Genomic DNA, 72,089 nt, shown 5'->3' with positions numbered 1-72,089 from the left:
GAAAGTTGGGTGGGCCTGAAAGTTGGGTGGGGTGGGGCGGGGCCTCAGGGAGTCAGCAGGGCGGGGCTACCAGTGTGAGCCAGGTTGCTGGAGTCCCAGGTATGGAGACTGTCTGCCGCCCCAGGGAAGGGCTCAACAAAGGAACAAAGGCCTCTGACAGCACATTTGTCCCGGAGAAAGCCCCCTCTCCAGCCCTCGCTCCAGTGCCAAACAGCTCAGTTCTTCCCTGTATGTCTCTGGCACCCCTCGAGCTGCCTCCCCTCCAAGCTTAGAGGGAGTGAATCCGATAAGTCCGTGTGCGGGCCTTTTAAGGAGCTGCCTGGGGCTCCAACCGCCTCAGCTTCCCTGAGCCTCAGTTCCCGCTGGTTTTTCCAGCCAGAAGTTATGGAGATTCTCTTCCTGACACTGGAACCCTGAGTGGGGAGTCTGGTGTGGGACGGGGACCCCTCAGTCCTCAGGAAGGACCTTCCCAGCCGAGGTGTCCTCCTGATTTTTATCTGCCACACGTGGGTGTGGGACCAGCCTGTCGCGCCTCCGCCCCTCCTACCAGTCCTGATGCCGCTGCTTCTTTAATTCCGTAGTTGTAGGACTTCCATTCAGCTTGATTTCAAGTGGTTTTGAATGATGGCTGTTCTGTAGTTTAGTTGTAACTTTGATGTGGTTGTGGGAGGACGTGATACCGCGTTTACCTACGCCGCCCTCTTGACCGGAAGTCTCGTTTTGTTTTTTTATCCTCACTCGAGGACATTTTTGCATTTATCCTCCGATTGAGAGGAAGGAAGAGAAAGAGAGAAACATCGACATGAGAGAGACACATCGAATGGCTGCCACCCACACAACCCCAACCAGCGCCGGGGACAAACTTCAACCAAAGTACACGCCCTTAGCGGGAACCGAACCCAGGACTCTCTGGTCCGTGGGCTAATGCTCTAACCACTGAACCACAGCAGCCAGGGCAGACATTTTCTTATGTAAAATGAATCACCCAGTGTTCCAGGAGACCTCCCTGTTACTTCAGATTTGCCCTGAAAGTCAGAGGCACCGATTCTGACCATCACAGTCCTGATCACGATGAAGTGTGAAACTGTGTGATTCAGTCACTGGCACCACAGAGGAGGGAAGAGTCAGAGGGGCTGCAGGAGAGTAAGAAATAGAACACATTCTCCACTCTCTGGCCTGAACCCCAGATCTGTGAGAGACTTGGTGTGTTAATTCTGAGAACCAAGGTAGGGGAAGTTTCTGGGTGGTGTGGGCGGGGCCAGATTATGACCATCAGATACCCTGAATTCCAAGATTATGGAGCCCCACCCCTATGAAGCTCATATGCAATATAACATAAAACCTACATAAAATGTGATTTTAGAACACCATCTTCCAAGATTTTTCTGGTTCCAAAATTCTAAATAAGGCTTTGAAAGCTAACTTTTCATGTGTGTGTGAGTCCTCCTTTACCAATACTTTAAGCATGTTCTAATCCACCTGTTAGGGAACACAGCTCAGAGGAGCAGCCCAGAGGACCCGGTGCTGCCACCCACAGTGGTGTTCTTAGAAGGCTTAGGCTTGAAATAGCCACATTCATCACCTTGGACTCTTTCTTGGCAAACCCATGCTATATTTTTGAAAGGCAGGATCAAAGTTGGTTCTTGCAAGCCACAAATTCTGATGCATTAAATCACGATCCCAGCAGGGCTTCAGATCCCAGCAACAACTTCTATAAGACATTCAGAAACAGGATGTGTTCAGGCAGAGACTGGGCAAGTAAGTGTCTAGCTGCCCCCAAATACCACCTCCATTGCCCACACAGAGCCTAAAAGTCCTTCAGCAAAGTAAAGTAAAAGTATGACCTAAGGCCTTGACTTCTGCTAATACAGTAAATCCTCTCTAAATGTTGTCCATAGATTCTGCAACTTTAAGTGAAGTGATGTAAAACAAAACTAATTTCACCATAGTCTAATTGATATAAATGAGAGTTACGTTCCTGCAGCATCTCATCAACATTATAACAAAACATTGAATGAAATTATGTTATTTCAGGACATGCTGCATGCAAACATTTCTAGAGAAGTCACGTTAGGCCATTAAATGTTTTAAATTTTTATTGAATTTATTGGGGTGATATTAGTTAATAAAATTATATAGGTTTCAGGTATACAGTTCTATAATACAGCATATATATAATGTATTGTGTGTGCACCACCCAAAGTCAAATCTCATTCCATCACCATTGGGCCATTAAAATTAGTCAAGAGACCCTTTCCAAGGGTCCACTGGCTTAGATAAGTGGCATGAGAAAGTGAGGTTCTATACAGTTGACCAGGTAGGTCAAATCAAGGAAAAAAAAAAAACACACAGAAAAACTGCAATAACTCTCTGTTTCATTTTTATTGTGGCATTTTATTATTTATTATTTGGTCTGTGTTACTCTCTTTCTCTCCTTACTAGAATGTAAACTTCATGAAAGCATGCATGTTGCCTTGTTCAATATTGTGTCCTCTAGGCCAAGATCTGGTACAAGGTCAGCAATGATAAATGTTGACTCAATGAATAAGTGAATAATTATAATCTTCCCTTGGAGATAGCTGTTTCCCATTTTACAAATAAAATATCTGGAGTTCAGTGAGGTTAAGTGACTTGTCTCAGGCACAGATCCAAGATTTGAACCCAGATCCACTGGACTACAAAATCATTATACTTTGTAATACCTCATGTTCTTCACCCCTCCAGATGGACCCTGAGACCCTAAGATTCATGCATGTGTTTTAGGCTAGCTTTGAGGTTGGCATAAAAAGTATTTTTGACCAACCTTAGGGACTGCAGTTGGCTATTGCAGGCTTTAGCTATTGCACAAGGTGGAATGACTTTAGCCCTAAAATCACACCAAGACTCTGCTGCGTTTAACTGTCAGCCAGTGACATTGTGCAAACCTGCCATTTTGCAGCCTCGGGGAAATCTGCCATCTACCACAAAGGCCAACATGTGGAAAGGAGCGATTCTGCCGCATACTTGTTTAGAGATTGTAACTGAAAAATGCCTTGAGGCTGGTCTTTTTCCCCAGACAGAACTGTTACTAGAATGAAGTAATAAAAAAATATTACCATTTCCTCCAGGGTATCATGGCTACTGCTCAATGCCTTTCAGCATGTGAAGTGAGATATTGAAATAGCAGGCCACGTTTCCATTAAGCATGGTTAAATATTGCCATATATTTTTCTTTATAGTGATTTTTTAAAGAAGATTTATGCACACACACACACACACACACACACACACACACACATACACCAGAGTTTCTTAATCTAGAAATTATTGATATTTGGACTGGATAATTCTTTGTTGTGGGGGCCATCCTGTGTATTATAGGATATTTAGCAGTATCGATGGCCTTTACCCACTAGGCGCTGATAATATCCACTCAGGTGTGACAATTAAAAATACCTCCAGATGTTGCCAAATATTCCCTGGGGGCCAAAATCACATTTGATTGAGAATCATTGGTTTGCATATATATGTACATTTATAAATATGTTTGTTAACATATACATTTCTTTCTCCCATTCCTTAATACAGTAACAAACTATACCTATTTTCTACATCTTACTTTCTTACTTCACAAAATATATCCTGGGGATTACTCCTTAGTATTATGTAGAGATATTCTCCCTTCCTTTTCACAGCTGTATAATACTCCATCATCCCATTCCCCCCACACACTTTTAGCCTTCTTCCCAGATTTTATAGTAATTTTTAAAACATAATCTGAATTGAGTAATAAGCATAATCACTGTTTTGAAAAATAATACAGAAGATTGGAACAAGGCAACAGAGTAAGCATATCCTGCAGCCTTCTACTCCATTTCCATATTCTTAGAAATGTCAAGAAAGCAAAATATTCCTTTATCTCTTCCAAAGATTTTCCTACCACTGCACTCCATTCAAGGCAACCTCAGATACTAATTTAAGTATCTGTTTTGTCGCTCATATTTTAGACTAATAATAATCCACTTCTACTGGCAAGGAGGCCCGTTCAGGTAAGCAACCTTAAGTTTGTATCTATGAGAGTCTATCTCCTTGGATTGCTTCTGATACCAAAATACTGTATTAGTGAACAGTACAGTATTTGCTAGAGTGATTTTGGAAAGGCTGGAGAAGCAAAGGGAGGGAGATGGTGTAGCCCAGAGATCAGGAGGCAGCCACTGTCCCTGAGCTGTATATAGCCCACAAACCTGCACTCACTGTGTGCCATGCTAGCGGCTCCACCACAGCACCGAACTGTAGCCAGTGAGGGGCACCACCTGAAGCACAGTAGTTTCTCCCTTCTTCCCCCTTTCAATCTTGCATGACTGTTCTTCATTTGCAGAATCTAACTAGCACTCATCTGGCAAGGGAGTCTGGAATATCAGACACCCAACTTCAGGAATATAAAGGAGATTATAGCAAAGTGGATATAGGGCGAAGTATCAACAGACATAATTTGACATAAGTCACAACTTCAACAAATAGAATTTACACCCAAGGAAATAAAGCTAATAGCAAAATAAGGTGCACAGTTTAAGAATAATTATTATATTTAGAGAAATGACAGGAAATAGCATGCATAAAAATAACTAATGAATATTCTGCCACGGTAAGAGGTGAAAATAATTTTCTCTTCTTTAAGTCACAATGGTTATGGTGATTATTATAGCAACCCTAGAAAACTAATACAGGGGAGTAGAGTTGGAAATTCTACATATGACACCAAAAGGCATGATTATTAAAGAAAAATAAAGGTAAATGAGGCTTCATCAAAATTAATTTTTTTGCTCTGTGAAAGACCCTGTTCAGAGGATGAAAAAGCAAGCTACAGACTTGGAGAAAATATTTGCAAATCATATATCTGACAAAAGATTTGTATCTAGATTATATAACAAACTCTCAAAACTAAACAGTAAAAAAAAAAAATTAATTGGAAAATGGGCAACAGACATGAAAGATATTTCACAAAATATGATATACAGATGGCAAATAAGCACAGGAAAAGGTGTTCAACATCATTAGCATTTGGGGAAATGTAAATTAAAACCACAAAGGAGATATCAGTACACACCTACTAGAATGGCTAAAGTTGAAAATAGTAGGGAACAATATAATGGTGAATACCTATAGAATGCCCAACACTAAGAGTGAACCCTAACATAAACTATGAACTTTGAATGATTTTTTTTGAAAGGTAGGGAAAATAGAGAGCACACATTCTTGAAGATCAAAAACCCATTGAGAATACTAAATTTGGGTAATGACACAATGAAAATGGATCACTGATAATTTGCCAGTGGGAATGAAAAATGCTATAGCTACTCTGGAAAATAGTTTGGCAGTTTCTTGAAAAAGTAAACAGCAATCATAGTCCTGAGCATTTATTCCTCCAAAACAAAAACTATGCCAAACAAAAACACATAAAAACCTGAATTTCCCTGTTCATATATATCTTTACTCATAAAGTAAATTCCTAAAAGTGGAACTGCAAGATCAAAGCATAAGCACACCTTAAATTTTGATAGTTGTTGTTAATTGACTTTCAAAAGTTCAGCAGTGATTTAACCTGCTCCCAACATAGTAAAAGAGTATCTGTTCCCTTATACTCTTACCAACGTTACATACTGTCAAACATTTTAACATTTGACATTCAAATAGATTTTTCATTTTAAGTATTTCATTTTAATTTGTAAGTTTTTGATTATGTGTGAGGGTAAGCTTCTTTTCATATATTTATTGGTTATTTGCATTTATTTTCCTATGAATTGTGTTTATGTCTTTTGTCTATTTTTCTTGAGTTATCTTCATTAATTTTTAGAAGTTTTTTATATAGCAAGGAAATTAATCCTTTGTTACACGTTTGGAAATTTTCTTTTATTTTAAAAATATTTTATACAAAAATTTTATGCTTCCTGTTTAGCCTAATTTTTTTACCAATTTCCTTTTGGCTTCTGGATTTTGTATTTTGCCTGAACAATCCCTCCCATTCCAAAGTTATTCTTTAAAATATATTTTCGCTAGAATAGTCATGATTTCTTTTGCTTTCAATTCACTGTTTGACTAACCTATAATCATTTTGTCAAAAGGACAAAAACCACCTGTAGAGTTAATCAACGGCTATTTACTCCAAGCTCACTGTCGTCAAGGAGTCACTGACATCACTTTGATTCCAGTGGAGACTGGAAGGGGGTTAAAAGGAGAGTGAGCTTTATAGGCTGGAAAGAGAAAGTCCTGTGACAGTCTTTAGTGAGTATTCTTTTAGGGTGGGATTTTCTCATTTTCATAGAGTGGAATTTTTGGAAGTGGGGGAAGATTTCTAATTGGCTTTCAAGTACATTTGGCAGTCTTTGATTGGTCCACTCACTATCTGCTGGTACCAATAGGCTGTTCTGGCTGGGTAGGGTCATGTGGGTTTTCCTGTTCCAACGGAAAGAAAATCCGGAATTAAATTCAACCACTGTAGGAAAACATCTGCAGCTTCAGTGTGTTGCAATGCTGCCCCTCTGCCGGCAGGAAATGGGCACAAGGAAGCTGGAGAAAGCACCTGTTAACATCTCCAATCCATTAACCAATGGGTATCATGGGTATCAAGAAAAAATGTTCATTCCTCCTCAGACCAACTCAAGGAACATTTCTTAGGGAATATTTGAGAGGTCTGATTTTCATGTTGGAATAACCAACACAAATGGAGTTGTGTATAATTACCCCATGCACAGCATCCAGTGAGATGAAACAAACTGGGAGTAGAGTATCAGTATCCCATAATTGTAGCTATCATGTTTAGACTGATTGACCAGTGGGACCAGTACCTAGAGGACTCCTCCACCATGGGGACTTGACTGCCTCAAAGGTATGGAGAAGTCTACCACAATTACTACAGTTACACCCTCCCATTCATTAACTGCATTCTGACCACAGAAGGCAAGGAGCAACTGGACAAGAATGAGTTCACAGAGAAATGTGTGGTCCTGAGGACCAAGAAGTTTTTCAAGTACATCAGGCTCTACCAGTTGATAGAAGACTGTGGCTTCTATGTGATTGACCACGCTGATCAAGAGCCAGGCCCTTCTCTGGTAAGCAGTTTGTGCTGAGTACTCTGTGTAAGAGCAGAAGGGATAGAACATTTGGGGGTTACTGCCTTTAATAAGGTCTAAGGGCTTCTAAATACATTAAACTGTGATTAACTTTTATTTATTTATTGGGGGTGGTAATCCTCACCTGAGAATATTTTTTCATCAATTTTTAGATAGAGTCAAAGAGAAAGAGGGAGAGTGAGAGGGAGAGAGAAACATAGATGTGAGAGAGACACATTGATTGGTAGCCTCTCGCCCAACCCCAACCAGTCTGGGGGTTGAACCTGCAAGTCAGGTACGTGCACTTGACTGGGAATGAAACTTGCGACCCCTTGGTCCATGGGCTGATGCTCTAACTGCTGAGCCAAACCAGCCAGGGCTATTTTTTTTTTTTAAGTGTTATGGCTTTCCTTTAAGCATATTTCAGTTTACTGCAGTATAAGAATTTTCTGGGGTTTTTTTGGTTTGTTTTGCACAACTACATAGTTTTTCCAAGTTTATTGAGGAATAATTGACAAATATAATTGCATATATTTAAAGTGTAAAATGTAATGATTTAATATACATATACATTGTGAAATAATTACCCATCCAAGATCTCTTTGGTGTGTGTGTGTGTGTGTGTGTGTGTGTGTGTGTTATGAGAACACAGTATACTCTCAGCAACTTTCAAGTATACAATACATATTATTAACTATAGCCTGTGACCCAGTTTTGACCATACAGACAAAGATGATGTTCTAGGGGTGGTGGAAAAACCAGATGGAACTGGGAATCTCACAAACTGTGTGGAGCACAGCAGTCTTCCTACCTGCCCTGGACTGTTGCATGAGACAGGAATAAACTTAAGTCATTCTATTGTTGGGTCTCTTTGTTGCAGCCTAGTACACATGGCATGTGGCATTCCACAAAAGAAAGAGTTCTGCTGCCAAAGAGTTTGAGAAATGAAAGAGTTAATAAAAGTACACTGGTGTTCCTCCTATAAAACTTCTTTGAGCCAGGATAAATGTTTTCTTCTCTCTCATATTGCAACCTGAGGGAGAAAACTGCTCATCGCTTGTGTTCCCTTACTGGTTCTGAAAGACACATCTGGAACATGCTGATTTAGATGATTTCTATTTTCTCTGAATATTGCATAATGCACGGCTAATGTCTAATATGCTTTCAGAACTCCATCAAATTTTAGAGAATCAAAGCTGGCTTTACTCCAACTTCAGTTGGAGCATGTTATTTTAGAGACAACAAGCAATATTTTTAAACCACAGAGAATGTAAATAATCTTCCAAAAGCTTTAGATTTTTATCTTTGTGTTGCATTCTTTCTCATCAAACAAATGGAAAGATAACAAAAGTTTTACCCACAGAAGAGTCATTATTAATTAATTAATTAATATTTTCAAAGGGCTTTAAAAACATACTATAACTACAATTCATTCAGCAACTATTTCCTGAGTGGCAACTGTGTGCGAGGCCCTGAAGAAGATACGATCCACTGGGCTGAATGGAAGGTCAGAGTGGACCATCCTGGAATACCTGGGGGAGGCATCTGGGAACACCAGCCACGATGACGGATTGAACTGGCTCCTCTGGTCGCCCACCTGGGATGTGAGGTTGTGGAGAGGGTCTTCCTGCAAGGCCAGGAGGTCTGGGCACTTTGCACTCAGCCGCAACCATCAAGTGTGGCCGTTTTCAAAGGTTCAGAAAACGACTAAGGTCCAAAGCATACAGAAAGCTGTGGGATGTTTCTGTGATGGGTGGCTGGCTAATCTGTGGAAAAGGTGTTTGAGAGGATCCAAGTGATGCGTTTCTTGACTATTCGAATAGTCAGAACCTTGGATATTCTTCTGTCCAACTCTAGTTCTTGTACATCCTCATTGAAAAATGCATATATTGTGATTGGTAATTGGAGAGGCCAAAGCAGAGAAGTCTGCTGAGGAATCTACATCAAGACTGACTATATGAATGTGCACTATCAGAAGTGAAAATACGCCACCATAGATTATACTCTGGACCTGGTTGACGTGGCCAGTGCTGTTCATGCAGCAAAAAGCTCTGTGTGCTTTAAAAAATTTCGTGTTGACTCACAAGCCTGGGTTGGATCCAAAGCAGGTTGCCCCCTTTGGGAAAGAGTCCCCACAACCTTTCACCGGTTGCTGAATGCAGGCAGAGGAGGTCATGGTTGGTTACGCCAAGAGCCCAACCAGCTGCTCTGCAGAACTTCCCTGAGACCCTGCAGCAGCCCTCCTCTGCCTCCACTGCAGCTGAGCTCACCTGCAAGGCCCCGCTGGCTGGTCTCAAACCTCTCCTTCCCTGCAGATGCTTAAGAAACAGAAGTCAAAAGGTGGAGGAAGGTGGGACTTGCCTCTAAAGATATGTGGGAAGGAGTGGCTGGACCAATGAGAAAGCCAGGAATGAGCTGAAGAACTCTAGAAATAGCAAGTCAGAGGGGCTCTCCCACACTTGGCCAATTGACTGCATTATTTCAGGGTCATCTGGGACATGCCCTGCCTCCAGAGAAGGATTTGCCTGAGACTGTAAAGAGGAAGGATCCTTCCACACTGTCAAGACTCAGATGCCACCTCCCTGCTGGGGACTGTCAGTGCACATGGCCTCTTCAGCTCATGGTGCCACGGGTAAGGGTAGAGGAGCAGGGTTTTCCTAATGTCTTAAAATACATCTTGACCCAGTGTACAAATGTACACATGCAGACACACATTAAAACAAGTTTTACAAGTTATTACCCTCACTGAGAGTGATGTCCTTTAATAGTTTGCATTGTTATTATTATTATTATAATTTTTAATGCTGCTTCACATCCGCTGAATTGATTTTCTGACCTACTAATGGATTAGAACCCACAATTGGAAAAGAACCATTCTAGGCCAGGACCAAAAAGAAAAAGAAAATAAAGAAAACCAAAAGGAGAAGGGGGGATACAGGAAAGAACAGAGAAAGAAGGCAAGGACGAGTAGACAACGGTGTTTTGTGGGAGGTGATGGAGGTCACAGAGAGGCCTGCCATGATGTCCCTTCAAGAGCATTTGCTCTATAACAACCACATCCCACTCGGTGTGTGCCCTCAGCACTGTTTTTCCATTGGTCCCTGGGCTCCTTGGTGGCAGGAGCAAAATCTTTTGCATCTCTATAAACCCCAAAGCTCTTAGCAGAAGAGTTCTTAGAATTAGACAAAACCTTACAGAATATCCCTTAGTCAAACCATTTCATTTTCCAGAGGAGAAAACAGACTCGAGAGGGCCAGCCAGCTAGTCACATTGAGATTACTCACATAACTCGGGCCCTAGGCATAGGCAAGATGTGCTCGTGACAGGTCACAAGCATCAGTTTTTCACCTAAGGTGAAGGCAACAATATCCATATTAGAGGGTTAGTGGGAGAGTTAGTATTGTGTGTGCCTGGCACAACACAGAAGCTCAATAAATAGCACCTACTATCATTATGGTTAGTAGTAGCAAGAGTGAGAAATAGTCTCAGAACAGCACTGACCACTTCAGGTATCCTGCTATCATTAACGTTTTGGGGAGATTTGGCTGCCAATGTCTTCATCCTACACAACATGGATATCCTCATAGACATGTAAGGAAATAAAAACAAGAAAGGCATGCATACATACACCAACAAAAAATAATTCTCACACAGGCCTTAACTAATATTCATCTTAGCTATACCAACATTTTAAGTTGGTGTACATTTTTGAAAAATAAATAGCATGATTTTTATTACCTCATTGATTTTATCTAGTATTTTGGGAAAAACAATACTATATGAAGAGGTATGGCAAATATTAGTGTCACTCTTAAATACCTAAAGTAGGCGGGAATGGTGGTTCTCATCATATGCCTATTTCATTCATCAGTATGGTCCGAACAAAAACTAGATGTACCCTGGAGGATGACAGTGGGTTACTATAAACTCAACTAAGTAGTAGCCTCCATTGCAGCTGTAAACCAGATATAGTACCTTTGCCAGATCAGATTAGAATGGCCTTGGATACATAGTATCTGGCAATCAATCTGATAAATATATTCTTTTCCATCCTCATTAGGAAGGAGGACCAAAGTACTTTATATTCACATAGGACAGGACACAGTATGCTTTCACTGTTGTCCCTGAACTATGTTAAATATGCTCTTTGCTATAAAATACTCTTTTTTTTTTAATCGTCACCTGAGGACTTTTTTGCATTTATCTCCAGAGAGAGAGCAGGAGAGAGAAAGGGAGGAAGAGAGGGAGAGAGAAACATGGATGTGAGAGAGACACATCGAGTGGTTGCCACCCACACGACCCCAACCAGGGCCAGGAACAAACTGTAACTGCAGTACGTGCCTTTAGCGGGAACCAAACCCAGGACTCTCTGCTCCACGGGCCGACGCTCTAACCACTGAGCCAAACTGGCCAGGGCTGCTATAATATAGCCTTAAAGACCTGGATCATCTAGACCAGTGGTTCTCAACGTGTGGGTCATGACCCATTTGGGGGTCACACGATCCTTTCACAGGGGTCGCCTAAGACATAACAGTAGCAAAATTACAGTTATGAAGTGGCAACAAAAATAATTTTATGCTTGGGGGTCACCACAACATGAGGAACTGTATTAAAGGGTCGTGGCATTGAGAATCACTGATAGACATTCTGAAGAAGACCACATGGTCTATATTAATGATCAGATGAGAAAGAAGTAGCCAATACAGTGGAGGACTGGGTAGGACACATGCATTCCAGAGGGCAGGAAAAAAGGCTAAATGAAGATTCAGGGGATTACCACATCAGTGAAATGTTTAGGGGTCCAGTGGATTGGCACAAGCTGGGACCTATCCTCCCATCCCCACCAAATTAGGACAAATTACTAGGTCACATCTCACCCAACTAGACACACAATGCCTGGCAGGCCTTTTGGATTGGGGGGAAAGCTTATTCTATATTTAAAAATATTGTTCTCACGTATTTACTTAGTGACAGCTGCCGGCAGAAAAGGTTCTGTAGCTGACCCAGGCTGAGTTGCAAGCATCCCTGATGCTTGGACAACCAGTGAGCTATACAACCAGGTAGACTCTATGGTATTAGATGATCTGTGGTGGGAAAAAAGTGTCACGTGGAGAAAAGCTGAATCACAACACAAACCCCTATGGGGGTTTATAGACACAAATCCACGCCACCCGCAGCAGAAAATCATTTGGAAAAGATATCCTCATGTGCTACCGGGTCCTGGTAGAGACTGAGCACCTAGCCATGGGATATTAAGTGACCAAGTGTCCAGATTTTCCCATCAGGAGCTGGGTTTTGTCAAATTCACCAAGCCTTCCTCAGGTTTCCACAAAGCTGCAGTCAAGGCATCGATGGGGGCTGTGATATTATCTGAGGATCAACTGGGGACAGGTTCACTGTGGTTAGAGTCAGCACCCAGTTCTTGCAGACTCCTTTCCTGAGATCTAGATTGTTAATGGGGCAGATTAGACAGAAATTGGCCCTGTGGTTTGACGCCTGCCAGATAGCAGTCGTTTAGACGACAGTGGCACAGTGGTTAAGTGCACAGCATCCTGAGGGACATGGTGGATAGGCACCAAACAAGTATATTGCTCAATCTATGCAACCAAAATAAGTCAAAGATGGATGATCCGGAGGCTTACCACAGCCACAATAATAAAAAATCATGATCACTTTTTAAATTGCCAGAGTTGAGCCAGTTCTCCAACACAAATCTCATTGAGTGATGTAGTTTTGGTCCTCAGGAAAAAGCACCCTCAAACACCATAAGATAGTGATTTTCTCAGTCTTTCCCAAAAGCCACTTACTCACTGAGGGGAAGGGAAATACAAAACCTTTCAAGGTATGTAGATACAAGGTCCGAGTTGAGATATCCAGGGACCCAAAGCATTCCCCCTGTTGGTTTGGGTGGATAAGGCGTCAGGTTATAAATGGAGTTCTGATCCAGGTCTGGCTCATGGTAGGCCCACAGGCTCCACAGCTCACCTCCTGGTTATTTTCCTGATTCCCAAAAGAATAGTTGGCTTGGCCATGGTTAGGTATTGGCAGAACCCACATTGGCTCCTTAGCCTGAGGGGCAAGGGCCATCATAATGGAGGAAGCCAAGAAGAAGCCTGTAAAACCACCCTACCCTCCATAGCCAAGATGGTAAACATAACCCTTAGAAGCTCAAGGTTATTCCTAGTCTACGTACCAGAATAGATGCAAAAGTGATACATAGAGGAGCATAATAGAAATGGGAAAGGTGGACGAGAAAAATTCATGATGATAAGAACTTTAGAGCATTCTCTTTTCCGTCCATAGACCATCTTCAAAATTCATAGTTTGTAAATACAAATGTTTTAGGGAGCTTGGTTTTAGTGCTTAATGCTTAGATTGGGTTGTTTAGCTTTACAAGAGTTAAATGAATTTATTAATAACTGAACTCAGTAGCAAGTCTAAATTACACTAGTCATAAAAACACTTGTTTGGTAAATTACAGACATTGACAATAAAATCTGACATCAATCATTTTGCCCTAAATTTCTCTTTTCCCTTACTGTCCACTAGATGGTAGAATGGAGCCACTTTAGATCTTCCTACACAGATTTTAAATGGTCAAACTCTATTTTTGTTTTGTTTTCGTCCAGATCTTTCTCATGTAATGGAAAAGAAAGGTAAACATTGTACATGCAAATTGCAGGGCAATTTCTAGTATAGTAATAGGGTCATTTCGACTGGGGAGCTGGAGCTGCCTTAAGGAAGCCTGTTGTTCACCGCCTGAGGGCCTCGGCCTGGAGCTTTCTCCTCTTCCTTTGGAGTAACACTACCCAGTACCATTGTGCTACCATGAGTCAAAGGGTGTGAGCCAGGCACTGTGCTAGGAACTCCAACTCACTGAATCTTACAAGGGAGACATGTAAAAGGGGTTGCCTCTATTTTGTAAAATACCACATTAAGAACTTAGGGCACATTCGGGGTAAGTAATATGTCCAAAGGTACAGAGCTGAGCTTAGGCCTGGCTCTCTAGAATCTCAAGCACTGTGCCACTGCCGTCTAAACCACTGCTATCTGGCAGGCGTCAAACCACAGGGCCAATTTCTGTCTAATCTGCCCCATTAACAATCTAGATCTCAGGAAAGGAGTCTGCAAGAACTGGGTGCTGACTCTAACCACAGTGAACCTGTCCCCAGTTGATCCTCAGATAATATCACAGCCCCCATCGATGCTTTGACTGCAGCTTTGTGGAAACCTGAGGAAGGCTTGGTGAATTTGACAGAATCCAGCTCCTGATGGGAAAATCTGGACACTTGGTCACTTAATATCACATGGCTGGGTGCTCAGTCTCTACCAGGACCCGGTAGCACATGAGGATATCTTTTCCAAATGATTTTCTGCTGCGGGTGGCGTGGATTTGTGTCTATAAACCCCCATAGGGGTTTGTGTTGTGATTCAGCTTTTCTCCACGTGACACTCTTTCCCCACCACAGATCATCTAATACCATAGAGTCTACCTGGTTGTATAGCTCACTGGTTGCCCAAGCATCAGGGATGCTTGCAACTCAGCCTGGGTCAGCTACAGAACCTTTTCTGCCGGCAGCTGTCACTAAGTAAATAAGTGAGAAGAATATTTTTAAATATAGAATAAGCTTCCCCCCCAATCCAAAAGGCCTGCCAGCTACCTCAAAAAACAAGAAAAATTTCTAATTGACTGTCTAACCTCACAACTTAAAGAATTAGAAAGCAAACAAAAAGAAAACCCCAGAGCAAGTAGAAGGAAGGAAATAGTAAAGATCAGAGCAGAAATAAATGACATAGAGACCAAAAAAACAATTCAAAGGATCAATGAAACAAAGAGCTGGTTTTTCGAAAAGATAAACAAGATTGATGGACCCTTAGCTAGACTCACCAAGAAACAAAGAGAGAGAACCCAAATACTCAAAATCAGAAATGAAAGAGGAGAAGTAACAACCAACACCACAGAAATACAAAAGATCGTTAACAACTACTATGAACAACTATATGGCAACAAATTCGACAATCTAAGCGAAATGGACAAATTTCTAGAAACACACAGTCTCCCAAAACTATTCCCGGAAGAGATAGAAAACTTGAACAGACCAATAACAACGAAGGAAATTGAAGAGGTAATCAAGACTCTCCCAGCAAACAAAAGCCCAGGCCCAGATGGCTTCACGGGGGAGTTTTACCGAACATTCAAAAAAGAACTAACACCCATTCTCCTCAAACTATTTCAAAAAATTCAAGAAGAAGGAAGACTTCCAAACACGTTCTATGAGGCCAGCATAATTCTAATTCCAAAACCAGAAAAAGACACTACAAAGAAAGAAAACTACAGGCCAATATCCCTGATGAACATAGACGCCAAAATCCTGAACAAAATATTAGCAAATCGGATCCAGAAATACATCAAAAAAATTATTCACCATGACCAAGTGGGATTCATTCCAGGGATGCAAGGCTGGTACAATATTCGCAAATCAATAAATGTGAAATTTATGTGGTGACATAAACAAAATGAAGAATAAAAACCACATGATCATATCAATAGATGCTGAAAAAGCATTCGACAAAATCCAGCATCCATTTCTGATAAAAACGCTCAGCAATGTAGGAATAGAGGGATCATATCTCGACATAATAAAGGCCATATATGAAAGACCTACAGCCAACATCATACTCAATGGACAGAAACTAAAAACATTTCCATTAAGAACAGGAACAAGACAGGGATGTCCACTTTCGCCACTCTTATTTAACATTGTACTGGAAGTCTTAGCCACAGCAATCAGACATGAAGAAAAAATAAAAGGGATCCAAATTGGAAAGGAGGAAGTGAAACTGTCATTATTTGCAGATGACATGATATTGTACATAGAAAACCCTAAAGACTCCATCAAAAATCTATTAGACTTAATAAATGAATTTGGCAAAGTGGCAGGATACAAAATTAACGTCAAAAAATCGACGGCATTCTTGTACATCAATGATGAACTCACAGAAAGAGAAACTGAAAAAACAATCCCCTTTACCATCGCTCCAAAAAAATTACGATACCTAGGAATAAACTTAACCAAAGAAGTAAAGGACCTATTTGCAGAAAACTACAGGTCATTGAAAAAAGAAATAGAGGAAGATATAAAAAAGTGGAAGCACATACCCTGTTCATGGATTGGAAGAATTAACATAATTAAAATGTCCATACTACCCAAAGCAATCTATAGATTTAATGCAATCCCCATCAAAATACCAATGACATATTTCATAGAACTAGAACAAATACTTCAAAAGTTCATATGGAACCAAAAAAGACCCCGAATAGCCACAGCAATCCTGAAAAAGAAGAACAAAGTAGGTGGGATCACAATACCAGATATCAGGTTATACTACAAAGCGACTGTAACCAAAACAGCCTGGTACTGGCACAAGAACAGGCATATAGACCAGTGGAACAGAACTGAAAACCCAGAAATGGACCCAAGGCAATACGCTCAATTAATATTTGACAAAGGTGGCAAGAGCATACAGTGGAGTAAAGACAGCCTCTTTAATAAATGGTGTTGGGAAAATTGGACAGCTACATGCAAAAAAATGAAACTAGACCATCAACTTACACCATACACAAAAATAAACTCAAAATGGATAAAAGACTTAAATGTGACCCATGAATCCATAAAAATTCTAGAAGAAAATGTAGGCAACAAAATTTCGGACATCATACGGAGCAGAATTTTCACTGATACATCACCTAAGGCAACAGAAATAAAGGAGAAAATGAACACATGGGACTACATCAAACTAAAAAGCTTCTGCACAGCAAAAGAAACAATCATCAAAATGGAAAGGCAACCCACTGTATGGGAGAACATCATTGCCAATGATGTATCAGATAAGGGGTTAATTTCCAATATATATAGAGTGCTCCTATAACTCCACAAAAGGAAGACAAAGAACCCAATTAAAAAAATGGGCAGAGGAGCTGAATAGACACCTCTCCAAACAGGACATACAAATGGCCAAGAGACATATGAAGAAATGCTCAACATCACTAATCATCAGAGAGATGCAAATTAAAACAACAATGAGGTATCACCTCACACCTGTCAGAATGGCCGCCATCAACAAATCATCAAACAACAAGTGTTGGCGAGGGTGTGGAGATAAGGGGACTCTAATACACTGCTGGTGGGAATGCAGACTGGTGCATCCGCTATGGAAAACAATATGGTGCTACCTCAAAAAATTAAAAATTGAACTTCCATTTGACCCAGTGATCCCACTGCTGGGAATATACCCTAAGAAGCCTGAAACACCAATCAGGAAGGATATATGTACCCTCATGTTCATAGCAGCACTATTTACAATAGCTAAGATCTGGAAACAGCCCAAGTGTCCACCAGTAGACGAATGGATAAAAAAGCAGTGGTACATATACACAATGGAGTACTATGCAACGGTAAGAAAGAAAGATCTCTTATCCTTTGAGACGACATGGAGGGATTTGGAAAGTATTATCCTAAGTGAAAGAAGCCAAGCAGAAAAAGACAAATACCACATGATCTCACTTATATACGGAATATAATGAACATAACAGTCTGAGGAATACAGTAGACCCAGACACATGGAAGTAGGGCACAGACTGACATCCCTCAGAAGAGGGGATGGGGGGTGGGGGGGTGGGAAGAGATAAACCACAGAACTTATATGCATGTATGCATGACCAATGGACATGGACAACTAAGCCGGGGACAGGGTGGAGGGGGGGGTGGGATGGGGGGTGCCAACGGGGTAAAAAGGTAAAATGTCTGTAACAAAAAAAATAAATAAAAATTCATTAAAAAAACAACAACAACAACAAAAAACAAACAAAAGGCCTGCCAGGCATTGTGTGTCGAGTTAGGTGAGATGTGACCTAGTAATTTGTCCTAATTTGGTGGGGATGGGAGGATAGGTCCCAGCTTGTGCCAATCCACGGGACCCCTAAACATTTCACTGATGTGGTAATCCCCTGAATCTTCATTTAGCCTTTTTTCCTGCCCTCTGGAATGCATGTGTCCTACCCAGTCCTCCACTGTATTGGCTACTTCTTTCTCATCTGATCATTAATATAGACCATGTGGTCTTCTTCAGAATGTCTATCAGTGATTCTCAATGCCACGACCCTTTAATACAGTTCCTCATGTTGTGGTGACCCCTGAGCATAAAATTATTTTTGTTGCCACTTCATAACTGTAATTTTGCTACTGTTATGTCTTAGGCGACCCCTATGAAAGGGTCGTTTGACCCCCAAATGGGTCATGACCCACACGTTGAGAACCACTGGTCTGGATGATCCAGGTCTTCAAGACTATATTATAGCAGACAGCATATTTAACATAGTTCAGGGACAACAGTGAAAGCATACTGTGTCCTATCCTATGTAAATGTAAAGTACTTTGGTCCTCCTTCCTAATGAGGATGGAAAAGAATATATTTATCAGATTGATTGCCAGATACTATGTATCCAAGGCTATTTTAATCTGATCTGGCAAAGGTACTATATCTGGTTTACAGCTGCAATGGAGGCTACTACTTAGTTGAGTTTATAATAACTCACTGTTATCCTCCAGGGTACATTTAGTTTTTGTTCGGGCCATACTGATGAATGAAATAGGCGTATGATGAGAACCACCATTCCCGCCTACTTTGGATATTTAAGGGTGACACTAATATTTGCCATACCCTTTCATATGGTGTTGTTCTATATTTACCATCTTGGCTATGGAGGGTAGGGTGGTTTTACAGGCTTCTTCTTGGCTTCCTCCATTATGATGGCCCTTGCCCCTCAGGCTAAGGAGCCAATGTGGGTTCTGCCAATACCTAACCATGGCCAAGCCAACTATTCTTTTGGGAATCAGGAAAATAACCAGGAGGTGAGCTGTGGAGCCTGTGGGCCTACCATGAGCCAGACCTGGATCAGAACTCCATTTATAACCTGATGCCTTATCCACCCAAACCAACAGGGGGAATGCTTTGGGTCCGGATATCTCAACTCGGACCTTGTATCTACACACCTTGAAAGGTTTTGTATTTCCCTTCCCCTCAGTGAGTAAGTGGCTTTTGGGAAAGACTGAGAAAATCACTATCTTATACTTTTGTCATGGTGTTTGAGGGTGCTTTTTCCTGAGGACCAAAACTACATCACTCAGTGAGATTTGTGTTGGAGAACTGGCTCAACTCTGGCAATTTAAAAAGTGATCATGATTTTTTACTATTGTGGCTGTGGTAAGCCTCCGGATCATCCATCTCTGATTTATTTTGGTTGCATAGATTGAGCAATATACTTGTTTGGTGCCTATCCATCATGTCCCTCAGGATGCTGTGCTGTATTAACCAATTTCCCAGCTCTCTGAATCAGATCTCCCTGACTACCTCTGACCTTGCCACTGATGATAACAACTGTACCTAGCTTGCTTTTGAGAGTTTGGCATTGCCATCTGGCCTCTATTATTTTGGAATTCTATTATCCCCATTGCTATCAGAAAACCCTGTTCTGTCACAGTATCTTCTACTAGCAGCTTCGTTCTATAGAGGAAAATCCATCACTGAGTTTCTTAACCATGCTGGAGACCCCTCGTTAGCACATTCCTTATCATTTTGGACAACACTGTACCCTGAGAACAGAGTGGTTTTTTTTTTACCTTACACAGTATACCCCACTTCTCTGAGTCTTTTTATTTCTTTTTCCAGGGTTTGCCACCATAGTTCTGGCATTTCTACTTTACTTAATGTGGTCCATTGCTTTTTCCAAGTTTCCAAGAGCCAACTAAATACTATCACCTGGGGTCTTTGCCAAGCTATTAAATCTGGTGTCATAGGTCTCTTTTTCCCTTTTCCAATTTTATATTCTGTCCCCCTTCATCTAGCACAGTCCCAAATATGCCCTCCTGATTTGCCAGTTCCTGTTGCCCAGTCCTGCAGTTCCTCCAGCATATATAGTCCTTTTCTACCATTAGCCAGCCCAGCATTTCTCCAGCTGGGCTGCACTGTGACTTAATCCTGGCTATCATTGGTCCGGAGTGGAGAATGGGGGATAACGGGAGATATGTATTGTATTGGAAGGCAAAAACCTCTACATCATCAAGCTTATACATACATCCCCAAGAGAGGATCATCAGCCTTTAACAGAAAAGAATGGGTTACTTCTGGAGATCAACAGTATTCAGGGAGATATGGAAATTTAAGATTTTCAAATGCACTGACTCAGATGACCCATTTTAAGTCTCAGCTTATTTTCCCCTCCCCAGTCCCCCACACCCCAATCAGGGCCTTGACCTTGGTGTAGCAGACTTGGTGGGGTTGAGAATTTAACCTTCTCTGGAACTCTGCTACTCCTATAATTTAGTTTGGGGCCCACAAATTTTGTTTGCCCTCCAGCTATAGGATATGTGAATCATTTTATATGCTGCCAAGAGACCCTCTGGCTTCCATACTTGGTCTGATACTGGCAATGAATCACCCTAAGTCTTTCACTGTCTTTTTATTTTGAATGAGCAACACCACCACCCCACAAATGGCCATCCACTTCCAAAATTCTTACCATTAGTATTTCCTAAAAGCCTGGAGATATTGCATCTGTTGGTGCACTCCCCTCCCCAGGCATCCCCTTCTAGCTTACTACTGGTGAAAGTTTAACAATTGCCATAGCACCCCGGGGGGCGATCAGTGCTCTGCTACCACCAGTGATGGGGTCCTCACTACCAGCAGGCTGGCAGGTGACCCAACTTCAAATTTTCATCCTAGAGTCTTTTTCTAGGACCATTTCTTGTACCAACCCTCACTGGTTGAATTCCTTAGGAAACAGATTGTGCAATTTTCATGCAGGGTTATTATTGGGTGATACTCTAGGAGCCAACCCCTGAGAGAGGTCAGGGAGGCAGGACTGGGCAGAAGTAGTTGTACTGTGATGCAAGTGCAAAGGAAGTCTAGAGCCCAGAGTACTTGTACCCTGATGGGGTTAAACATTACCCACCATTTAACTTTTATTGAGCATCTGCACCACATTTCTGCGCAGGGCTCTGGGATTAGACGACCACAGCCGCATGGCAGCCCCTCCCCCCACCCCCCCATCAACGGGCAGACTCTAACAGAGGTATAAACCATATGCTCCCAAAGGGGAAACGAAAGGCATTTTCTTCAGACGTTTCTGCCCTTAAAACACACTCGGTTTCCTCCGCGACGACGAAGCCAAAGGGAGGATAGGGATCCTCACGGTGCCCTCTTCTGGCGAAAGATCGACTCCACCCTCCTGTCGCCGTCCTTGGGGCGAAGCAGGTTGAAAGGCGGATTGTGTCGCCTCACAAATGCCAGCGAGACGCCCCGTTGGCATGAAGTTCACTGTGAGGGACACAGGATGCACGTTCGAACCCAAACGACCCTGCCTCTTGAGACCTTGGATGGACCGCGGGGTTCCTAGGCCCGCGCGCACGTTCGCTGAGCTGGCCGGGTGCGCGGTGCCAGCGTCCCCGCGGGACGGCCGCTGTCAAACGCCCTTGCCCTACGGTCTCCGGGAGGAGTGCACGGGACAGGGTGGAGCTATATTTACACCTCCTCCGTCATTCTCGTCCCAGTTGCCCGCCCCTAAAAACACGTGTTTCTTCTCGCCTCTTTGAGCAAAGCGCCCCGGAGCAACCGGCCCCCTTAACCAGGGGCGGGCCGGAAGTGACGCGCGCGCCCGCGTCTTCCCGCCCTGCCCTGCGCCGCCGTTCGTGGCGGGAACCGAGGCTCCTGTGCTGGCCGCGGCACGTCTAGTCACCCCGTCAGGCCCCTGCGAGCTCCCCGAGCCTGCCGTGCTCAGACTGGGGAACGGAACTAAAGGCTTCCACACGGCCTCGCCCTTTCGCCGTCCCCGAAGCCCCAGGAAGGAGCCGGCGGCGCCTTCGCTCGGGAGACGAGCCGCAGAAAGACCCAGACAGTGCCCGGGAACACGCGCCAGGAGCCGGGGATAACAGGTGACCAGCCGGAGAAGTGGCGAAGGTGGCCTCCGCCTTCCTCCACTCCTGCGCCCGTGACGCCCCTGCGATGCCCACCCACGTCGTGGCGCGCGCGGGGCTGGCCGGCGCCCGGGCCTCCTGCCTCCGGCCCTCCGAGGTGGCAGAGACCGCATCTTTCGGCCCTGCGCGGGGCTGGAGCACCATGAGCGGCCTGTGGCAAGGATGCAGGGCTCCAACCCGTTAAGACCTGATGTTTACAGATACTAACAGTTTATTTTGTGTATTGAGGATATCCCCATGTGCCAAGCACGGAACTGTGTGTTTACACAATTATTTAACCCAGTTGCCTTATGGAATAGGCCGTAGCTCCTTTTACAGAAGGGGAGCCTGTGTCTCATAAATGGTAATTAAGTCATCAAACACTGCGGAGCATCGGCACAAGTCAGTGCCCGAGGCCTTGGGGATGTAGCAGTGAAAAATACAGAATTGCCACCAAAGCTGGGAATTTTCCAGACAAACTAATGGTGCCTTTCTAGCCCTAAAAACAGCCTTCTCTTTACCTGAATGTTAATAGTGGTTATCTTCTGGGTGAGATTTTGTATGAATTTTTTTTAACTCGGGCTTTTCTGCAATGTTTTGATTTCTTCAAATGAGCAAAAACAGCTGTTTTCACTTTAACAACAGATTCCCTGACCATAGGACTCTTCCCCAGAAAAACAGGCCCTTGGATGGTGCTCTACACCCCCCCCCCCCGCCCCCCAAAGTGGAGGTTCTCATTTGTGGTCCCAGCGCTCGTAATTGCTGAGCCCGTTCCAGAGTCTGAACTAGAGCTAGGCCCGTGGCTAAAATAGAAGAGACTGTAGAGGCCCATGTAGAGTTTGGCCGTTAATGACATGATATTTATCGAAACATTTGGAATTCTTAAAAATGTTTTGTGACATAAGATTTATCTGTATTCTGTAACTCTCTCATTGTAAATGCATTCTAATTCCTTTAAGTACTTTGGCTTCTTTTATGTCCCTGCAGCCCTCAGTACAATGCATTCAGAGGGTGCTAGGTTATGGGGTGATGTCTTTTATTAAGTAATTATTGAATACCTTTGCACAAGGTTAAGTGTGCCTTCAGGCTGTACTTCCTCATGACGATTTCAAAGGAGCTTTTCTTTTTCTGTCTTGTACCTGGTCAGGGTGAAGTAACCATGCAGGCATTTCTAAAAGGCACATCTATCAGTACTAAACCATCACTGACCAAGGACCGGGGAGTAGCTGCCACTGCTGGAAGCAGTGGAGAGAACAAGAAAGCCAGACCTATTCCATGGGTGGAAAAATAGTAAGACCTTTTGTCTTTTTGTTGAAATTGTTAATAAATTACATCTCTAACCAATTTTGATCACTTTTTTTTAACTCAAGGGGGGATGATTTGCTTGGTTTAGATGTTCTTAAAAAAAAAAAAAAAATCACCCAGTTATGTAAGTCCTAGAACCTTGGAACTGAAAGGTACCTTAGAATGATCTGGTTTAATTACCTTATTTTACAGACAACTAAGGTCTCTATAACTCAGGTCTACAGTTTTAGGGTCTGGGATACAGCATTGAAGAAAAGACGACCCAGCCAGTGAGTCTCAGTGGTTGAGCATCTACCCATGCACCAAGAGGTTGCTGGTTCAATTTCTGGTCAGGTCACGACTGGGCTTTGGGCTTGATCCCCAGTAGGGGATGTGCAGGAGACAGCTAATCAATGTACCTCTCATCGATGTTTCCATCTCTCCCTCTAAAAATCAGTAAAGACATATTTAAAAAGAAAAAAAAAATTTATAAGTTGGCTTTTGGTCAGTAGTTCTAGTAAGTCCAAATAATTTGTTCCCCTTTCATTACTGATGGTGGAACTTGTTGAGTTTTTGTTTTTTTATACATTTTTTGGCGAAAACAACACTTGAAGTAGCACTTAAATTTCAATTAGCTACATGTTATTATGACAAGTAGTAGTGATTGTAACCCCAGGTGTAGCCTCAGTTATCACCAAGGGTTTGAAGATTACTTAGAGGCCAAATAAGGCCCTCATGTTTTGTTTGGCACCAACAATTTTTAAAAATGGCAAATTTCACATAAAAATCTAGATTTTTTAATTTAAAAATATATATACTATACAAGGGAGGGGATCTAGATTTTCAGTTTAAGAGATTAGGCAACACTAGACACAAGTTCTCACCTGACAACGGTTAGATGGACTTTAATACTGCTTCTCATTTTGGAAAGGTCATATGTTCCTCGCTTCACCATAGTCCCTGTCTTCCCTTGCCTTACATACTCTGCCTTTTTCACTCTTGTTGTCTGTCTTGTTGTCTGGTCTCTGCAGGTATTTGAATATAAAACTGGTTTATAGCATACACTGGTTTTGGTAGAAAATATTATCTAATATGAAATATCTGCCTGACACAGACCGGATTAATTAGAAAATATGGCTCAAAAAGAGTTTTTGATTAGTTAAGCACAAAGCTTCTCTCTCTCTCTCTCTCTCTCTTTTTTTTTTATTCTCACCTGAGGACATTTTCCCATTTTTTGTTCAGGTAGAGTGGGAGGGAGAGAGAGGAACAGAGAGAGAGAGAGAAACATCGATGTGAAAGGGACACATCGAGTGGCTGCCACCCACACGACCAACCAGTGCGGGGACAAGCTGCAACCGAGGTACACGCCCTTAGCGGGGACCGAACCCGGGTCTCTCGGGACCGCAGGCCGATGCTCTAACCGCTGAGCCAAACCGGCCAGGGCTGGTCTAGCTTCTCTTAGAATCACTACTTAATGATTCAAGATGAAAATTTTATGTTATACTTCATATTGGTTAAACTTATTTTGTTAGCCTTCAATGGAGTGAATAGATAACGCATTTTTTGGGGAGTTAAGTAATAGAAGAAATTAGTATTAACTAATTAACAACATAATAACTATATTTATGTAACTGTATTAACCAAAATAGTTGCCTATCCTGAGGTTACTAAATAGTTCTCCCTTTTCAGCTGAGGTGCATGATCTTATCAAAATATAATATTACTTTCTGCCCTGGACGGTTGGCTCAGTTGGTTGAAGCATCATTTCATGAACCAAAAGTTTTCAGGTTCTATTGCCAATCAAGGCACATACTTAGGTTGCGGGTTCGATCCCTGATCAGGACACATGGGAGACAACTGATCTATATCTCTCTCTCACATCAGTGTTTCTCTCCCTGTATCTCAAAAAAATTAAAAAACAGGTCCTTAGGTGAGTTTATACCCACACACATATAGTATTACTTTCTAGGCAAGTATTCACTTTAAATTTTTAACCATTTGTTGTGTAATAAAATAAAATCCTTTTGCATAATTTTTGTAAGCATAACAGATGCAAACTGTGTGTCTGGAAAAGTGAAAATTACTTCACTCCTTTAGTATGTATTTATTTAAGGTAAATACAAATGGGGTTTTTACCTACTTCCAATTATGAAAGTTTCTCATTTTGTTACCAATATGTGAGAATTATCATTGGTATTTTAGAAAAAAAGAACACTTGGAGACTTTTCTGTGGCTACTATAATATACTAAATAACCTTTGTTTTTTATTTTTTGCAGTCGCCCAAAATGTGTGGATGAAGTTGCTTTCCAGGAAGAGGTGGTTGCAGTGCTGAAAAAGTCTTTAGAAGGAGCTGATGTAAGTAGCAGATGATGTTTAATGTCATTGGGAGATTTAAGGCTTAATTTATTCACCCTTTTTCTTCCTTCCTTTATAACCTCTCACCCCTTTTAAATATTATGCTATGTATGCAGTAGGCCTTTGATGACTATTTTACAATGGATAATTAGTTCAACAAATATTTGTTGAGCATCTCCTATCTAATGGCATTGTTATATAGTACTCAAGTATAGATCATTGAGCGAGACAGACTGAGTCCCTTTACTCATGAGTTGTTGTTTTTTATTTTGGTGGGGAACAGCAGAGTAAACATGTAAGCCAAATAAATAAGATAATGATAGGGAATATAGTCAATAATGTATGGTGCCAGACGGGTGCTAGACTTATGGGGGGAAGGATCACTATTTAAGTTATATAAATATCTAACCACTATGCTGTATACCAGAAACAATGTAAAATAATATCGATTGTCAACTATAATTGAAAAAAAAAACCTTAAATAATATGAATAAAAAAGAAAGTATAATTTTTCATCTAATTTTAGAATTTGGTTTGAACTATAATACAAAAATATTGAGAATTTCATTCCGCTCATAGCATTCTGTCTCCTGATGTGGTGAGTGGAGATAAATGTCCTTGAGTGACTTGCATTTTAGATTATTCAGAAACAAAATAAGCCCATATAAAAATTAGTGGTTTAAAATTGTATATGAAAAAATGCTTTAAGAACTCAGTGAAGTTCGGAAGAGAAAAAGTTTCAGAAGAAAGTGGTATTTGGTTTTTGCTTTATTCCCAAGATTGGCTTCCTTCCTCTTGACCCGGCTGCTTTGAAACAGATTCTTTTGGTCTTTGCCGCCATTGTTTTCTTCCTGAAATTACAGTACAACAGTACATTTTTTGAAAGACATTATATTTATAAAACTATTTAAAATATATTTTTTAAACCAGTATTTGTTTTGACTTGGTCCAGATATTTACTTTATAATTATATAATAGTATACGATACTATTGCTTAGTAATTAGAATTACTAAGATTGTAGGACAAGGTATATTTTAATTGCTAGTATTCTTTAAGCAGATCTAGTAGGATTATGATTCAGTTCTTAACTTTATACCATCTAGCTTACGAGGCTGAATTAAGAACTTTAACCACTTATATTTCCTTTTTTTTTTTTTTTATATCACCCTAGGACATTTTTGCATTCATCTTCAGATAGAGTGGGAAGGAAAGAGGGAGGAAGAGAGAGAGAGAGAAACATCAATGTAAGAGAGACAACATCGACTGGCTGCCACCCATACAACCCCAGCCAGGGCCGGGGACAAACTGCAATTTAGGTATGTGCCCTTAGCGGGAACCAAACCCAGGTCTCTGGTCCGCGGGCTGACGCTCTAACCGCTGAGCCAAACTGGCCAGGGCTTGTATTTCCTTTCAGACTAAATTTGGTAAAACATAACAATGAAGTAATTTTTTTTTTTTAATTCTAAAGAGTTAAGGAAAATAATTAATTCCTTCATTTACTTTAAAAGGTTTTAAGGTAGAATTATGAGTTTTTGTGGGTTTTGTCTTCAGAAATCAATTTTAAGAACTGATATTTGACGTAGAATCATTTTTACCTGCCAGGTTTATTGACATATATCACTGTGTAAGTGTTAGGTATATAATATAATGATTTGACTTACATATATTGTGAAATGATTGTTGCAGTAAATTGGGTTAATATCCATCATCTCATGCAGATGCAAAAAAAGAAAAAGAAAAAATATTTTTCTCCTTGTGATGAGAACTCTTACTATCTACTCTTTTAACAACTTTCATATATATCATACAGCAGTGTTAACTATAGTCATCATATTGTACATTATACATCCCTAGAACTTATTTTAGAACTGGAAGTTTGTACTTTTTGACCACTTTCCTCCAGTTTCCCCTTCCCCGATCCCCTGCCTCTTTTTTTTATTAGTATTTTGTTATACATATAAGATCATACAGTATTTGTCTTTCTCTGTCTGACTTATTCCACTTAGCATGATGCCTTCAGGGTTCATCCACGTTGTCACAAATGGCAGGATTTTCTAGTATTTGATGGCTGAATAAAATTCCATTGTATGTACATTAATTAAATTTTAATTAAATGTATTGAGGTAACATTGATAGTATATAAGTTTCAGGTGTACAACATTATAATTCATTGAACTCTAATGCATCCCCACTACCCAGTCTAGTTTCCTTCCATTACCATATATTTGACCCCCTTTACCTAATTTGTTGTTCCCTCAAAATCCGTCCCCTCTGGTAACCACTATTCTGTTGTCTGTTTCTGTGGGTTTGTTTTGTTAGTTATTTTTTGTTTTATACTCCACATGAGTGAAATCATATGGTTTTTGTCCTTTTCCATTTGGCTTATTTCACGTAACATAATACTTTCAAGATCCATCCATGTTGTCTGTCACAAATGGCAATATTTTTTAAATTTTTTTATGGCTGAAATAGTCCATTGTATATTTTTACTGCATCTTTATCCAGCCGTCTGTCAATGGACACTTAAGTTGTTTTCATGTCTTGGCTATTATAAATAATGCTACAGTGAACATAGGGGTACATGTAGCTTTACAAATTAGTATTTTCATATTTTGGGGGTAATACCCAGAAGAGGAATTGCTGGATCATATGGTAATTCTATTCTTAATTTTTTAAGTAACCACCGTACTGTTTTCCATAGTGGCTGCCCCATTTTACATTTCCACCAGCAGTGAATGAGAGGGTTCCCTTTTCTCTCCATTCTCTCCATCGCTTGTTATTTCTTGTCTTTTTGATAATAGCCATTCTAACAGGTGTAAGGTGATATCTCATTGTGATTTTTTTTTAATATTTTATTTTTTAATTTTTTTTTTCTTTATTGATTTTAGAGAGAGAGGAAAGAAGGAGAGAGAGAGTGAAACATCAATGAGAGAGAACATCGATTGGCCACTTCCTGCATGCCTCCCACTGGGGATTTGGCCCACAACCTGGGCATGTACCCTGACCAGGAATCGAACTGGCAACCTCTTGGTGCATGGGTCTATATAGCTCAACCACTGAGCCACACTGGCCGGGCTCTCACTGTGGTTTTGATTTGTATTTCCCTAATAACGAGTGATCCACATATAGTTCTTGAATGCACAATATGTATCAGACTGTTATATAAAGTAAAGTTTAATAATTTTACCATGTTTTCAAGAATTTAAATTACTGTATATGATAGTTACCTGGATGAAGCATTATAAATATTGAGGTATGCACACATCAAAATAATAGTTATAACCTTAAAAACAAAGGAGCCTAGGAGTGTTTTTTTGTTTTGTGTTATTTTGTTTTTTAGTGAATCTTATAGTTTGTATCTTAAGCTATTTGTTACCAATGTAACAGTAATAGTCATCTAATTAATATATCTATATGTTGATTTATTTATTTGGCATATATTGAGTACTGCATGAGATGCTGAGAATACAGATGCAAAAAGAACAAATAGGATACTTGACCATCTTAAGCTTACCATCTAGTAAGGTAGACAGGTATTTTACAATTAAACCCAACAGTTAAATAAGTTATTGCTAATTGTATTCAGTGCAACAAAGACTGGTAAGAGGTTAATGGAGGAGACCCATTTTAGATTGGGTGGTCAGGGAAGGCTTCTGCTTGTAATACAGTGGGAGTTGGCCAGGCAGAAAGAACAATGCAGTCAGATACTAGCTTGTGGGGGACAGTATATGTGCAGGCCATAAAGTGGAGGTCATTATAAATTGTAGCCTAGAAGGTGGTGAGCAGATCATGGATGTCCTTGAAGGTTATGGTAAGCCAGTTGATTTGTCTGTCTGGTTTTGTTTTTCTACATGGAGAATGAAGCCAGTGAATAGATTTAAGTAGCAAGCAGAGCAACATTGACTTGGGTAAAGAATGAATGGATGGGAAGGGGTGGAGGTTTAGGCAAGAGTAGAAGCAATTAAACTACTGCCTAGTTTCCTATGTGCAGTTATTTTCCTACATAAAAGGACATACTGAAGAATGTACAGTTTTGTAAGAAAGCTCATTAGAATTTAGTACACTTATTAATGTGTACCACCAATTAGTTGCCTGCTTGATAAGGAGCCAAGCTAGCTAGACTTAAAGTATAAAAGAAGATAACCAGTTAATCTTATCCTTTCTTTCTCTAATGAATTCTTCCTGATATAGGAAGGCATCCTATAGGGTACATGATCATGATGTGGAATACTACCTGGCATTTAATAGATGCTTATTAGTTCTTTTAATGTTTCTTTTCTTGCAATGTCAGCGTATCCAAAGCCCTAATATGTCTTTTCACTCCTTTTGCCTCAGTATTGGCCAAATCCAATTACTCCTTTGTTCTATTTTCTCTTTGAAATAACTGACATCTTTATAAAATATAAAATCTTGTCCAATGTTGAGCAAAGGGGTGGGATAGGGAGCTAACAGAAGTCTGGGATTCCCTTCAGAAATAAAAGGTTTCTAAGTTCAGCTTTGAAAATCCCACCTAAGTAATCATAAATATGATTCAGCTTAAGATATTAGAAAGACATATTGCGGAAAAAGTCTTAGTATTATGTGGAAAAGCAGAATTTAGAACTGTGAATGCTATGATACATTAAGAAATCTGTGTATTAAGATATATTTGCGCTCTCTACTGGGGAAATTATTGCACTGTTCCAGACATTTTTAGTCTTCATTTATTTGTGCCAGAGTACTATTTTTAAAAAATAAAACTTAACTTCTACAGCTCCCTAATCTCCTGTTTTACGGGCCACCTGGAACTGGAAAAACATCCACTATTTTGGCAGCAGCTAGGGAACTCTTTGGGTAAGTTGGAATCTCTCTACACCGAAAATGTCTGGTACTGCTTTTCTTTCTCTAAAAATTTGCATTTGGTTTCTCTGTTAAATTGTTGTGTTTGTTTTTACTTCTGAATTTTTTTATTAATCCAGTGGGCCCATTTCCAGTTCCTCCCCTCCAATAAATTAGCTTGCCTACATCTTTTGTAACCTTCATTTTGAACCTTGTTCAAGTGTTTGAATATTGTACACACAGGACACCTCGTGATTTTTTTTTTTTTTTTAATCCTCACCCAAGGATATGTTTTTATTGATTTTTAGAGAGGGGGGAGTGGTGGGGAGGAGGAGAGAAAGAAACATCAATGTGAAAAATAGCAATCAGTTGCCTCCCGTATACACCCTGACCAGGGATCAAACCTGAAACCTGGATATATGTACTGACCGGCTATTGGACCCACCCACAACCTTTTCGTGCATGGGACAATGCTCCAACCAACTGGGCCACCTGACTAGGGTGTGATTTTTTTTTTAATCACTTTTTTTCCTCTATGATTTTGGGCCCAAAGAACCCAACCTTTCTCCAGTCATGTCAATAGTTTCATCACATTCTTTTTTTTTCTTTTTTAAATATTTTTTTCTTTATTAATTTTAGAGAGGGAGAAAGGCAGAGAGATAAAAAACATCGATGAGAGAGAACATCAATTGGCTGCCTCCTGCATGTACCCCACTAGGGATTGGGCCCACAACCTGGGCATGTGCCCTGACCGGGAATCGAAACCAGTGACCTCTTGGTACATGGATCAATGCTCAACCAGTGAGCCACACCAGCCGGGCTCATCACATTCTCTTAATGATTGTTTTCACATCTGTCTCATGTGATGCATCTGTTGTGTCTGATGCTGCTGGCCCACACCATCTCTTCTTGAGTTCTTTCTTGCTCTGGCTTTCCTAGGCCCTGCCTCTGGAGTGGCTAGGCCAGCTCTTTGCCCTCCAGCGTCCTGATAGTAAGCAGAGTGTGTAGTAGCTGATGCAGTATGATTCCAGGTATAACAGAAAATCTCTGAGCAACCTTCCTAGGGTCCTCTTCCTAGATTCTATCTTGGCTTAGCCAACCATTGTCTGGGAGCCCTTTAACTAGAAAATATATCAGCCCTGGTTTGACACCTATGCAACATGATCCAATATATAGCAAAGGTATCTTAAATTTATCCAGAATTTTTATATCAGGCTATGACCAAAGAAAGGGTACAACTGAAATCTTACATATGAAAATATTAGATGCCTCTTGCAACCACCAAATATGTGAAGAAAGACAAAAGGTGAAGCTGCTATGAACCTAATATTGTATTTGACAGCAACTTTTGTTTCTTAAGGAAATGATGAGTCTTTTTGATTGTTCCACAACTCCTCAATTAGAACCAGCCTTAGCAATGTAGTCATAATGAAAATGTTAAGTTTATTATTCTAGAATAAGTCAGTCTAAATAACTTTTAAAATATCCTTTTATAAAGAATGCTTGTCCTTATAGAACTAAAATACTTTTAATTATTAATTTCACAGGCAGTAGTATATGTGGTTTTAAAATAGAAAGTATATGCACAGAGCTGCCTAAATGTTTATGCCCATAGGAAAAATACTTAGGATATCATGCTATTTAGGAAAAATAAAACAAATCTGAATCTAGCTTTTTTATTTAAAAAATATGTATAAATATATAGAAAAATGACTGGAAGGAAGCTTTCAAAATAGTGCATTGGGTATGCCAGTTGTTTTATCTTTGATTTCTCAGATTTCCTTACAGTGAGATTTCCTTAATATATTTTCTCAACTCACTTTAAAAAATTATTCATGTTTTAATCTAGTAATTTTCCTTACAGCAAGCTACCCTCTGGAAATAATTCAAAATATGCTATGTTGCAGTGTTGTTTAAAATTGTAACATACACTATCTAAATGTCTAACAATAGAAGGATGTTAAATAAATTAAGTAAATCATAGAATGGAATGTCACGTAGCTTTTAAAATGGTATTTCTGGAGGTTCTGATGACCTGGCAAGATGGTTATGATAAAATACTAAGTAGAACATTGATTTAAATTTTATACATTATGTGATATTTATCTGTTTTTTTTTTTTAAAGCATGGAAGAAAGCCAAATGTTAACATGCAAGAGAAAATACAGAAACGATTGTGTACCTTCTATCCATATTGTTTACTAGGTGGATTTTAAACTACTGCCGGACATGCAGATGTTAAAATGTGTTTAAATCTTGGGTATTTATATGCTCTGTGATGTTTCATATTTGTTTCATTTTGACATAGGCATGAACTTTTTCGATTAAGAGTTCTTGAGTTAAATGCATCTGATGAACGTGGAATACAAGTAGTTAGAGAGAAAGTGAAGAATTTTGCTCAATTAACTGTATCAGGAAGTCGTTCAGAGTAAGTAAGCTCACCGTCCCTTCTCCATATCATGTCTAATTGTATTTGTTTAAAATTTACAACTCCTTTTTCATGTTAGATCATATTTTTATCTAAATTATTTAAAGCCAGAAATGACTACTCCATCATAACTAATTTTGTTTAGCTGTCAAGGGTTTTCCACTGATATTTTGTCTGAGGTGTATTTATTAATCAAATTTGATAATTTGGTGGTACATGCATAACAAAAATTCTGACTTTTGATATTAAAAAAAAAGTCAGCTATCTTAAGCTTCCATGTATATTTCATAGTTAGGGTGACCATATAGGTTCTTGTCCAAACTGGGATGCTTTTAGGGTGAAAGAGAAGGTATTAATAATTAAATAGGACTGCCCTGAGTTAAACAGGGATGTTTAGTCAACTACTTACACTCCTTAGGTGGCAGAGTTTCAAGGTTAAATTTTTGGTACCTGGTATATATTTAAATTTATATCAGAATTTGTTGAAAGTTAATGACTAAATTTTTATATCCACCTTGAATTGACAATACATATAAATCATATAGCTGATAAGGCATTTAGATCAAGAATATATAAAGAACTCTTACAACTCAATAAAAAGACAACCCAATTTTAAAATGGGTAAACTATGTAAATAGACATTACTCCAAAGAAGATACTCAAATGGCTAATAAACACATGAAATCATACTCATCAGAGAAATCAAACCAAAACCATGATGAGATACCACTTTAAACTCATCATATAGGATGGCTATAATAAAAAATGTATATAGAATATAGTAAGTCTTGGCAAGGATGTGGAGAAATTGGAACCCTTATACATTACTGGTTGTAATGTAAAATGTAGCCACTTTGAAAAGCTTGGCTAAAAAAATTAAACATAGAGTTACCATATGACCCAGCACTTCTAGCCCTAGGTATATACCCACAAGAAATGAAAACGTGTCTATTCAAAACATGTACACAAATGTTCATAACAGCATTATTTATAATGGTCAAAACATGGAAACAACCCAAATACCCATCAACAAATGAATGGACACATGCAGTAAAATATCCATTTGCCGTATTTTTGAGCAATAAAAAGGAATGGAGTAATAGCACTACACCAGGGATGAACCTTAAAAATATTATGCTAAGTGAAAGAAATCAGTCACAAAAGACAATATATTAGGTTGACGTCATATGATTCCATTCATATGAAATGTGCAGAATAGGCAAATCTTTGGAGACAGAAAGTAGAGATTCAGGATTGCCTGTAGCTGGGAGAGTTGGGAGGGAAGAGGAGTGACCCCTAATGGGCATGGGGTTTCTTTTTGGGATGAGTATTTTCTAAAATTAGATTGTGATGATGATGTGTGAATTATCACTCCTATGTGTTTCTCTGAATCAGTGGGAAACCATGTCCTCCTTTTAAGATTGTGATTCTGGATGAAGCAGACTCGATGACCTCAGCTGCTCAGGCAGCTTTAAGACGTACCATGGAGAAAGAGTCTAAAACCACCCGATTCTGTCTCATCTGTAACTACGTCAGTCGGTATGTATATTGCCCTGAAGATAAATGGTAGGCAGCCTTATTTTGATATCCCCCAGTTAGAGAGAGAAAAAGTTAAATGTTTCAAGGCATGTCTCCTCCATCAAATCTTAATAAAAATGAGTTCTTTGGGGGAAATCCTTCTTTAGACACTGACGTACTCTTTCCAATATTTTACAGAATAATCGAACCTCTGACCTCTAGATGTTCTAAATTCCGCTTCAAACCTCTGTCAGATAAAATTCAACAGCAGCGATTACTGGACATTGCTGATAAAGAACATGTCAAAATTAACAATGAGGTAATTATTAATCATTATTACTAATTTTAATTAATAACTCCTTTGATGAATGCATATGAAGAGGCCCTGAAAGGAGTCATATGTATGTTGTTTCAGTTTCTGATGCCAATTCTTCAAGCAAAGTTAAGCAAAATGAGTAATTAGAATGTCTAGGAATTATAGGTTGTCTATTATAAGTTTATTATCTATCAGCATTTTAGAGACCCAAAACTGGGGCAGATTTCATACAGCTAATGCAAATTCTGCAACAACAAATCTCCATATAATGACAAGATTTTAGGTGCCTAGCTAATAACTCCACTTCAAAAACTGATTTGATGAAATTCTGGTACAGCGATAGTATATATAGGCTTCTGATTTATTATAAAAGAATTTAACCATAATTTGAATTTTCTTTTATGTAATCAAGAAAATAGCATAAATATGGAACATTTTTGTCTGCATATTTCTTTCAAAGGCAATAGATCTCTGTCCTTCATTGTCTCCATGAATTCTGCCACTATAGGACTGGTAACATTCCCTAAAAAATGGAAATAAGCCCTGGCCGGTTTGGCTCAGCGGTTAGAGCGTCCGCCTGCGGTCCACAGAGACCCAGGTTTGGTTCCCGCTAAGGGCACGTACCTTGGCTGCAGTTTGTCCCCGGCCCTGGTTGGGTCGTGTGGGTGGCAGCCACTAGATGTGTCCCTTTCACATCGATGTTTCTCCTCTCTTCCTCTCTCTCCTTCCCGCTCTGAGTAAAAAAATGGAAAAATGTCCTCGGATGAGGATTAAAAAAAGAAAAAAAAAAGGAAATAAAATTCATCTCCACCCCTACTCTTTCACTTTATTAAAATCAGAAAGCCTTAATTGGTCATCATAGGTTAAACACACAAACTTTTTCTCTTCAGGGACTGTCCTGTCTTGTTCAAGTATCAGAAGGAGACTTAAGAAAGGCCATTACATTTCTTCAGAGTGCTACTCGATTAACAGGTGGGAAAGAGATCACAGAGAAGGTGATCACAGACATTGCTGGGGTAAGAGCACTAATTTTGAAATTCTTTTAGGTGGTTTTTAGAAAATTTTCATCCAAGTACATACAGAATGTTTATGTGCTTAGTATATTCAGGCTGCTGTAATAAAATACCATAGGCTGAGTGGTTTACAAACAACAGAAATTCATTTAAAAGTTATGCAGGCCAAGACGTCCAAGATGAAGGTGCCCACAGATTCAGTAGGATGAGGACTCACTTTCTAGCTCATGGACTCCTAATTCATAGATGGCCTGCATCTTTCTGTGGCAGAAGGGACCCCTCTTAGGCCCTCTTTTATAGGGACACTAAGTCCCAAGTACTGTGCTGGGAATAGTAAATAACCTGAGATTATCAGGATGCTTATAGGGATGTGGCAGTTCAGACATAAGGTCTGACAGACATATCCCTTTTCTTATAAATGGAAATCTATTCTGACAAAGGGCCACATAACACACAAGGCTCATGCATATTCAATTTAAGAAAAATCTTTTTAAAAAAATGGAGTGCCACACCTGTCTGGATACTCCTATCAGGATATGAAACAGTATTAGTCCCCTTTTCCTGGGTTATTTAGGGACTTTTTAAACCAATCACAATCTCTTTAGTGGCATCTTTACTTGGAGAAAGGGCACTTTCCCTTCAAATTAACTTTGGTTACCACTGCTCTGAGGAATGACAGCCACTGGGATGCTGTCCACCGTTAAACTTGAGAATGTTTAGAAGCAAAAGAAATTTTGTACACGAGAGCCAAATATTTTAAAAGCAAAAAATTACATAGCACCGACTGGACTAATGTATTGGGACAGCCATCTGAAGCTTATTTCAGTTTCAGGTCCAATACCTTTCTGGATCACCTGAGAACTCAGAACATTTGAGCGTAAGGCTTGGAGCAAGCCCTTTTCCAGTTTGTATCAGGAGAGCAGCTTTGTGGTCCTATGCTGGGACATGTCTTTTTACACACAAACTAAGCATGGAACAGAATGGAGTGGGGGTAGGCCTGGCATAATAGTGTCCAAATTGTCTTCACCTCCAAATTGTTTTATTTAGGTAATACCAGCTGAAACAGTTAATGGAATATTTGCTGCATGTCGGAGTGGCTCTTTTGACAAACTAGAAGCTGTGGTAAAGGTAAAGTTCAAGTTACTTTATTAACTTTGGGAAAGAAAATTAAATGCTGACACCATGTCTTTTTTTTTTCTAAATCAGGACTTAATAGATGAGGGTCATGCAGCAACACAGCTTGTAAATCAATTCCATGATGTAGTTGTAGAAAATGATGACCTTTCTGATAAACAAAAATCCATCATTACAGAAAAACTTGCTGTAAGTAGACACACTTGTACATTTCAGCAAAATATATCTGAAAGTGGTATTTATTTACAAATCTTTTTTTTTTTCTTCTAGGAAGTAGATAAATGCTTAGCAGATGGTGCTGATGAACATCTGCAATTGATTAGCCTCTGTGCTACAGTGATGCAGCAGTTAACCCAGAATTGTTAAAGTCAATAACTCTTTAATAAAAAGAAAATGACCAAAAGCACCTTTAAAGTGAATATACAATTTATTTAACATTCAAACTTCATTAAGACATGTGCAATATGGCAATTTTACTGGGGGTTTAACCCTACCTAGGATATGATTGCTTGCTGGGGCTTAGTAACAGGGTCCAGTTCACACTTAGCACTAATTAAATACTTTATTGAATAAATACAATACCAAACAAAATGCATTCAAATGCTTTCTAAAAAAAAAAAAAAAAATCAATTTTAAAGGCCTTCTATTCAGGCTAATGACAACACAATAAAGGCAGATAAGCTAGTTTAACATAATTGGCTGATTTTATACAGCACTTATATCTTTTAGTCCACAAGTATATTATCAAATGATAGAGAACATCTAATACAACCATTTCTACAGAACTAGGAAATAAATGTCTAAGAAAGAAAGATTTTACAGACCCCATCTTTTATACCCAACCCCAACAGTCTAACTCTAAAGAGGATAAAGCCAATGACTTTCCTCACAAGAGCTTGCGACTAAAGTCGCTTTGCTATCAAAATCTGTATTACTGATCCGTTATGAGCATTGAGACAAGATTCAAATATTCCCAAAAAAAGAAGCACAATGCACGTTGTGATCGCCTATTCAGCAACAGCGAGCACTGCATTCAAAACTATCTCATTCCAGGAATTAAATAAGGTCAGCCACATTCATTGGCATTTCCTCCACTGTAGTATTGTAGAAAGTCTCAATGTCACGAAGAATCCTCTTGTCTTCTTCAGTAACAAAGTTTATAGCCACACCTTTCCTCCCAAATCGACCCCCTCTGCCAATTCTGTGTAAGAAAAGAAAGCAGCAATTAGAATGTTACTTCTAACAATACATGAACTACTGAACATGATGATCCACTTGTTAACCATCAGCTGCTGCTTACTTATCAAGGTTATAGTTCGTGCTTCTAATAGGAGCACTATCTGCTAATCAATATCTAGAGGAAAAAAATCTTCCTTTGCAGTTAGTGCCAAAAGGATTCAAAGCTGTCTGGCTGCAAAATGAGATTTTATCAGGTGTCTTGAGCATTACTATTTTTAAAGCAGATGACAGTATTGTGTTTGGGGTAGTGAAATTAAAAAGCCCATACCAAAGTGGGCCAGCCAAGAGCAGAAGTCAGCCTGGGACAGATGTAAACACACCAGGGATAAAACAAAAAGAACAGTTATGTAATCCATATCGGCGCACTTCTGGAACTGTAAACTGTAAATACAAATGCTACAAGGTTAACTACTGTCTAAACTTACAACTTTTTCCAGTGGGAAAACAAGTATTTGGTATGGTAGCCCAAACTCATCACTGCTTTTTGCTCAGTTTCACACGTTATAGAACTCAAATTACTCAAACGTGTTTACCTCCAAAACAACTTTCTGCCTTCCTGATAGAAACCAGACAATACAAACCACCTAATAGACTAATATACAAAAGTGCCTTGGCTGGAGCAACTTAAAATATCAAATAATCATGACAAAAGAAAAACAAATATAAATACCGACTCGCTCTTTATTCAAACAGTGTCCTGTTTCGCTTATGATTCCACGTCCTAAATTACGTCAACGCCGTTTCTGAGTGCCATCTCGTCATCAACTGCTGCTATCGACTCCTGTATTTTTTAAAAAGTCTTTTTTTACATCATATAACAAAGTACAATTCAATTTATTTAGGGATAAAGCCACTATAACTAAACCAGGGACTGCTCAAATTGCTACCAGACGACACCAAGAAAATCCCAACTATAATCACCAAGAAAACACATGGACACACAAAGAGCATCACTAAAAATAAAGCTCAAAAATAAGCTAAGACCAACAGATCTAAAACAATCTAATCCATATGTATGAAAGCCCACAATTTGGGCAACATTTACCACTGTTTTCCCACTGCATGACCAATCTTCCCAAGTACAATTTTTAATTTCATCTTACCAAGTTACTACGTCTACTGACTGAATCAATTCCCTGATTTGAGGTTACCTTTCAGACAAAATCGGTCAGTAAAACAGCAATAATAAACTCATTTTACTAATACAGTAACAGTCAAGGTGCCATCTACTCACCTGTGAATATAGTTTTCACGATTGGTAGGTAGATCATAGTTTATAACCAATGACACTTGTTGCACATCAATCCCACGAGCCTGAAATACAATGGTATGATACTCAAATTGTAATGAAAAAACCGAATCACTTCTGTAATGTAGGCCACAAAATAGTAGTGAACTATATGCTTAGTGATATAGCCCACTGTGGAGTGTGGTCTTCTTTTATTCTCCCAAATAGCCCAAGTTGGTAAAGGTTATTTTAAAAACCTTCCCCCAAGAAAAACTTTTGGTAGGTTAAAAAGAGTAGTCAAAACTGACTTACCAACAAGTCAGTAGTGATCAGAACACGGCTTGACCCTGATCGGAATTCCCTCATGATAACATCTCTTTCCTTCTGGTCCATGTCACCATGCTGCAAATTAACAAACCTTAATTCAAGAATCACACATCAGTCAAATTAATATTTAATTTTAGCATGTATGAGACCAAGCGTCCCTGGCTGCTACAGGAGTATAGCAGACAGGTATAGTTAAGAAACAACTTTATTTTGAGCAGGGGGAACGACAACACAGCACTTAACAGCTATATTGTAGTCTGAATCCTGCTTTAATGAAGTATAATTACCGTTACTAGAGTAGAACATCTCTTACCAGAGCAGAAACTGTGAAGTCCCTGGCATGCATTTTCTCAGTGAGCCAGTCCACCTTGCGCCTTGTATTGAGAAAAATAACAGCCTGTGTAATCGTCAGCGTCTCATACAAGTCACAAAGTGTATCCAACTTCCATTCCTACAGTATTTCAAAGAAAAAGTTAAGCCATTAAAACAATTTCGTTTCCAACTTACTTACAATCATTAGAAATTCAATGTCAGGCTGGTCTGAAGACATGTTGCACCAAATTTTAAGACAAAGGACACTGGACATTAAGAAAGAGGTCCACCCCAGTCTTTATAATCTAGTGCAGTTATTTTTCTTCTTGTGTGTACTCTGCTAGCATTATTACAAAAACCAAGATGTGATCCCAGTTTCTGCAATTTTAGCACAGTGCTTATACAAGAAGGTCAAAAACCTGACTCATTTTTTGTTTATTAGACAAGTTACCTCACCTCTCTTTCAACATTAATATAAAACTGTTTGATTCCTTCAAGGGTCAATTCTTCCTTTTTCACCAGAATTCGAATTGGATCTCTCATGAATTTTTTGGTCACTTCCAACACATCAGTTGGCATCGTGGCAGAAAGCAACACAACCTTTAAAAAAGAAGATGATGTCATCACATTACATAGCGCAACTTTTACAATACTCAAAAAACCATGTTTGAGACCAAGCGTCTCTGTCTTGCTATGGAATTGTGCTAGACAGAGATAGTTATGCATCAGTTGCTTTAAGCAGGGGGAACGACAATAAAACACTTCAGTTATATTGTAACAGTTCCTGCATTAAACCTAATCTCCAGCTTTAGGAGGGGGGGAAATAAAGCTCACCTGAATACTTGTATTTAATTTCTGAAAAATCTCATAGATTTGATCCTTAAATCCCCGGCTCAACATTTCATCTGCTTCATCCAAAACAAACATTTTGATCCATTTTGGAGCTGTTAAAAAAAAAAAAAGGGCATCACCTCTAGATTCTCAGATACCATTTGAATTTATGATAGTAAAAAATGTTATCCTCACATTGACAGCAATACTTACAAAGATACCTTCTATTTAACATATCAAACACTCTCCCTGGTGTACCAACAACAATATGTGGTGCTTCAGCCTGCAGTTTTTGCATTTCATTGCGAACATTGGTTCCACCAATGCAGGCATGACAAGTTGCTCCCATATAGTCTCCAAGTGCCAGAATTACCTTTTGGATCTAAAACAAAAGTCTTAATTATTATTCAACAGAATTACAGATTGTGACTAAATTTCCAAAGCATAATGGCAAGTATCTGGTCTATAGCTTTTATGCATGCACAGCACTTAACTACTTCCAAGCTTAAAATGCAGACTAACTGCTTCAAGAAAAAAAATTCCCTTGAAATGTCTTCTTGCGCCTTGTCAAACTTGGGATCCTATTGCCCCAAGTACTAGCTAAATTAAGAACTAAAAACATGTCCTTATTCTTCATTGTGTGGGTAGATGTTAACTAGTGAATCAAGCTCTGCAATTACAGCTAAGTTGTTGATACTTTGAACTTTTCCCAAAGGGCAGTGACATAAATCTTGACCTCAATAAAACCTGTTTTATTAACAATGGGAGCAATGTGTACTCAAAACCTATATAGTAGCAGTGAGCTTTGAAAACATATCATGCAAAAGATGCACCACAAACTAATGAATATGTCACTGCAGTTTTCATGTTGCACAACTGCATTCAAACTTAAAAATGAGAAGAGATCTAGTTCACGCTGAAAAACTTTAGTTTCTCCATCTGTTATATAACCCTGCAAAACATAACCTGCACACCCAGTTCCTATTTAACTTTGAACAAAAACTCCCTGCATGCATGGACAGTTAAAAGGAGGGCTCTCATAGGACCAATTTATACTAAGTTTTAAATTCTTCAGTTGTGAAACCTGAAACCTATGCAACACGCAAGCAGTTTTTTTTTTTTTGAACTACACTATCAATACCTGTTGTGCCAGTTCTCTGGTGGGGGCCAATACTAGTGCTTGGGTCTCCTTGAACTCAATCTCCAACTGTTGCAGGATGGAAATAGCAAATGTGGCTGTCTTGCCAGTACCTGACTGAGCTTGAGCAATCACATCATACCCTAAAAAAAGTAGGATACATATTTACCGATCCCACATCAAATCGTCACTTCTAGTTTACACTATGTATTCCATTTGGAACATGAATTACGCCCAAATAAGTGATCAGCAATGAGTATTCTCCATTTCAGGTCAGTCCCGAAAGATGATTGCCATCATTTCACTTTAAGGAATACAAGTAGGTACTAGTCCCCCAGAAGTTATTTTCCCTTTTATGGTCCAGGTCTATGTAAAACAATGCTTTCATTTCTACAAGTGCCAACGAGTTCTTTTACCTTTAATACAAGGAATAATAGCTCTCTGCTGAATAGCTGAAGGCTTCTCAAAACCATAAGCATAGATGCCCCGAAGAAGAGACTCCTTTAAATTCATATCGTCAAAGTTATCAACAATCTCATTCCAGTTGCTCTATAAAAAATGTTTAAAAAGGGGAGTAAATATGATGAACAAACTCACCTTTTCTGAGTTTCAAAATCCACACACATTTCTTACCTCGATGACACCATCGGGGTCCATTCCCTCTGGGCCGCCATGTTCTCTGCAGACAAAAAGACCGCAGTTAGAACGTCCCTTTCCCAAGCCGCCCAACTGCACACTGGGGGCAGCCCTTTACAGCCTGTCAGGTCAGGTGACCCTTCCGCGCACGCGGTACGCTTTCTCCTACGAGAGCAAAGGAAGCTGGCGGAGCAGGGCACACGGTCTGTTTACTGTGCGCCGGCCGCCAGGCTGAGAACCGGGGCCGACGGAAAAGGTCCACCGACGCCGGCCCTTCCCCGAAGCTCGGCGCTCCCGTCTCGCGAGAAGTCCTGACGCCCAGCTCCGCCCCTCACAATGCGCAAGCCGAGTGATTGACGCGGGCAGAGGCCTGGCGAGGGCCATGCCAACGGTTCGCGGGGACCCGTCGCCGAGCGGGCGCCGCCGTCACCCTGCCCCCACCCCACTTACAGAGAAGCCCTCCGACGCGCGCAGTGGGCCGCCAATAACCTCGGAGCCGGTTACTGTGCCGAATGCGGACTGCGCCACGGCTTGAACCAAATGTCAGCTCCACAGGGGCATGGAAAGCGGCCGGGACGTCAAAGCGGCTTCAGGAGAAGACACCATTCCATTTTCGTCCCCTTGTGCTGTCTCCCCGCAGTCCGGGGCCCTACCCATCATGGAAGCTTCTCGAAGGACACAGGTGCCGTACACCCAGGAAACGCCCGGGAACCCAGCTCCCTGCTCCACGCCAGCTACTACACCCTCCACGGGCGCCACAGGCCCTTCACCAGCGAGCACCGCGGAAAAGCGCCGTACCTGTTATAATCCGCGGAGCCACCAGACATGTTCCGAAAAACCACTCAGCGCCCGACTGAAAAGACAGCGGGGCCGCGCCACCCGTTTTTTATAGGCTCGCGGCCGGAACCCGTTTTCCGCGGAGGAGTTTTCTCGTCGCTCTTCGGCTAGCACAAAATTGTGATCCTGGAGTCCTTACCTCAGAAAATAGCCTAAGCGAGGTGGTGGGAAAATCCAACTTGGTTATTTCGAGATACTATGGGGTCGCTGGAAATCCTGGGAGCCCGCGGGGAGATTGGGACTCTTTGCTTGGCGGCGGACGGATACTGCAGCATGCCGTCCCCGCCCGAGTCCCCGCCCACCCTGCTCCTACGGGGTTTCCGCGTCCCCGAAGCAGAGGCGGCCCGCGGGAGCCGGCCGCGCGGGGGGCGGAAGCCGGAGGCGCGCAGCGTGCGGGTGGCCCGGGCTCCCCAGGGGCAGGTGGGCCGACTGCGTGGTTCGCCTCCGGCCTCGGAGCCAGAGGCAGGCACCTCCACTTCTGCACTGGAGCGGATCGGGTTCCTCCGCCCGCCGACACAGCGGTGGGAAAAGGCTCTTTGACGTGACAATAGAGAGCCGCCTGGCCTCTGGCCCGAGCGTTCAACATCCATTCAGATCGTAAAATGTGCACGTCTCCTGGGAGAACGTGGCCGCCCGGCCCGGCCCAGGACTCCGGTTTGCCACACGCCGAGCAGGGCGAGTAGGAACGTGCGGTGGCATTTGCAGTGTCCCTGTGTAGCCAACGCTGCGCTTTCCGTGTTGCCTCTGGGCTTCTCTCGCTCTCTTTAAAATAATGCTAATAATTTTCACAGGTGTGAGGAATGCCTCATAAAATCATTGTAAACTTCTGTAAATGTGTAATAGCTGAGGAGGAGGAGTAATTCTTGCAATGAAGGAATTTAAGTGGATGCTTCTGACATACAACTCCATGCTGTTTGGGGACATAGGTTTTGATTCTGGTCCATAGTGGTCTTTTTTTTTTTTTTTTTAAAGACTGAGTTTTAATTGCTTATACAGAATGAATGCTGATTTATTAAAATTGAGAGAAATGCAGCATTTGCTATTTGAATACATTCATGATTCGTGAAGCTCTAGAGGTTTTCAACTGTTGTCTTAACCCAGGTCCGTTGGTAAAAACAAAAAACAATGTATTTACTCATTTAACTTTAAAATACAATCCTTCTCATGCTGCAATATATCACGAATACTCGGGAAAACATTTCATCGTTAATTCACAAGACCAACTGAAAGTCAGAACTGGAAAAACTGATTCTTAATTTTCTCTATTTGTATATCATATTTGATATGATACTTGGTTCTAAATACCACATGTATTTTTTTATTCATTTATTTATATTATTTGAAAATTATTATCATGCCAGGAACTATGACAAAAATGAATACCAAGATAACAAAGAGGACTTGGCCCTCAGCCTAGGAGTGTTGTTCCCCTCCATGCTCCTGCAATGTTCAAATCCAGATTCAAGGTACTCCAAACACATTCTGAGGATGGAAATGAGATCCTTATTGTCTCATCTAAAACCTACTAACAATCTCCTGGGATCTAAGAAACCAAAGAAAATAACTAAATCAGAAAAGTCACTTTTTTAGAAAAGTGACCAACCATTTAGTCTCACTTGAGTCTTTAGGGTGAAATCAATCATAGGGCGACATCAATCAACAGTTAAGACCTAACTGTCCAGTGTTTAATAACACTATTGCTGCGGTGCTGGGCAGGATTTCCAGTCTCTTGAGAGGAAACAATCAAGGGCTAAACTCTGGTTGAGGTCACAATTGCAGTCAAAATCCAGGCCCCCATTGCCTGCAACCCTATATGTATTTCTAATGAATGCTGTGCTCAACCCATTTGATTGTGCTTACTCTATAGCATTAATAAGTAATAAATGATTGAAAGATCTAAAACTTATATAATTTTTGCATATCAACATATAAGCACACTCTTACGGTTGACAAAAAGTTTTCTGCTTGCTTGAAATCTAAAATTAGATAGCCTTCTCAAAGTCAAACCTCCAACTGTTTCTTTGCTAACCTGCTGCATGTGAGGTCATTTATACTGCAAATGATGCTAAAAATCATATTCTTTCCCATGTGAGTCACCTAGTTCAGTAGCCTCGGCTGACCATTCTAAACCCATCAAGCCATTGTAAGCCAATGTTCACCAGAGGAATCAGGGAATTAGTACAAATTTGTCAGTATGACATGGCCAGACAGTTACAAAACCTAAAAAGAATACGCTTTATGTTGGTAGTGACATCTTCCTAAAGGAAGTACTGTGTATTCTCATCATTCAGGGAGTACTGTATGCCATCTTAAGTTTCTCACATTATTTTATTTTTTAAATATTTTGTTTGTTTTTTATTGATTTTTTTAGAGAGAGAGATAGAAATATTAATGTGAGAGAGAAACATCAATCAGCTGCCTCCCGAACCACCCCCTCCCGGGATTGAGCCCACAACCTGGGCATGTGCTCTGACTGGGATTGGAACGGGGACCTCTCTGTCCATGGGACAACACTCAGTCCACTGAGGCACGCTTGCTGGGCAGTTCTTGAATCATTTTAAGTTCATCGGTTGATTTTGTGATAGCTATACATATGAAGCAGTGTCTTGGCCTGTCCCGTGTGGCTCAGCTGGAGTTATCATCCTGTACACCGAAGGGTGACAGGTTCAATGCACAGTCAGGGCTTGTACAGATGGAAACCAACCCATGTGTCTCTCCCCTCCCCCACTTCTCTCTCTCAAAAAAATCAATGAAAAACACACTCTCAGGTGAGGATTAAATAATAAGAATAATAAAGCAGTGTCTTGATAAGCTATTGATATGCAAATGTGTGTTAAGGTGCGTGTTTTGGATCTTCAACTCATTTATTACTAATATCATTTGTTGTTTAGTATACACAGAATATAATACATGCTGTACCTCCATCTATAATTTAAGTGTTTAAAAAAGAATTGCCTTGAGCTGGATAGAAACAGTAGGGCTCTTCACCTCTTTAATATTTAGTTGCAGGAGGAAATTAGAGGCTAGATGGTGCTTGAATGTAGGCAGCGTACACTGAAGCAACTTGGAGGGTGGCACTCACTGCCACATTCTGTATAATAACTTTTAAAGCCATTTACATGAAGATAGGTAAAGATATTTATAGAGTTGAAGAAAATGGAGAAAATTGAGAAGGATCATGGAAGGGTCTGTTGAGCTATGTAAGGTCTGGGTTTAAATCCATTAATCCAAGGTTATTAAACTCTGTTGTGTAATCAAGATATGGCCATTATTCTAGCTCTACCCTTATAGATTAAAATAAAAATGCATTACTGTACTTCAGTTCATCTATAACTGGTATACATACAAATCAATGGGGAGATCTAGATGAAATACAGATACATGTGGACTCTGCCCTCCCTTCCAGACTCAGTAGAGCCAGCTTTTTATTTTGAAAAATTCTAAACGTAAAGAGAAGTTGCAAGAATAAAGCAATGAACACCAGTCTGTCACACTTAGCAACTGTTAACAGTTTACTACATTTGTTCTCTCTCATACTTATCTATGACTTTTTTCTGAACTTTCTGAAAGTCACAGACCCGGTAGTGTCACTTCACTCCTAATAGTTCACCACTACTCCCTAAAAACAAAGATATTCTCCTTCCATGAAACCAAACAATCCTATTAGAACAAGAAAATACATGGAAAGACATTCCACTGAAGAGGATATATGGATGGCAAATAAGCATATGAAAAGATATTTAACATCATTAGCCATTTGAGAAAGGCAAATAAAAACCACCATGAGATAGCACTATACATCTATTAGAATGACTAAAAGAAGTGACAACACCAAATTCGGGCAGGGATGGGAAGAAACTACATCACTCACACATTGCTGGTGGGAATGTAAAATGGTACAGCCACTCTAGAAATCAGTTTGACAGTTTCTTAAAAACACTAAATGTGCAACTACCATATAATGCAGCAATTTTACTCCTGGGCATTTATCTGAGAAATGAAGACTTATGCTCACACAAAAAGACTTGTACACGAATACCAGCTTTCTTTACAATAGCCAGAATCTGGGAACAATTCAGATGTCTTTCAGTGGGTGAATGGTTAAGCTGTACTACAGCTACCCATGAAATACTACTCAATACTACTCAATACTACTCAATACTACTCAATACTACTTAATACTAATACTAATACTAATACTAATACTAATACTAATACTAATACTAATACTAATAAAAAGGATCTGTTTATTGATGCAGACACAACCTAGATGAATCACTAGACTAATATGTTGAGTGGGAGAAAAAAGCCAATCTCAAAAGGTTACATATAGTATGATTCCATTTACATAGCATTCTTGAAAAGACAAAATTATAGAACAGGTTAGCGGTTGCCCGGGGTTAAGGAGGGAGTGGGGACAGGAGAGAAGTAAGGTTGGCTATGAAAGGGGCACAGGAGAGATCCTTGTGGTGATGGAAGTGCTCATATCTTGACTGTGTCACTGTCAATATCCAAGTTGTGGCCCTGGCCGGTTTGGCTCAGCGGTTGGAGCATCGGCCTGCGGACCAGAGAGTCCTGGGTTCGGTTCCCGCTAGGAGCACGTACCAAAATAAAATAAAGAAAAATAAATATCCAGGTTGTGGTGGACTGTAATTTTTCAAGGTATTACTTACCATTGAGAGAAACTGAGGAAAGAGTACATGTATGATCTTACAACTGCATGTGAATCTACAGGGATCTCAAAATAAAAATGAAAAGTTAAATTAAAAACTAAAGAGAATAACTGCTAAAGATAACATGGTATTCTGATTGGATCCTGATCAAATAAAATGACAAGGTCACTAGATCTGTGTGAATCAATATGGAAAGATATTCAAGATATATTGTAAATGGAACAAGCTCATTGAAGAACATTATGTTTAGTAAGATCCTACTTGTGTTAAAAATGAATTTATATATATATTATAATAATTATTATTATTTTTATTTATTTTTTTCTCCCCAGTAAGGTCTGTCTGGTGAAAGCTCTCCCCTTGAGTGGCAGACAGAAACCTTCTCACTGTGTCCTCACATGGTCTTTCCTTAGCGTGTTTGGGTGGATAGTGAGAGAGGTGAGGGGAAGGAAGGAAGGGAGGGAGGAAGGAGGGAGGAAAGGAGGAAGGAAGACAATAATTATAATATGATACGGTCTGAACTGTGTTCCCCAAAATTCATGTGTTGAAGCCCTAACCCCCAGCGTGACTGTATTTGGAGATAGGAACTTTAAAGAGGTAATTAAAGTTAAATGAGATCAAAGTAGGGTTCTAATTCAATAGAACTGCTGTCCTCATAAGAGTAAGAGGCACGAGGGTGTGCAAGCACAGAGGAAAGACCGTGTGAGAACACAACAAGAAAGCATTTGTCTGCAAGCATAGGAGAGAGACCTCGGGAGAAACCAAACCTGGAGACACCTTGATCTTGCACTTCCAGCCTCTTGAACTATGAGAAAATAAATGTCTGTTGTTTAAGGCATCCAGTCTGTGGTATTCTATCATGGCAGCTCTAGAAAACTAATGAATGTCATTCTTCAGGTTTAAGCAAATCTGACCATGTCTTGCATAATATAAAAGATATGTTAGGGCCCGTCCATTTTTCACTATAGGAGTGTTCCTTTATCAAATGACTAATACGTTTATCTAAAAATAATGTGTTATGTGAGTTAATTTGTAAAGGTTATGCCAATTTCGCCATCCCTTTTCTCTCTTAAAAGTTGTTTATTTTCATCTGGCCGGTGTGGCTCAGTGGTTGAGCATCGACCCATACACCGGGAGGTCGCCGGTGTGAGGTCACCGATTTGATTCCTGGTCAGGGCACATGCCCAGGTTGTGGGCCAGATCCCCAGTGCGGGGCAATGCAGGAAGCAACCAGTTGACGTTCTCTCTCATCAATATTTCCATCTTTCTCTCCCTCTCCCTTCCTCTGTTTCTGGAGTCAATAAAGAAAAAAAATTTTGCTTATTTTCTTAGAATCAGCTCAAAAGTCTATCTTTCTCTAGCCCTTCCTAATTACCCTCAAAAACAAAGTGATCTCTTTCCTTGGGTTCCCATAGGCATTCTGTTGTACCTCTCTTACAATATTCATTATGTTCTAGCTTATAGAGACGAGGGTTATGTTTTATTCATCTTTGTATCTCCCATAACATGAAGCCCAATGCTTTGATACTTATATTAATTTCTATTGCTATTGCTGTAACTAATGACCACAACCTTAATGGCTTAAAGCAACACAAAAGTATTATCTTACAGTTCTGGAGGTCAGAATCCAAAATGGGCCTTGCAAGGCTAAAATCAAGGGGTCAGTAGAGCTGTGTTCCTTCTGAAGGCTTTAGGGGAGGATTTATCTGTTCCTCGTCTTTCCCAGTTTCTAGAGGCTGCCCACAGTCCTTGGCTCCTGGCTACGTCATTCTGCTTCCATTATTGACACATCTTCTCTCACTCTGACCCTCCTCCTTTTCTCTTCTAAAGACTTTATGGTTATACTGAGCCCACCTAGATTATACAGAATAATCTCTCCACTTGAACTTAATAACATCTGCAAAATCCCCTTTGAAAGATAACATATTTCACATGTTTGGGGGCCTTTGAAAGATAACATATTTCACATGTTTGGGGGATTAGAATGTAGACATTTGGTGGGGGTGGGGGGCATTATTCTGCCTGCCACAATGCCCAATCAATTTGGTGAATAGTGTATAAAAGAATAAGATAATAAGAAAGACTGAGATGAGACAGCAAAGAAATTATTAGAATAGAATAGAGTTGATCCAGAAAAGCATCCAAGAAGTTGTGAATTTTGATCCAAAAATGGCAAAATGATTTTTTTTTTAATTCTTAGGTCAAATGAACTGATGAGAAGATTTTCCCATTGCTGGTGGCAATTTTTTGCACACATAATAAGCACTCAAATATTTTTGAATGAAAGTGAATAATTAGAAGAATGAGGGGATATCATATATTTTCTATAGAGATTTATAATGATGATACTCTGTTTTAATTTCTTTAAAAGAGTCCACTGCTCCTTGCTATTCATCTTGATGTTCCCTGCAGTTTATATGACCATTTTTATTACCTGTGGGCCTTCATTTAATTACTGAAATGGTGATGATTTATATAAAGATGCTTTTAACAAAGAGCTGTTTTAAACAGTCTGAATTGTAAAACAAATTGCAGTTACTTGAACTTTTTTATCTTTTTTTTTTTTTTATTGTACAAGCAGTACTTTGAAACTAGTAAAGGGCATTTAAAAAATAAAATTTCTCCTGACCCTACTACCTTAAGAAACAAAGCTCAGTGAGGCAGGACATTTCCTCCTGTTCACTGCCCCATTAGTTGCTACGGTGTTACTTCTGCTGATGTTATTTGTGAATTTTGTATGGTGAATATGTTCAAATTTGAAGCTAGGCCTGGAGCATGGGCTAGGTGGTGGCAGTCCTTAAATCCAGTCCTTGCATCTGAGGCTGGGGTGCAGGAGAAAGAAGTAAAACAGCAATTTACAGACCTTATTTCCTTGGTATAAGTCCAGTCATCCTTCCATTATCTAGATCTTATCATTTTTGCCACACTTGAGTACCATCTGAATTATTTACCTAATTTTTTAAGTCAATTTGCATTTACTTTGCTTGAGTGAAATCAGATTTAATTTGTTGTATTTTTCCAATACTGATGAAAACAATTACATAACTACCCAAATAAATACTGTGTGTCAATGTATTCCACCTGGAATTTCTGACTGTTTGGGATACACTGGTACAGATTGTAGGCCTACAAAAATCTGTAGTCATTAGCCAGACCATGGCAGAGGCAAATTAGACTGTTTTCAGTTTTGAATTCTGTATGACAGGCCACCGGTCTGTGAGTAGCCAGGTAAGTATTGTCAGTTGCTCCTGATGAAAACTATTTCTGATTATATCAAAAAGACTTCAATACCAAAATGCCTCTTAGAACTGCTACGCTGCCATTTTCCTAACTCCCGTTGAAGGCTGAGGCGATGCATAACCAGCTGGTGCTCTCTGAGGTCTCTGTTTGGGATGGTCTTTACGTCTTCCCCAAAGGGAGAAGACAAGGGTAGTGTCCCTTTGCTGAAGGCTTTCATTTATTTGTTGTTTCCTTTAAGGTCTTTTTGAAAAGTAATTTTAAAATTTTACACTTACACTTGATCTAAATAAAAAAAAGTATGTATGTTACAATGTCATTTATTAGGTTTTGGGGGCAAGAAACCTGTATGTCAAGTACTTGAAAATTTCAAAGTATTAGGTCATTGTCCTCCACAGTAGGTAAAGGACAATCTGGTGATATCAGGAATAAGGAGATCAGACTGGTGGAGAAAGGGTCTTATTTACTTGTAACTTATAAGGCTCTGTCTCTGGCTAGATTCAATAATAAATACCAAAAATTTTCCCAAGATGTTCTTTTTTCAAAAATTTTTAAACTATTTATTTATTGATTGATTGATTGTTAATCCTCACCCAAATATATTTTCCCATTCATTTTTAGGTAGAGTGGAAGGGAGGGAAGAAACATTGTTGTGAGAGAGGTGCATTAATTGGCTGCCTCCCCCACAACCAGGGTCAGGGATCAAACCCATAACCCAGGTATATGCCCTTGACTAAGAATCGAACCTGCAACCCTTTGTTTCTTGGGCGAATGCTCTAACCACTGAGCAAACTGGCCAGAGCTATTAATTGATTTTAGAGAGAGAAGGGAAGGGATAGAATTTGTTGTTCCATTTATTTATGCATTCATTGGCTGAGTCTTGGATGTGCCCTGACTGGGGATCGAACCCCCAACCTTGGCATATCCGATCAAAACAGTGCTCTAACCAGCTAAGTAATCTGGCCAGGGCCCTGAGATGTTTAATGCTTCTTACATGTTTTCCCCGGGCTGTTCATTCATGTTTACTAATCTCCTTTCTATTGCAAAGCAAATACAATTTTGAAGTGTTTCTTCAATCTATGAAGAATATGTTTATAGTAGAAAGTGAAATTTGTTTGCTTAAATTGTAGTTGAACCAGTCTGGTCTCTGCAGTCTGGTCTCTGTATTCCTGATATGACTTACCTTTCTGTATAATCCAATGTCTCTCTATTAGTTGATTAAAAAACCTCAGACCCTGTGTCTAACTGTCTTTTTGCCAGCTGGTCGAGTAAAATAAAATGTGATTCTAATAGATGTAATTCTAAATACACTTCAAAACCTGGTTCTTGGACAAGGTGGTGCTGTGGTCAACTCAGCTGTCGAACTCCCTCCCGGTGCTCTGGACTGAACTCCTGACGTGCCAAAAGGAATGAAAGGTAGACCTTTTGGAACCTTCTATGGGAAGCTTCCTGTCTTTCCCGTCTGTCTCTAACCTGGGATTAGCTTCTGAATCTGTTAGGCTCATCAAAGTAAATAATGGAAAGAAAAATCTGTCACTTGAACTAAATGACGTTCCCAGGTTAAAAAGTAGAATCAGTATGCTCATTTCTATATTAATCGATAAGATAGATGTTTGTATACTTGTGGACAGTGGGAATCACTGACGGATAGAAATCAACAGGGTACAGACTGAGGCATAATTATTAAATTTTGCAGGGGGAGGCATGTATTTTCTAACTTTGGACTAACTCAGGTTCCTAAAGGTAAAAAACATGTGGAGATTAAATGATTTATTAAATGATTTATAAGATACTTGCTTTTGAATGCTATGCTTGAGGGAAAAGAGAGATGAGAGCCCCCCTGGGCTATCCTGTAGGCAAACTTGTGGGAATTGAGGTTGCAAAGCTTCCCAGGGAACTCTGAATAGTTTGTGATTCTAAGTGGATTCTTCAGGCTCCTGGGGGCATCAATGACCCCACCTTTGCTTCACCCTGCCCTCCCCCTTCAAATGGGGATTTTTGCCTCTCTCTCTCTTCTCTCTCTCTCTCTCTCTCTCTCTATATCTATATATATATATATATATATATTTTTTTTTTAATTTGAAGATTTGTACCTTTATTCACACTCTGAAATAAGGGCATACAACATTTATCTGAGTAAGTCATATTCTATACAGTTATGCTGGTGATGAAATCTCAAATAAACTCTCCATCATCAAGTGGCAAGAACACAAGAATTTTAGTTTCATTTTATTTATTTATTTTTTTAATCTTTATTGTTGAATTTTTACAGATGTTCCTCATTTTTCCCCCATTGACCCCCTCCTTGCCACTCCCGTCCCCCTTCCACCTTTTCCCACACTATTGTCTGTGTCCATTGGTTATGCATATAAGTTCTTTGGTTTATTTCTTCCCACCCCCAACCCCTTTCCCTTTGAGGTTTGTCAGTCTAGCAACGAATTTGTACTTCTTAATCCCTTCACATTTTCACCCATTCCCCCAACCCCCTCCCATCTGGCAACCAACAAAATGTTCTCTGTATCTATGAGAATGTTTCTGTCTGCCTGTTCATTTTGTTTGTAGATTCCATTGTTGATAGATATGTATTCATTGCCATTTTGTTTGTTCAAATATTTTAACTTTTTCTTCAAAAAGACCCTTCATCATTTCATATAATAACGGTTTGGTGGTGATGAACTCCTTTAACTTCTTCTTGTCTGGGAAACTCTTTATATGGCCATCGATTTATTTTATTTTATTTTATTTTTTTATTAATTAATTTTGTTACAGATGTTTCTCCTTTTTCCCCCACTGATTCCCCCCTCCCCCTCCCTCCCTGCCCTTTCCCCAGTTTGTTGTCCATGTCCACTGTTCATGCATACATGCATATAAGTTCTATGGTTTATCTCTCCCCCACCACCCCCCTATTTAGGGGATTGTCAGTCTGTATCCCACTTCTGCGTCTCTGGGACTACCCCCTTCCTCAGACTGTTATGTTCATTATATTCCACAAATAAGTGAGATCATATAAAACTTGTCTTTCTCTGTTTGGCTTGTTTCACTTAGGATGATACTTTCCAGGTCCCTCCATGTCGTCTCAAAGGATAAGAGATCTTTCTTTCTTACAGCTGCATAGTACTCCATTGTGTATATGTACCACTGCATTTTTATCCATTCATCTGCTGATGGACACTTGGGCTGTTTCCAGATCTTAGCGATTGTAAATAGTGCTGCTACAAACATGGGGGTACATATATTCTTTCTGATTGGTGTTTTAGGCTTCTTAGGGTATATTCCTAGAAGTGGGATCACTGGGTCAAATGGAAGTTCAATTTCTAATTTTTTGAGGTAACACCATGTTGTTTTCCATAGTGGCTGCACCAGTCTGCATTCCCACCAGCAGTGTACTAGAGTCCCCTTTTCTCCACACCCTCACCAACACTTGTTGTTTGATGATTTGTTGATGGCGGCCATTCTGACAGGTGTGAGGTGATACCTCATTGTTGTTTTAATTTGCATCTCTCTGATGATTAGTGATGCTGAGCATTTTTTCATATGTTTCTTAGCTATTTGTATGTCCTGTTTGGAGAGGTGTCTATTTAGTTCCTCTGCCCAATTTTTTTTTTTTTTTTATCCTCACCCGAGAACGTTTTTCCAATTTTTGTACAGATGGAGTGGGAGGGAGAGAGAGAGAGAGAAACATCGACGTGAAAGGGACACATCGAGTGGCTGCCACCCGCACGACCAACCAGGGCTGGGGACAAACTGCAACCGAAGTACGCGCCCTTAGCGGGAACCGAACCCGGGTCTCTCCGGACCGCAGGCCAACGCTCTAACTGCTGAGCCAAACCGGCCAGGGCCCATTTTTTAATTGTATTCTTTGTCTTTCTTTTGTGGAGTTGTATGAGCACTCTATATGTATTGGGAATTAACCCCTTATCTGATGTATCATTGGCAATTATGCTCTCCCATACAGTGGGTAGCCCTTCCGTTTTGATGAGTGTATCTTTCGCTGTGCAGAAGCTTTTGAGTTTGATGTAGTCCCATGTGTTCATTTTCTCCTTTGTTTCTTTTTTTTTTTTTTTTTATCCTCACCTGAGGACATTTTCCCATTTTTTTTGTTCAGGTAGAGTGTGAGGGAGAGAGGGAACAGAGAGAGAGAGAGAGAAACATCGATGTGAAAGGAACACATTGAGTGGCTGCCACCCGCACGACCGAGGTACGCGCCCTTAGCGGGAACCAAACCCGGGTCTCTCAGGACTGCAGGCCGACGCTCTAACCGCTGAGCCAAACCGGCCAGGGCTCTCCTTTGTTTCTATTGCCTTAGGTGATGTGTCAGTAAAAATTCTGCTGCGTATGATGTCTGAAATTTTGTTGCCTACAGTCTCTTCTAGGATTTTTATGGATTCATGAGTTACATTTAAGTCTTTTAGCCATTTTGAGTTTATTCTCGTGTAGGGTGTAAGTTGAGGCCATCGATTTTAAATGACAGCTTTGCAGGAGAGAGTAATCTTGGTTGTAGGTTCTTGCTTTTCATCACTCTGAATATTTCTTGCCACTCCCTTCTGGCCTGCAAAGTTTCTTTTGAGAAATCAGCTGACAGCCTTATAGATAACTAACTGCTTTTCTCTTGCTGTTTTTAAGATTCTCTCTTTATCTTGAACCTTTTGCATTTTGACGATGATGTGTCTTGTTGTGGGCCTCTTGGGGTTCATCTTGTTTGGGACTCTGTGCTTCCTGGACTTGTATGTCTGTTTCCTTCACCAAGTTAGAAAAGTTTTCTGCCATTATTATTTCAAACAGGTTTTCAATTTCTTGTTCTCTCTCTTCTCCTTCTGGCACCCCCAAGATGCGAATGTTGGCACGCTTGAAGTTGTGCCAGAGGCTCCTTACACTCTCCTCATTTTTTTGGATTCTTTTTTCTTTTTGCTGTTCTGATTGGGCGTTTTATGTTTCCTTATATACCAACTCAATGGTTTGCTTCTTAGATTTACATACTCTACTATTGAATCTGTGTAAATTACTCTTTATTTCATTAGTGCCTCCTTCATTTCTGACTGGTCTTTTTTAATGCTCTTGAGGCCCTCACTAAGTTTATTGAGCATCCTTATAAGCAGTGTTTTGAACTCAGCATCTGTTAGGTTGCTTATCTCCATTTCGCTTAGTTCTTTTCCTGGAGTTTTGTTCTGTTCTTTCATTTGGGATCTGTTTCTTTGTCTCCTCATTTTGGCTGCCTCTCTGTGTTTGTTTCTGTGTATTACTTCATGAGAGGTATGGGGCTATCTGAGACCAGATGCTGCTTATTTGAAAGAATTTAGGAAAAACCTGAAGCAGGATCCAGGACAGGCCTATCGTATGGTTAAGCAACTGGCAACAGCTTGGGTGGGCCTGAAAGTTGGGTGGGGCGGGGTGGGGCCTCAGGGAGTCAGCAGGGCGGGGCTACCAGTGTGAGCCAGGTTGTTGGAGTCCCAGATATGGTGGCTGTCTGCCGCCCCAGGGAAGGGCTCAACAAAGGAACAAAGGCCTCTGACAGCACGTTTGTCCCGGAGAAAGCCCCCTCTCCAGCCCTTGCTCCAATACTAAACAGCTCGGTTCTTCCTTGTGTGTCTCTCGTGCTCCTCGAGCTGCCTCCCCTCCAAGCTTAGAGGGAGCAAGTCCGAGTAAGTTCGTGCGCGGGCCCTTTAAGGAGCTGCCTGGGGCTCCAGCTGCCTCAGCCTCCCTGAGCCTCAGTTCCCGCTGGTTTTTCCAGCCAGAAGTTATGGGGACTTCTCTTCCTGGCACTGGAACCCTGAGCAGGGAGTCTGGTGTGGGACGGGGACCCCTCAGTCCTCAGGGAGGATCTTCCCAGCTGAAGTGTCCTCCTGATTTTTATCTGCCACACGTGGGTGTGGGACCAGCCCGCTGCCTCTGCCCCTCCTACCAGTCTCAATGCAGCTGCTGCTTTAATTCCATAGTTGTAGGACTTCCATTCAGCTTGATTTCAAGTGGTTTTGAATGATGGCTGTTCTGTAGTTTAGTTGTAACTTCGATGTGGTTGTGGGAGGATGTGATACCGCGTTTACCTACGCCGCCATCTTGACCGGAAGTCCAGCCTCTATATATTAAAGTCTTGATTTTTGGTTAGAGTTAAAAGATTGATATTAACTTCTGCCCTCTCTTGAAAGCTCCCTAAAATAATGGCAAAAGTCTTATTTCAAGGAGTTAAACACTGTAGAAAGTTGGAAAACAGAAATCACCTCACAAAGCTTCTTAAATTGGGAAGCAAATGGGGAAATGATGACAAAATTAGCAGACGGGAGAAAGCCTAGTCCTGAACTGGGAGTGGGTAAAGCTGATGAACGACCTCGTTTGTATTGTAGAGTCAAAGACTCGGGAATTGGTAGCACCGTGCTCCTTTGGACATGGGCATGTGAGAATAAAACAGAAACACTGGTAGAAAATTTGTTAAAAAAGCAATTAGAACTTGCCAGAGCAGAGAGGAGCAAACACGTCTTTACACTCAGGTATCTCCAGACCATGCTGAATTCCAGAGGGTCAGACTAATTGCCAGCTCTCTGCTCACCCTGGATTGGAACCCTGTGGCTGCAGAGAAAACTCAGGTAAAAAAAAAAAAAGGAGACCATGACATTTCAGCTTCAAATTATTAGCAACCCCTAGGAAGTAAAGGAGGAAAAATAAACCCAGGGTTGAGAAAATCCTGCAGGCCAGTTAATTAAACCTTAGAGTGGCCAGGAAATCTAATGTTCTCTACAAAAATGGGAATTCCTTGACTGTGAAGAGGTGAGGAAGAAAAATTGTCATAGGAAAGGAACTGGGACCAAGGTGGGTCTGCCCTGGCACGGTCCAAAATGTGTTAATTCTTAACTTCATGCAGGAAAGATTTTACAACACAAGTCCAGGTGATTTTGAGAGTATGCTTATTAAAGCTGGGACAGTGAAACAGAAGAAAGGCTTAAGATAGAATAGACAAGATCATAGCAACAAGTGTGAACCTATGTAGAGCTGCCTTGGCCCTTTGGAAACATGAGGCAGAGTCAAGTCTCGGTGAGCCTGCCTTGGTCCTTTAGAAAGAAAGTCACAGAGGCAGAAGAAAATCACAGAGCCAGCTGGGCTGCATGAACTCAGGAAACAACTTACAGAGGCAAAAGGAAGGCCCTTGGAGACAGGTTCAGAGTGTTAGCCTGGGGTGAGCTGCTGATGACTGCAGCTCCTCTGGTTGAAAGTCTCATGGAGGGGAAAAGAGAAAAGAAAGTCTTTCTCCTTAGAGCTTAGGAGAAAGAAAGCAAAGATGCTCACCTGAGAAAAGATGTAGAGGAGGCACAGGCATGCTCCAGAGAGAGCAGGTACTGGGTCCTTTGTCTTAAGGGCTTTTGGCTGTTTTCTTTCTTTTTTTTTCATCCTCACCTGAGGACATTTTTGCAAATATCTTCAGATAGAGCAGGAGGGAGAGAGGGAGGAAGAGAGAGAGAGAGAGAAACACCAATGTGAGAGAGACACATCAAGTGGTTGCCACCCACACGACCCCAACCAGGGCTGGGACAAACCACAACCAAGGTACACGCCCTTAGTGGGAACCGAACCTGGGCCTCTCTGGTCTTTGAGCTGATGCTCTAACCACTGCTCAGGGGTTTATCTGTTTTCTAAAGATAGGAATTTCAGGGGAGGTTTCAGGGGCAGATCTCAATAAAATATTCATCAGCTTTTCAGGTGTGTCCTTTAATATATTGATTCATCAAAATGAACATATAGGGTCAGTCATTCTCTGGTCAGTTTCACCTTCAAAGAATGTCACCAAAGAGGGCCTAAGGCAGGTCTGCTTGGCATGATCTAGAATGTGTAAACCATTTGTTCCTAAGTGTTTTTGGTTAGGGAAGATAAGACCTTGTGATTTATCATCTGGCTGTCAATTGTTCAGCCATTCAAATATCTGTCTCTTTTCCCCATCCCACTTGCCAAGGAAGTTTTCTAGCTTCTCACTAACCTGTCTCAGAATCATGTCTGGTCAAAAGCAATTGCCCAGGGTCTCAAGCACAGAGGAATAAAGAAGAGTAACAGCAATGTCAACAAATGCTCATAGATTTGTAGGGTTTATACTCAACTATTAAAGAGGCCAACCAGAGGCCAAGGAGCAAACCCTGGTCCTGTACTCATGGAGAGGCCCTCATAGGATCCTGGGATATAGATGAGAGGACACTGTCTTCTCAGGTCCTCCCTTTGCACATGTGACCAACCTCTCACCTTCTAAATACCAGCCCCGGGCCTGTGCCAATCACATTCCCTTTGGGGAACTGCTGTGCCCTTCCCCCTGCCACATACACACATGTAATCTACATGGAGGATCCTCAGATACCCGAATGGGAGCCCTGGAACATGAACCCTCTAAGGTCAAGTACATTCCTGTTCCCTGCCTTTCTCTAAATAGCCAGCTCTGAGCAGCAGTTGACCTCCTCTGATTCGGATTCAGATCCTCACTTTAAAGAAAATTAGAATCTGGACCCCAAATCTGTCTGAAAGACAATAGGAAAGCACAGTCCTATACACCCATGACTCTTCTTTCCCAGCACAATGTATTGAGAATAAATGTGAAATTAAATGAGAAAAAAAAAAAAGCAGGCTTCAGAAATTCCTTCTCTTCTCCATGTAGTTAGGTGTCATTTCCTTGTTCGGTCTGGCTAGTCTCAAGATTTTTTTCTCCAAAGATAGTAAAATAGTAGGTCTCTGAATTGAGGTCCCTCATGAAGCTGTACTTAAAATTTGGGTGGTCAACGTAGAGAACTATGGTTTTACCATCTTGTACTCTTAGACTTGCGGAAGGGCCATGTTCATATTCAAAGGTCTGCCTTCTACCCCCTAAAGAAGATTTTGCTATGCCATAGTGATTTACTTTTCTGTTCTAGTTGCTGCTACATCACAAGGCCTACCACAGGCATATACTGGACAATCTATTCTGTTACTGTTGGCACCAAATGGAGAGTTCTGTTTGGATCATATTAAATTTGGCATTTAAGTAGAGATGTTGAGTAGGCAATTGTATATATGAGTCTGCAGTCCTGGGGGGCAGGCAGCAGAAATTAGATAGAAAGATCTCAATCTAGGAGTCACTGGCATATGTAGACATTTAAAATCTTTGAACTGGACAGTAGCGCCTAGGGAGTGGGTGTACTATGATAGGAGCCTGGTGGCAGACTGAGTCCAGAAGCATTTAACATTTAAAGGTCAGCAAAGGAGTAAGTCCACAAAGAAGTCTAAGCAGAGCCAATGAAGGAGGAGAAAAAAAGAGGAGTGTGTGATAAACCAAGAGAATAAAGAATTTCAAGGAAAGTGTGCTCAACTTTTCAAATGCTGATGAAAGACTGCGTATATGACTATCAAGAATTGACCACTAGGTTTGCGAGATGAATGTTATTGGTAAGGTTGACTGGAGCAGTTTCAGTGGTAGAGATGAAAGCTTGATTTGTGTGCATTAAAGAGGAAATTGGAAAGTAAGTTTCCATGTATAGTGGACTGATACAATCTGGAAATCCACCTGTACCAATTCCCAGGAATGCTAGATAAATCATAACGAATATTATTGTAAATTCATAGCTGAACTTACAAGAAAAAAGGGGTATTGCAGATACCCAAGATGAAGATGGAAATGAAAATAGAACTAGTAAGCATACAAGCTAACCCTATGGCTACCTAAGGCTTTAATTGTTTTTAGTCATCTAGGGGCTTCGCTTTTTAAAAATAAGTTTTTTATTTTGGAACAATTTTAGGTTTGCAGAAAAGTTTCAAAGATAGCACATAGAATTCCCATAGACGCCGCTCACCCAGTTTCCCACATTGTTCACATCTTAGAGTCCAGTTCCTCATACAGGTTTGGAGTTTGAATTTATTTTACAATGAAGCCCCTTGAACCCCAAGCTGAGAACTTAACATAAAAATGTGTCCAAACACAGTGACACCCCAAGACTCTTGGCAGAAGTCATTAAAATGGATCTACCAGGAGGATTCTTTTTCACCCAGGGCACAGTGGGTTTTCTGAGGAAAAAGCAGGCCCTGCTACAGATGTGCTCATATCAAAACATACACGAAACAATTCACCATGCCTGAGAGTCAGCACTTATAACAAGCAGCAGGATTCAGTGGCCATGCGCTTCAGATAATAGAAAGACTGTCCTAAAGAGAACTTGAAACAAAAACATTTAAAATAACAAAGACAAAGAAGAATTGAATCCCTAAGAAAAGAATAAGACCCTATTCAAAGAACAATTTGGAGGGGGGATGGGGGGGGCAGAGCTCCCCCTCCTCTTCCTAGTCATTGCTCTTTGTATCCCCTTCTCTCCCGGTCCCTGTCCTCTTCTCCCTCTCCTCCCGTTCCCTCCTTTTAACTACGGCACACCTGGGAGAAGAGCCAACAATTCTTTTCTAGCTTAATAAAGAAAATGTACACGTAATTGTATCTGTCAGAAATAAAAAGAGACAATAATTTAAATATTATTACCAGACCAGTAACTTACTAAGCATGACAACCAGCAAGATATTATTATTATTGTTGTTGTTGTTGTTGAAGTATTACAGATGTACCCCAACCAGCAAGATAGTAAACCTTAGAGGATAAAAGTAACTTATGCAACATGCAACTACATTCTCTGAACTAACATTTCAAACTTACTATACAATTTTCAGGCCCTCATTCCCCGAAAGTCTAACAATCCACTCATATAATAGGCCCAGGCTCCCAGGGGAGTACAATTTGACAACTTATTTTTGCTTACAAAATTTTATCCTTTGTGATTGAATGTTATGAAATATCTCTGAGGGGTCCTTTAACGTGACGGTTTTTGCAGGCATCACTCCCCCGGGACAGCTTCACCTTTTGTTCACAACCACTTTCCTCATTTCTGTGGTTAGGTTCACCTTCACAGAATTCCTCCGGCTGCGGCCCAGAGTCTCCAGAACTGCAGCGTTAACGACACTCCATCATACCCGTTTCCCTCCTAGCAATGTCACTTTACCTTTCTTCGTCGCACTTTCATCTTTATTGAACAGTTCCCTCTTTCAGTGATTCATTTTTGTAAAATGTCATATGGGTTTATCACTGGGAGACAAATAAGCAATACATACTTTGCTAGACTGTGGAAACGGAACAAGATGTACAGAGACTTTGAGTCCATGTGATTGGCCACCCATCATGATGTACATCTGTTATTTTTCTAGTGTTCTGAAGACAGTGAAGTTTGTACAATGTAATTACTCACAGGCAATATACTGTGGTAACTAAAATTTGCACCGTGTTGTTGAGAGACTGGTCTTAATTTAACTAGACTGAAATTTAGGCTTATCAGAACTGTGCAAAGCCAGGATTGTCTATACGCATTTCCTGATTGATTTCCAGCAGAAAGGTCATCAACATAAAAGTTCTATGTTAATCATTTTTTAGTCTTTGGAACCAATTTACTCAAGTCAAAGGTGGCCGTGGCCAAATTTTGATATATGCAAAAGTAAGTCAGTACTTTGAAGAAACAAAGTACAATCTAATTTCTAAGAAACAAATAATCTGAAACAAAACCTTTCTCTCAACAAAGGGACAATTTGAATGTCCATTTGGAATTTCCCTTTCTCTGTTAGTTCTTCACTCCTCAGCCCCTCTCCCTTTAGTCATCAAAACAACTATTTTTTTTTTTTTATCCTCACTCGAGGACATTTTTTGTTTGTTTGATTTTTTGTTCAGATAGAGTGGGAGAGAGAGAGAAACATCGACATGAAAGGGACACATCGAGTGGCTGCCACCCGCACGACCAACCAGGGTGGGAGACAAACTGCAACCGAGGTGCATGCCTTTAGTGGGAACCGAACCCAGGTCTCTCTGGACCGCAGGTTGACGCTCTAACTGCTGAGCCAAACTGGCCAGAGCAAAAAACAACTATTTTTAATCCTCACCCAAGGAAACGTTACTTATTTATTTCTTTAGAGAAAGGGAGAGAGAGAGAGCATCGATCTCTACAACTGGGGATCAAACCCTTAACCTAGGTATATGCCCTGGCCTGGAATCAAACCTGCAAGCTTTTGGTGTACAGGACGACACTCCAACCAGCTGAGCCACACAAGCCAGGTTTCAATTGTTTTAATCAGAGATCCTTAATGTTTAGCTTTCGTAATCAACCAGGGCTTGCTAAAACACAGATTGCTGAAAATTTGAATTTCTAACAATTGCCCAGATAAAATTGATGCTGCTTGACTGAGGACCATCCTATGAGAACCACTGCTTTGGATGGTAAACTCAGGAATGGAATTGAAATCTTTTCAATTTAGTGGATAATTTGCAAATTTTTCAAGTAATGAAACAGATAGCACCTCCTTCAGGCCATAATTTAAGTAGTCCTTTAAGCCAATTCCACAATTCTACAGCATGCCATTGCTTGCAATATACAGTCAGTCTGCTCTACTATGTATATATTTAAAAATCTTCAGAAAACTATATACCTTTTTTGAACATTTGCAAAATATTTGTGACAAGAAATTAAAATTCAAGGACAAAAAATACAAATTTTTGCTGAAGAGCAGAAAGAAATAATGTGTTTAAGTTCCTACTCATGGCTTGCTTTCTTCATCAAGTAGGTTTTGAAACATAATTTAGAAGCTCACAGGAAATCAGAATAAAGTATGTAGTGTAGTTAATAGCACTGTATCAATGCTAATTCCTTTTTGTTTCCAATGTTAATTTCTTAGTTTTGATAGTTGTACTATGATTATATATGATGTTAACATTGCAGGAAACCGGGTACAAGGTGGTATACAAGAACTGTCTATTATTTTTGCAACTCTTCTGTAAGTCTAAAATTATTTAAGAAGTTTAAAAAACTCATAGGAAGACGAGCACTCAGATATGTATACCTGACATCAAAAAAAAGTTTTCATCCATGAAAAACTACCTGGGTTTCCTTGTTTATCTCTACAGAGTGGTTCAGTTGCCATGTTCTTTGTACTTCACAGTCTCAGGATATTTTCAGAGATAGTTTAAATGGGCTTTGCTGGGATACCAACTGAACTTTGGTAGAGGTGTTCAAAATGCATACAAGATGATGTTTTTTGAAATTGCTAACCTTTCACTATTATCTTCCTCTTCTGAAAAACTTTATTCTTTGAATAGGTAACAGATCTACAAGAGTTAAAGTTTAAACGGTATAAAATTATTTACAGTGGAGAGTTATTCTCTTACTGTTATCTAATTGCCACCTGATTATTCTCTCCAGATTCAACCAATGATATTAATTTCTTCTGTATCCTTCAGATGTGTTTGTTAGAGCATAAACAAGGAATTGATGCCTATTTTATAGAAAAGAATAGCATACTTTACTTTTCTACATCTCTCTCTCTCTCTTCACTTAATATATTTTGGAGGTATCATTTCCATATCTGCATTATAGGCTTCCTGATCCTTTCTCAGGCCTGCATTGTATTCCACTTCACTGATTCATTTCAGTGATCCCTTTCTATGGACATTTAGATACTTCCCATCTTTTGCTACTATGCACAACATTGCCATGAACATCTTTGCAACTTGGAAGAGGGGTATTTTATTATATTCACTTTTTGATAAGCAATAATACACATTATACAAAAATGCAACAGAACAAAAAGGTCAAAGGTGAAAAAGAAGTCTTCCTATCCTTCCTTCCCTCCAGCTCCTCTCCCCAGAGGTAACGCTGCTGCTGCTTTGCTATGAGCACTGTTTCTGGCACTATGAGCACTATTCCCTTTTATCTAATTAAAAAAAAAAAACTTTGGCCAGTTGGTTGGTTCTTCCTTCCTCTCTTCTTCCCTCCTCCCCTGCCTTGCTCTTCCCCTCCACTCTCTTTCTCCTCCTCGTCCTTTTTCTTCTTCTTTAAGATGTCTACTTTGACACATCATTACTCTTGATCAATTTAAGATGAAATAAAGAATATATGTAGGGCCTTAAAACAAAATTCTTTTACAATCTATCCTGTAAAGTGTATCCCAACTATTGTTAACAGACAAGGGTATTCCAAATCTGGGAATAAATGGTAATTTAGAAGTCTTCTGTGGATAGTCATTGTGTCTACCTTTCTACGCGGGCCTGTTCCCACCCACTCTGAGCAGGTGCTCACAATCGTGAGCGTGTGCTCACAATCGTGAGCGTGTGCTCACGTGGGCAGGTCTTTACTAGGTTCCCCAGGAGGGCAGCAGTGCTGCCTCTCAGTCTTAACACTGTTTTCAACAATGAGGGGCTCACAAGAAAGTCAGCTTTTACAAGTCAGTAGAGCAATTCTGGAAAAAAAACGACAGCATATAAATCCTGCCTATTCACCCTGGACTCCGCTCCTTGTTGGCCAGTGCTGACCTGAACAAGGAGAGGGAGCCAACCTTTGCCACTCTAGGGAGCGGCAAAGACGGTTGGAGTGAAAATAACCTGTAAATGTCCAAAGCTTCTGAATTTGCTGTCAAATTGTAGAAATGAATAACACACGAAAAAGTAGACCGGACAGTGGCTAAAATTAGTAGCAGAGATGGCTGAAGATGAAAAACGGATATTTTATAATAGCTACACAGAGGTCATAGTGGAAACTCATTCTTGCAGCAGCTGGAAACTGCATTGTTTTCACACTAGTGTTCAATCATGACTACTCAAAAGCATCACGAGGATTTGTATAAATATGTCACATTTGTGAAAAGTGAGAGCACACACCCGGAAGAGTGATGACACTTTTTGTTACTATGCCAGATGATAAATTAGGCAAAGACCTTTTACCGGCTTCATGTTGACAGCACATGACATGCCCAGAGACCAATTTTATTTTCTCAAACTATAAGTCATCTTTCCCCTATTACATATAATTTAAAATATTGTATTACTTTTAATATAGCTTTGATATGTACATACATACTCATATAGTCATGTAAGTTTGAATCACAACACCAAAAACATTAAAATGCTGGCCTTATATTATTTTTCTTTTTTTTTTTTTCTTTATTGATTTTAGAGAGAGAGGAAAGGAGAGGGAAAGAGAGAAAGAAATATGGATGAGAGAGAACATCAATTGGCCGTCTCCTGCATGCTCCCCACTGGGGATCGGGCCCACAACCTGGGTATGTGCCCTGAGCGGGAACCAAACCGGTGACCTCTTGGAGCATGGGTTGACACTCAACCACTGAGCCACACTGGTTGGGCTAAAATGCTAGCTTTAAAACAACTTCATCAAGTACTGAATGGGGCAAAAGTAGTTTTACAGCTGGGAGTATATAAAACAGTTTATTCTTATATTATCATTTATTAATTATTATATTGTTCTCCATACGAACAACTATAATTCTACTTTGTGCCCCACCCTGTATATCATAATTTGATGTTTATATTTATTTCATCTTAATTTGAGTATTCTGAAGGAAAAAGTGTTCAAGTGTAAATAAGGATACATACATAAAAACATGCATACTGCCCTGGCCTGGTAGGTCAGTTGGTTGGAGCATCATCCCATACTCCAAGGTTGCGGGTTCAATCTCTGGTCAGGGCACATATAAGAAGCAACCAATGAATGCGTGAAGGGTATAACAACAAATCGATCTTCTCTCTCTCCAAAAACCAACAAATAAAATTAAAACAAAACAAAACATAGATATTGTGTAGGGACTATGTACTTTATCTTATGTCTTTCTCTGTATTGGGAGACAATTCTTCATGAGTTTCTGCATGATTCTGAACATCTGTCTTAAGAGCAGAGGCAATGACTAACTTTGTTCCAGACTTTTTTTTTTTTTTTTAATTTATCTTTATTGCTGAAGTATTACAAATGTTTATCTTTCAAAGCTGTTTGCACAAAGAACAGCCCTGGAAGACAGAGACTGTGACTCCCTCCAGAGCAAAGGACAGTTTTACTTACTGTCTGTTATAATAATGTCTCCTTCCAGCACAAGGGTCAGGCTGTCTTACTGCTCACTATAAAATATTTGTGTTCTTTAAACTCAGGTTCCTCATCTGGCTAGTATGGCTCAATGGATTGAGTGTTGTCCCATGGACTGAGAGGTCCCGGTTCGATTCCCGGTCAGGACACATGCCCAGGTTGTGGGCTCAATTCCCAGTATGGGGCACATAGGAGGCAGCTAACCAATGTTTCTCTCTCTAAAAAAAATCAGTAAAAATATAATAATATTATTTTATAATAATAAATAAATGAACTCAGGGTTCCTCTCCTGTGATGCAATCCACTGTGTGCACAATGCAGATGTCATCTGACTTTCTTTGTGCCACCTTGTGGGCATTGGCACTTGGGGAACTGTAAAATGCTGGGATTGCTGTGAGTGTCTCTGACACAGGAGTCTTGTGTTTTCCACCATGAAACTGTGGAAGACTAGCTTGTTGCTTGAAATTAGAGTAAAATCTTAGATTCTTCAGAGTTCTTGGCACAGTTTTAAGATTTTTAAAAGTCCCCAGGTAGCCTTGTCTGGTTTAGCTCAGTGGTTAGCGTGTCAGGCTGCGGACCAATGAGTCACGGGTTCTATTCCGGCCAAGGACACACACCTCGGTTGCGGTTCATCCTTGGCCCTGGTTGGGTCATGCAGGAGGCAACCAGTTGATGTGGCTCTATCACATCGATGTTTCTCTCTGTCTCTCTCCCCTTCCCTCCCACTTTATCTGATGATAAATAGAAAAGTATCCTTGGGTGAGGAATAAAAAATAAATAAATAAATAAATAAATAAATAAATATCCCCAGGTAAATAGTGATTATTAACTAAATATCTCAATAATCTATTAGTCCAGAATTCCAAAGAAAATTTGGGATTTTAGAAAAATAAAGTAAGTTGGCATTAAAGTTCAATATAATATTGTTTTAAAACTTTTATCAGAGCGAGAGCACATCTTATAAGTTTGCATATAAAGGGTCAGTGGAGGAACTCTACAATTTCTCATAAATTGTAATACAGTCTGAGGTTTTTGAGACCAGTTTCTAGTCATTCAAATAAAAACTCAGTCCAGCTGTATGCCCATGTTTATGTTTATATACTTTAAAATATCAGTGTGAGCAATAATAATTTGTCAGGCCAGTATTTCAAATTTTGGAACTTTAATTTTGGCATTTTGTGAAATACCAAAATTCTCACATGAAATAAAATGCTTATGTTTGCATTTTATTTCTCACATAGATATATTTCACATCTAGAATGTTATATATTCTAGTTGAGCAGTATTAAATAAACTTTGCTCATATTTTACTTATTTATTTTTTTAAAGTAATATGAAAACATTTGTAACAAAAATAAATTAATAAAAATTGCAAAAAAAGTAATATGAAAACCCTATAAATGTTGGTTAAAAGGATTTCTTAAAGTCTTTTCAATGGAAAATTTTGTCTTTATAATGAACCATTTTAGAAATGAAAGGAGTCTTTTTCACTTGTTTGTCTTTTCTTTCCCTTTTCATCACTACTCATTGTTGGCTTAATGTCAATTTGCCTTTTAAAAAAAAAATTTTTTCCTTTATTGATTTTAGAGAGAGAGCAAGTGAGGGAGAGAGAGAGAGAAACATTGATGAGAGAGAACATCGATTGGCCTCCTCCTGCATGCCCCCCACTGGGGATCGGGCCCAGAACCTGGGCATGTGTCCTGACCGGTAATGCGACCTCTTGGTTCATGGGTCGATGCTCAACCCCTGGACCACACCGACTGGAGTAATTTGCCTTTTTTTAAAAAAATTTTTTTTTAATTTTCTTTATTGATTCTAGGGAGAGGAAGGAAGAGGGAGAGAGAGGAAAACATCAATGGGAGAGAACATTGATTGGCCGCCTCCTGCATGCCCCCCACTGGGGATTGGGTCCACAACCTGGGCATGTGTCCTGACAGGGAATTAAACTGGCAACCTCTTGGTGCATATGGATCGACGCTCAACCACTGAGCCACACCAGCCAGGCTTTATTTTTAATTTTATAATTAAGAGCGATAGCTGGTCATTTAATAAAAGTTAAATTTTATTTTTCTCATATAAAATGTTTTGGAGAATGTTTATATTAAAACCAATGTACATACTATTTAAATTTTTATTAATAATTTAGTTATCTTTATAGCATAATGTATATATTTTTAATTTTGTTTTGGTCAGATATAGTTGTAACTGTCATCTAAACGTAAACTTTTCCACCTCCTAGGAAAAAACTCTTTTATATCTCAGTCTTCTGAAGACCTACTTGAAGCTACCTGATGCATTTCTATGAGCCAACAGAATGTAGTTCTGCCGCTGGGCCCTTATAGACAGGGTGACATCAAAGCACTGACCTCCCCTTCCAGCCTGGAGAATTTGTCTTCAGGCTTAATGTCACATTTTTCTTGACCCTTCATTCTTCTTTCTTTTTGATTCATATCAAGTCTTAGTGGTCTTTTGAAGCCAATCATAGGAGGCCCATTGAATTTGTGATACTTTGCTTGACTTTACTTTCTAGTTTCCTCCATGTGTGAATGATTCTATACTCAGAGGTCTCTCCAGGGGAGGCTCTGTCCTCTGTCACTTGTGGTGTATCCAAACCAGGAACAGAAAGCTTTTACTGTCAAAGGCTTCAGAATGGCTAGAGTTCCTTTTACGGTCTTACATTCTCCTGGGTATATGGACTTTCACATAGGGAAAAAAAATCACAGTTACGTAACAAAAGGAATTAGTAAATTCTTAGGCAAACTGAAATTATACACCCGTGCCAACAGTGAAAAGAAAGATGAAAAAATGTGTTCACTAAGAAATCACTTCCTGCCCTGGCTGGTTTGGCTCAGTGGTTAGAGCATTGGCCTACGGTCCAGAGAGATCTTGGTTCAGTTCCCGCTAAGGGCATGTACCTCGGTTGCAGTTTGTCCCCGGCCCTGGTTGGTTGTGCGGTGGCAGCCACTCAATGTGTCCCTTTCACGTCGATGTTTTTTTCTCTCTCTCTCTTTCTTCCTCTCTCTCCCTCCCACCACTCTATATGAACAAAAAATGGAAAAATGTCCTCGGGTGAGGATTAAAAAAAAAAGAAAGAAAGAAAAGAAATCACTTCCTCCCTGTGGCCTTGATACCTATGAAGATCCTCACCGCTAGGGGGCAGCAGCTTCCTGTAAAGGAGGAGATAGAACCTTGGGAAAGGAGCTGGGCCTCCGCATTCATTCCATTTCTCATTTTACTAGCAGTGGGGGAAAACTTGCTTCTCACTGGGGCTGGAATCTCTCAAAGAATCCTCACACACCTGAATAAGATTAATTATTTAAGCTGAATCACCTCTCCAGTACAGGAACACATATTCAGAAAGGACTGTTGGCTGTCCTGAGTCAGCTACTTGAAAATGGGTCTCCACCTAGTTTATGGATCCACCTTTTGTAATATCAGCCACAGTAACAGCAACAACAAATACCATACTTATTAAATTTTCTTACTCACTGTGGTTTTTCAGCAGCGTATCTTTATTAAAAGGTATTCATATGTTCATCATAATTATGAAAAGATTTATGGGAGTCAAATCAAAGGACATTAAAAATGGTCATGATATATGTTATGTAAAAAATATAGAGATTATATATTATATTTATAGCATGATCCCTCTTTTGAGAATACACATACCTACCAACATTTGAAGAAAACAGTTCTGGAAAGTTATAACCAAAATTTCAACAGTAGTTTCCTTTGCCTGGTGAGATTTCAATAGTTTTATTTTATGCTTTATGTTATTCTGTATTTTCTAAGTTTCCCACACTATACATTTAAGTATGTACTATCAAGTAGTATATAAAAATAACAAATAGCCCTGGCAGGTTTGGCTCAGCAGTTAGAGCGTCGGCCTGCGGTCCTGAGAGGCCCGGGTTCGGTTCCCGCTAAGGGCATGTATCTTGGTTGCTGTTTGTCCCCGGCCCTGGTCGGTTGTGCGGGTGGCAGCCACTCAATGTGTCCCTTTCACATCGATGTTTCTCTCTCTCTCTGTGTTCCTCTCTCTCTCCCCCACTCTACCTGAACAAAAAGTGGAAAAATGTCCTCTGTTGAGGATTAAAAAATAATAATAATAAATAAATAAGAAATAAAAATAACAAATAAAGAATAATTAATAGTGAATTTTAACATTTAAGTGAATATTTAAATAGGAATTGCCTCAGTCTTAGTCCTACATTTGCCTGTCTTATGTTCCGGCTTTTATTGATTAATATTTATCTAGCACATGTAACTAGCATAAGGTCGCTTTGGGGTGGATAAGGTTTTAGAACCAAGCATTAGTAGATGTTCAAAACAGAGAGACTAAATGAAGGAAAGAGGTATCTGCTCATCAGTCTTCACGGCAACTCTGAGCAAGTCACTGCTTATATCTGTCTCCTTCTCTTGGTCCATTTCCTTCCCCTCTTTATAGAAATCTAGATTCTTGGAGGGTGGGCCACAGCTGTCATCTTGTCCTGCCCCCTACCCAGCCTCAGTAATCCGTCCCAGAATACCTCTGACTTCTAGTCTCTACTTCGGCACCTCAGAGATGCGGTGCTCAGTTTCGGCAAACCTCAGAGACATTGCACGTTTGGTTCCAGACTACAGCAGTAAAGCAAGAGTCACGCTCCAGCTGGGTGGCTCAGCTGGTTGGAGCTTCATCCTGTACACCAAAAAAGTTATGGGTTTGGATCCTGGTCCAGCAGGTGCATGCCTGGGTTGCAGGTTAGATCCTGGGGGGGTGGGTACTTGTGTGGGAGGTGATATAT

The 72,089-nt window shown here is 40.2% G+C and overlaps 2 protein-coding genes and 5 non-coding genes across 9 annotated transcripts; 1 reads left to right on the top strand and 6 right to left on the bottom strand.

Moving 5' to 3' along the window:
- Positions 1-21,872: 21,872 nt before the first annotated feature.
- On the top strand, positions 21,873-37,364 carry RFC4 (replication factor C subunit 4). Its single transcript, XM_036242683.1, has 11 exons — positions 21,873-22,078; positions 23,247-23,389; positions 25,661-25,739; positions 30,494-30,573; positions 32,866-32,985; positions 34,381-34,524; positions 34,702-34,822; positions 35,710-35,835; positions 36,880-36,960; positions 37,039-37,155; positions 37,237-37,364. The coding sequence occupies exons 2-11, from the start codon at positions 23,259-23,261 to the stop codon at positions 37,330-37,332; spliced, it is 1,095 nt and encodes a 364-aa protein (XP_036098576.1). The 5' UTR covers positions 21,873-22,078; positions 23,247-23,258; the 3' UTR covers positions 37,333-37,364.
- A 10-nt stretch (positions 37,365-37,374) lies between these two features.
- Positions 37,375-43,565, bottom strand: EIF4A2 (eukaryotic translation initiation factor 4A2). Of its 3 annotated transcripts, none has more exons than XR_004956793.1 (12): positions 43,476-43,565; positions 42,675-42,720; positions 42,458-42,590; positions 42,045-42,184; positions 41,117-41,285; positions 40,907-41,016; positions 40,529-40,672; positions 40,074-40,211; positions 39,746-39,835; positions 39,440-39,519; positions 38,876-38,986; positions 38,056-38,167 (listed from the first exon to the last, which is right to left on the bottom strand). XR_004956793.1 is itself a non-coding variant. In XM_036242682.1 (11 exons), exons 1-11 carry the CDS (start codon positions 43,502-43,504, stop codon positions 38,023-38,025), a joined length of 1,224 nt encoding a protein of 407 aa, XP_036098575.1. In that variant the 5' UTR covers positions 43,505-43,565; the 3' UTR covers positions 37,375-38,022. The 3 variants fall into 3 exon arrangements, 1 of the variants encoding a protein (XP_036098575.1); XR_004956794.1 differs by having other exon boundaries at positions 38,880-38,986; XM_036242682.1 differs by lacking the exon at positions 38,876-38,986 and having other exon boundaries at positions 37,375-38,167.
- On the bottom strand, positions 39,576-39,716 carry LOC118618002. The gene has a single exon (XR_004956948.1). It is a non-coding gene; the product is annotated as a small nucleolar RNA SNORA4 (small nucleolar RNA).
- On the bottom strand, positions 39,899-40,030 carry LOC118617987. The gene has a single exon (XR_004956934.1). It is a non-coding gene; the product is annotated as a small nucleolar RNA SNORA63 (small nucleolar RNA).
- LOC118618032 lies at positions 40,307-40,484 on the bottom strand. Its single transcript, XR_004956971.1, has one exon. It is a non-coding gene; the product is annotated as a small nucleolar RNA SNORA81 (small nucleolar RNA).
- Positions 40,736-40,862, bottom strand: LOC118617989. Its single transcript, XR_004956935.1, has one exon. It is a non-coding gene; the product is annotated as a small nucleolar RNA SNORA63 (small nucleolar RNA).
- On the bottom strand, positions 42,282-42,348 carry LOC118618036. Its single transcript, XR_004956975.1, has one exon. It is a non-coding gene; the product is annotated as a small nucleolar RNA SNORD2 (small nucleolar RNA).
- Positions 43,566-72,089: the final 28,524 nt, after the last annotated feature.

The sequence above is a fragment of the Molossus molossus genome, unplaced genomic scaffold (genome assembly GCF_014108415.1).
Source record: "Molossus molossus isolate mMolMol1 unplaced genomic scaffold, mMolMol1.p scaffold_m16_p_5, whole genome shotgun sequence".
Classification (NCBI taxonomy): domain Eukaryota; kingdom Metazoa; phylum Chordata; class Mammalia; order Chiroptera; family Molossidae; genus Molossus; species Molossus molossus.
This window is presented reverse-complemented; position numbering and strand designations above follow the sequence as displayed.

Coding starts and splice junctions, on each gene's coding strand:
- EIF4A2 (XM_036242682.1), bottom strand. CDS start 43,504: ATGTCTGGTGGCTCCGCGGATTATAACAG. Junction 41,286..42,044: donor CCAGAGAACTGGCACAACAG/GTATTGATAGTG, acceptor CTTTTGTTTTAG/ATCCAAAAGGTAATTCTGGC. Junction 40,212..40,528: donor ATATTAATGTTGAAAGAGAG/GTGAGGTAACTT, acceptor GAAATACTGTAG/GAATGGAAGTTGGATACACT.
- RFC4 (XM_036242683.1), top strand. CDS start 23,259: ATGCAGGCATTTCTAAAAGGCACATCTATCAGTACTAAACCATCACTG. Junction 23,390..25,660: donor ATTCCATGGGTGGAAAAATA/GTAAGACCTTTT, acceptor TATTTTTTGCAG/TCGCCCAAAATGTGTGGATG. Junction 37,156..37,236: donor TCATTACAGAAAAACTTGCT/GTAAGTAGACAC, acceptor TTTTTCTTCTAG/GAAGTAGATAAATGCTTAGC.